This window comes from Oncorhynchus tshawytscha, linkage group LG12 (genome assembly GCF_018296145.1).
Source record: "Oncorhynchus tshawytscha isolate Ot180627B linkage group LG12, Otsh_v2.0, whole genome shotgun sequence".
Taxonomy (NCBI): domain Eukaryota; kingdom Metazoa; phylum Chordata; class Actinopteri; order Salmoniformes; family Salmonidae; genus Oncorhynchus; species Oncorhynchus tshawytscha.
The window spans coordinates 30463932-30535293 of NC_056440.1; the positions used below are offsets into that span (position 1 = coordinate 30463932).

The following is a 71362-nucleotide window of genomic DNA, read 5'->3' on the forward strand; positions in this document are numbered from 1 at the left end:
GGCGGAGGTTCACCTTCCAGAAGGACAATGACCCTAAGCATACTGCTAAAGCAACACTAGAGTGGTTTAAGGGGAAAGATTTATTTGTCTTGGAATGGCCAAGTCAAAGCCCAGACCTCAATCCGATTGAGAATCTGTGGTATGACTTAAAGATTGCTGTACACCAGTGGAACTCATCCAACTTGGTCCTGCCGTACATACCGTAAATACCTACACGTACGCTACGGTCACAAGACGCAGGCCTCCTAACTGTCCCAGCTGGAGGCTGTTTGCCCATGTGAGAGACGCAGACTCGGTCTCATCCTTTACGTTTTTACTGAAGACTCATCTCTTCAGTAGGTCATGTGATTGAGTGTAGTCTGGCCCAGGAGTGTGAAGGTTAACAAAAGAAGTGGGGCACATCAACACAAAGTGATCGTCCAAATGAGACTTTACAAGATCAATGTACACATCAATTATCTTATCACTGAACCAATTTCCATTGCTCATTGCATCAAAATCCTCAGCTTGTTAAGACATTTTCCTCTGAGTTGGCTTAGGAATGAATGTCTTTATGTTGAGAGGAATCACATTCCTTGCATTTGACAGTGCATAAGTGAATGACTTCTTTCAGACCAAAGAGGCAAAACTTTTGATTGATTGCTATTGTGTTGGTGACCAAGTTAGGTTTAAGAAAATCTTTGGAAGGGTATGCATAATTGGGGTGACATAAACCTATGGCAACATGATTTTAGGATACTGCCTAAAAAAGTGTATTTGTGTGGCCAAGCGATTGACCTAATGCATTTTATGGCACTTGGCTGGCAATTGCCTGATTTTAAATGTGTAAAGGAGCGCAGACGGCTCATCACCACTATGATTATCTAGGTTGTTTGCAGCAGGTTTTCCCAAAGGTCCAGCAAAAAAATATGTGAAACACAACCAAAACAAATAGCAAGTGCATCCAACAGGTTTGTAGAGTTCCAAGCTTGACGTAGTCATTGCGTTCTAGGAATATGGGACCATATAATAAACGTTTGACTACTTTAATATACATATAAGTTAATTTGTCCCAATACTTTTGGTCCCCTAGAATGCTGTAATTTCTAAACGGTTCACACAATATGAGGAAAATGCCCTCAAATTAAAGCTGCAGTCTGTACTTTAACTTGAATTATGGTCATTGTATCACTTCAAATTCAAAGTGCTGGAGTACAGAGCCAAAACAACAAAAATGTGTCACTGTCCCAATACTTTTGGAGCTCACTGTACATTCTACAGACCCTACTGGCTATTCTCTACAATACTTTTATTTGGCACCTATCTATTTCATATACAGGGATTTGCATTAGGGGCATTTATTTGACCTTGGGACAAGTTTAAAACCCAAATGTAGTGAAAATATCATTATGTCACTTAAATACGAACAAATATGAATCATTGTTTATGTTTAGACAATTATTGTTCATATAACATGAATAAATACAGGCTAATGACACTTTTCTACGATTACGTGGGGGGACTTTTATTTTGAAGACTTGCCGAAATTCCGTGACCCGGAAGTACTTTTTTTTAGTGTCGCTGACGAGACGCTGATTGCACCAAATTGTTGTACTACGGGAGCAAATCGGGCAATGAATTACTAGCTAGTAGCTAGAACACCAAAGTAGCTAGATAGGCAGCTAATTATCGAATATAAACCAGGGAGGAGATTCAGGAGTCAACACCAAGAAAGAGCTCTCGATAAACTAGTGAAATAAATGCCTTTACGCTGAAAAATGGGTGGAGATGTGTGTAAATAGAAGCTAGTAACTTAGCAGGCTGTCAACGCAATTTTCAAAGCCAGATAGTTTTTTTTGTTTGTTGTTGATATCATTAGCTAATTGGTTGGCAAACATTAACTAGAAATTTATAAATCGATTAACCGTGTCATCTCGTGTGTTGATAGCTAGTTAACTATTTAACTAGCTTGCTATTATGACAGTCGAAACATTGGTAACTAGTTGCGCTTGGAAATCGAACGAGCAGGCTCTTCAAGAGGATAGCTTTAGATAGCCTAAGGTGGCTACGGTCATTCAATTATCCAAAGCTGATAGTAAACAACATCTACGCGTTATTGTGAATAGGTATTGATTGCAAACCACTCGACACTTGGCAAACATCACCGGGAAATGAAGAAGTTCTTCGATTCACGCCGGGAACTTGTTAGTTCCGGGCCTGGTTCTGGAGCGGGTGGAGGAGGCACTGGGTCCGGCAGCAGCGGTGGCAGTTTCATTGGACGGGTATTCACCATTGGACGGTATCAAGTGACCGTTGATGAAACTGTTGCTGAAGGTGAGGTAACGTTAGAGTAATTGATCTGCTTTTTCATTAATTACATCCCAGGCAAGCTAATTTATCACTAAATTGCCCTAACTATCGCTAGTGACAATAATGCTCTTGCTTTGGGTTGGAAACAAGTTTACCCTGACATGACCTCCATCCTAAGGTCAGGCATACTGTTAAATTCTGATAACTGAATTCTTGATAACCCCAAGAATGTATCTACGTCAATTTATTTCACAATTTGCAAACAAAGGCTAGCAAGATACCATAGGATTGAGGCCATTTCAGGGTAAGCTTGTTTCCAACCCAATGCATTGGGGCATGGTCTACAACTGTATCAGCTGTGAGCTCCTCAGACAGCTGTACTGTCACTGCTGGTGTCAGGATTCATTTGGAATGTATCTACCAGACTGATAAGAATGATGGAAATCTAAAAACTGGTCAGCCTGCATCCTGAAAGAGATGGGATCTAGGGTGTGGGTGCGTGCGGGTGTGAGGAACATGGAATTGGAATCTCACCTCATCATGAATTACGAACATTACAGGCTAACTTTTCTAACCCCCATTGCTCAAGGCTAGGAGGAACAAAGTTTTCATTTTAAGGCTGATCAGACATATTACATTCAAAGTCTCAGCTCTCGATGACAAATGGAGAGGGAATCAAACATATGAGTTTCTGATGAGGGTATAAATGTAATTTGCTACATGGGGAAAGTCAACAGGGAGTGGTGAGGCCTATCACTTAATGTTAGCACCTGCTCCACACCATACATTATCTTTCAGATTAGATTGGGAGTGTTCTGGTGGTTAGCCTCTTGTTTCTGGTCACTGACTGATATGGGTGCGTGCATTTGTCAGTGTTGGTTGGGGCATTGAGGGGATTTGATTAGTGCCCCGGGTGAACCAGGTCAGCGTTGATTGCATTTGTTTTGGAATCGGGCTGCCTCCCGGGAGTGAGCCAGGTGCCCTGTTTTGGCTGACAGCGAAGTCCTCTCGAAACAAAAATGGCACAGGTTAAGCGTGTGGAGTAATGACTAGGATTCTGTGTTTTCACATGCAAATGTGATTGCTTTTGATAAAAATGCCTTGTTTGCCTTCCCAATCAAACATATACAGTGTACTCCCCTATATTTGAAGGTGTCATAAGTATTTGGAACAATTCACTTATGGTGTATCACATTTATTTCAAAGTTAAGTATTTGGTCCCATATTCCTAGCATGCGATGACTACATCAAGCTTGTGTCTCTACAAACTTGTTGGATGCATTTGCAGTTTTTTCCGGTTATTCTGGATTATGTTGTCCCTAATAGAAATTAATGATAAATGTATTGTCATTTTGGAGTCACTTTAATTTATTTCTATTGGGCACAACATAATCACACAGTAAAGAACGTTGCGCCGCTTGCTTAGCGAGTACCACTTCCTCCTGATTCGGCCATACCTGGTTGGAACTCGGGACCTCTGCCATGCTAGCACATGTGACCGCCCTCCTGAAGCGTCTTACCAGTCCACACCACGCGAAAAGCTAGCCGTTCGTGTGCGCAAATGGGGACACTTCAGGCTGAGGAGTAAGTTTCAGGCTGAGGACTACCTTCAACCCCTAAAACATAGTCAACAGCGACCCCAGCATTGAGCTGAGCACAACTGTAGATCTGAGTCACTAGGCACCACTGTAAAGGACATCACGCTGCTTGCTTAGAGAGTACTACTTCCTCTTTGCTTCAAATCCCCAAGACGCGTCTCCGAACGATGGGTGACCAAGCCTTCTGCTCCCTTGCCCCCTCACCTATGGAGAGCCGTTCATCACTCATAACTTTTAAAACGGTCCTTAAAACCCACTTCTACATGCTCTATTTCATAGTCCTAGTCTAAAATGTATTTAGCACCTAGCCCACTATTGCTATTATACCTGACGGGGCAGCAGGTAGCCTAGTGGTTAGAGTGTTGGGCCAGTAACCGGAAGGTTGCTGGATCGAATCCCTGAGCTGACAAGATGAAAATCTGTTTTGCCCCTGAGCAAGGCAGGTACCCAACCCACTGTTCCCCGGGCACCGTCTACATGGATGTCGACTAAAGCAGCTCTCTAAAGCTAAACTAAAGCCCTCTGATTCAGAGGGGTTAAATGTGGAAGACACATTTCAGTTGAATACTTTCAGTTGGACAGCTGACTAGGTATCCCCCTTTCCCCTAAATGTATGTTGTTTTTATTGTATCTAATTTGTTTTTCCTCAGTAGAGCTTTGTAAGGAAAACCACCATACAAATTACATGTGTTATTTATATTGGGCACAACATAATCCAAAACACAACCAAACAAATCTGTAAATGCATCCAACAAGTTTGTAGTCACAAGATTGATGTAGTCATTGCGTGCAAGGAATATGGGACCAATACACCAAATACTAAACTTTTGATGAACATTAAGGGAATAAGTCCAAATACATATTACACCTTCAAATTGGGAGACTAGATGCATAAAGTGCGTTAATTTCTAAACGGTCAAACAGCCGTGGGAAAATACCCTAAAATAAAAGGTAACATTCTGTACTGTCACCTCCATATAAACAATGTATCTTAAATATAAAATGCTGGAGTATAGAGACAAATTCAAAGTTTTAGCTTCACTGTCCAAATAAATATGTAGGGGAGTGTATTTTATGAAAAAAAGGTGTCTGTTTCTGAACGATGCATCATGCTGCTTTATTGACACATGACCCAGAGACGCAGATTACTGTTCAATTTGCGAAGGCCACTCCTCCCTCACCGCCTTTGCTCATTCAAGTCACGGGCCATATCCCAGTGCACTGCAGTTCACCTTACCTTTTTGAGCTTTGTATGTTCTCTTTAATCACAGGATGTTGATGAGCATCTTGCATTGTCTTTGTCATTCCTACAGTTCAACACAAAACACACAGATCCTGCCTCCTCAAAAGCCAGCTACTAGTGACTGTATAAGTATCTCTGACATCCCTGGACTCATTGTTTTTACTGGGTCTTTTTTAATACATTTGGTACCTTTTGTGAAATTGATGAGTGTACTTACTGTAATATTCCAAATATAGGACTAGCCTAGATCAGAATATTAATGGGCTCTGTTTCACTGTCAATATGCATGCTAGCATTAGCTCTTTTGTAAAACTACTCAAAAGTCTTGCCTAATTTGATGGATTGTCCCTATTGTTTGTCAAGATTACAGCCTCGAGCCTTCTTGGGTATGACGCTACAAGCTTGGCACACCTGTATTTGGGGAGTTTCTCCCATTCTTCTCTGCAAATCCTCTCAAGCTCTGTCAGGTTGGACTGGTAGTGTTGCTGCACTGCTATTTTCAGGTCTCTCCAGAGATGTTCGATCGGGCTTAGTCCGGACTCTAGCTGGGCCCCTCAAGGACATTCAGAGACTTGTCCAGAATCCACGCCTGCATTGTCTTGGCTGTGTGCTTAGAGTCGTTGTCTTGTTGGAAGGTGAACCTTCGCCCCAGTCTGAGGTCCTGAGTGCTCAGGAGCAGGTTTTCATCAAGGATCTCTCTGTACTTTGCTCCATTCGTCTTTCCCTCGATCCTGACTAGTCTCCCAGTCCCTGCTGCTGAAAAACATCCCCGCAGCATGATGATGATGATGCTGCCACCACCATGCTTCCCCATCGGGATGGTATTGGCCAGGTGATGAGTTGTGCCTGGTTTCCTCCAGATGTGGCGCTTTGCATTCAGGCCAAATAGTGCTTTCATCGGACCAGAGAATCTTGTTTCTCATGGTCTGAGTCCTTTTAGCTGCCATTTGGCAAACTCCAAGCTCAAATCAAAGTTTATTTGTCACGAGAAGCCTCAGTCCTACCACTGTGGTGTCGTCTGCAAATTTCATGATGGTGTTGGAGTCGTGCCTGGCCATGCAGTCGTGAGTGAACAGGGAGTACAGGAGGGGACTGAGCACGCACCCCTGTGGGGCTCCAGTGTTGAGGATCAGCGTGGCAGATGTGTTGCTACCTACCCTCATCCCCTGGGAGAGGCCCGCCAGGAAGTCCAGGATCCAGTTGCAGAGGGAGGTGTTTAGTCCCAGGATCCTTAGCTTAGTGATGAAGCTGGCTGTCATGTACCTTTTACTGAGGAGTGGCTTCCGCCTGGCCACCATTAAGGACTGATTGTTGGAGTGCTGCCAAGATGGTTGTCCTTCTGGAAGATTCTCCCATTTCCACAGAGGAACTCTAGAGCTCTGTCAGTGACCATCGGGTTCTTGATCACCTCCCTGACCAAGGTTCTTCTCCCCTGATTGCTCAGTTTGGCCGGGCGGCCAGCACTAGGAAGAGTCTTGGTGGTTCCAAACTTCTTCCATTTAGGAATAGAGTCCACTGTTCTTGGGGACCTTCAATGCTGCAGACATTATTTGGTACCCTTCCCCAGATCTGTGCCTCGACACAATCCTGTCTCGGAGCTCTACGGACAGTTCCTTCGACCTCATGGCTTGGTTTTTGCTTTGACATGCACTGTTAACTGTGGGACCTTTTTATATAGACAGGTGTGTGCCTTTCCAAATCATGTCCAATCAATTGAATTTACCACAGGTGGACTCCAATCACATTGTAGAAATATTTCAAGGATGACCAATGGAAATGGAATTTTGAGTCTCATAGCAAAGGCTCTCAATACTTATGTAAATAAGGTATTTCTGTTTGTTATTTTTAATATATTTGCTAACATTTCAAAAAACCTATTTTCGCTTTGACCTTATGGGGTATTGTGTGTAGATTGATGAGGGGGAAAAAACTATTTTAATACATTTTACAATAAGGCTGTAATGTGAAAAAGTGAAAGGGTCTGAGTACTTTCTGAATGCGCTGTATACATGACATTACATTCACCACAAGCCTGTATCTTATTGATGGATGCTATTGGCTCAGTGTGCTGCTGTCTACGTTGCAGGGTTGAGTAATTAACTGAAATGTTGGTATTTTCTAGTTTTTTTAAACAACTAATTGACCGAGGTCGGTTCAGTTATTTGAATTCCAATTTTTCTTTCTTTCTGTGAGCTCAAATCAAACACACACAATAGCACAATTGGTTAGGAGACTGTAAAACAGCAGCCATTCTCTCCGGCGCCATTCTTAACAAAGCTCAATGCGCACACTACAATGCTTTTACTCCTGCTATGTAAAAGAGACAAAGGGATACGGCATCGAGAGGGATAGAGAGCAGTTGCTTCATGGGGGGTATCTCTACCTGAAAATGATGATCTACATGATTGAAAGTTGATATTCAGCAGTCATAAAAGTATGCTTTCTTTACTTTGAAGAACTAATAGTGACTCTGTCCGACAGCATTGGCAGCTCTATAGAGATTAGTTGACTTGGAATTAAATAATAAAGTAATCAAATGAAACTAATGTACATAACTGAAATATTGTATTAAAGTAATGTGAATAAATGATGGTTAACAGGTGATAAGCAGTAATGGGCTGTCACTAGGCCTACCATCATGAGACTGTTATGAATTGTTTTATCCTGTTACAGCATAATAATCTAACCGAACCGACCTCAAAAAGCACTAAGAGCTCAGCACTACTACATTGTTTACTCTTCTAGACTTACATCATTAGGCTACTTTGCTCTCCACACCATAGCCCCAGAGCTATGCTCTAGACCAGAGTTATCCAACTCTTAGACCTGGAGCCTGCTGGTTTTCTGTTCTACCTGACAATTTAATTGCACTCGCCATGTCTCAGGTCTAAATCGGTCCCTGATTTTAGAGGGGAACAATTTAAATGCACTGGAACTGGCTTCGAGGGCCAGAGTTGAGTTTTAGGGCTCTAGACAGTATTAGCCCATTGATGGGACATCTACACCCTCACTGTGTTGTCTAGTCTGCTGAGCCAGATGTTTGTCCCGCACGCTGGTGCTCTGCTTTAGGGACAATGCTATGCTGATCCATAAACCATGGTCAAAGTGAATGTGCCATTTTGTCAGCTGAGATGGCCTGCTGCTGAATAATGGATGGACAGAGTATGATTTATTCATCACTGGTATAGATGGGCACCATCTGTCGGTCCGCACCACGCCTGGTTAAATGCCTGGATCATAGAATTAGGAATTAGAGTACTTAAAGTATGATAAATAAAAACATACTATTAAATCTCTCTGGCCTGGATATCCTCACATTCAGTCCTCCGCAGGCTTAGGACTACTCCTCTATGAAAGTGAGTGTGCTGTTCAGAGGGGACAGTGACACATGGGGGTTGTTGGATGGTATAGTCAATTCACAGTGAAACAGCTCAGTATAACATTAAATTGATAACTTTCTGTATATTCTCAAACCATGCATGAACAAGCTGCTTTCTGTATGCTGATGTGGTTTACCGGTCTGGGTCCAGTGGTGGAACCAGCTGAGCTGACTTCCTCAAACCGTTCCTGCTCTCCATTAGAGATTGTGCATTTTGAGAAATTACAGTTGGAATGTTTTTTTGAGGGATCATATTTTCTGGCTGTAGATTAGCTCTCCAGTCAGGTTGTTTGTTCAGATGGTTTTGAGGTATTGCTTGGTCACATTTGCAGGAATTTTAAAAGCAGCTTTACGCCTGTTCACTCAGCAAACCAGAAAGCATTTAGCTGCAACTAGGCATGTTAACTTTTAATTAGACTGGTCATGCTTATCGGTCTATAGGGTAATTTGTGGAATTTAAATTGGGATGTGTGTTTCTGTTAGTTTTCATGCATTCTATTCATCACACATGCACAGCATACAGAGTGTAGTTTGAGGAGCAGAATAACCTACCACCTGTCAGACAGCTCAAGAGTAGCTCCTCAAAAGCCTGTAGTCTACTGGAGTGAAATCTGCTTTTGTAAGCCCAGTCATTGTGGAACAAACACCAATTCTAAATGCAATCGCTTGTTACTTTGTTGGCCATGATTAAAAGAAGCTATTTTTATACCTCAATCTCAACTCTTAATTAAAGTGTGCCTCCCATTCGGGTGTATAGGCTATAGCCTGCCTACTGTTGACTCTATCTGCGAGTCACCCACCACTTTGCAATGTGAGCTTCAAGCAGTATAATTGTTTGAAACCTGAATGCTTTACTTTATTTCAAATAATGAAGCATGTCTTGCTTCAAAGTAGCCTTGTGAAAATCTGTCCGTAGAGACAATTATTTTATAAGGACTTCTTTATGCCATTAATCAGCATTTAGCTCCTGTTCTATTGGTTTTCATATCAACTTTCTTTCGTTGTCCAAAAGCCAAAGGCACAATCTTAGTCATATTAGCAACCCATCATAGTTGTTGCTATTAAATTCCCCCTCTTTCTAAATTTCTAACAGAGATTTTAATATTTGTCACAACTGCTCACATTAGGTGCGCTGTTTAGAATTGGTGTTTTCCATTAATTGCATTTTGGCAAATGTTTAAAATGTTTTATTAGCAGCTTCTTTACAGGATTTGCATGTTCAATAATAAGCTATAGCCTTTTGAACTTTAAGACGATAGGCTTGCGATTGGTGCACATTTCCATTAAGTTCTCAATAAAAAATGTCCGGTCCTTGTATGGGTGCGTAGTATCAGAGAGGAAGAGGCAAAGCGAGAGGTTTCACTCTTCAAAATCTGTCCAAAAAAGCCCAATGTGTTTTTCTTTGGGCCTAAGCTTCCTTTTTCCCGCACTATATTCAAATGTCAGTATGTGTTCTACAAACGGGGGAATAGGAAAAGTATAACACAACTGATGGCAGTAGCTAACTAGCCAGAAAACCTCTGTAGCTAGCAAGCAACGCTAAAGGGATTGCAAACGGCTTAGCATAACTTTAGCCAAAAATAAAAATGGTAAGAATTTGTGGGAGGGCTGATGACGTCGCACACTGTATGCACTTTCGGTAGCCTGATTAGTGTCCAGGCTGAGGATAAATCCGCACACATTGCATCCCTGACCACCTCCTGAAGTGGTATGCCAGATCTGTACACAATCTGACCACAAACTTTTGTTTGTCTAGACATGTCTTTTCAATCCAATCTTCGTATTCTGATCGCAGAAGTCGCATGTACACTACCGGTCAAAGGTTTTCGAACACCTACTCATTCAAGGGTTTTTCTGTATTTTTACTATTTTCTACATTGTAGAATAATAGTGAAGACATCAAAACTGTGAAATAAAACATGGACTCATGTAGTAACCAAAAAAGTGTTAAACAAATAAACATTTTTTTATATATATTTGAGTTTCGTCATTGATGGTGCAGCAGCAGGCAGGCTTCCTCCATGAGGAGAGAGTGATGGAGTGCTGCATCAGATGACCTGGCCTCCACAATCACCCGACCTCAACCCAATTGAGTTGGTTTGGGATGACTTGAACTGCAGAGTGAAGGAAAAGCAGCCAACAAGTGCTCAGCATATGTGGGAACTCCTTTCAAGACTTTTGGAATAGCATTCCAGGTGAAGCTGGTTGAGTGAATGCCAAGAGTGCACAAAGCTTTCATCAAGGCAAAGGGTGGCTATTTGAAGAATACCAACTATATTTTAACATTTCTTTTGGATACTACATGATTCCATATGGATTGTTTCATAGTTTTGATGTCTTCACTATTATTCTACAATGTAGAAAATAGTACAAATTAAGAAAAACCCCTGAATGACTAGGTTTTCTAAAGCTTTTGACCAGTAATGTAAGTGTCAAGTGTAGGCACAACCATATATGACTGTCATGGAGGAAGCCTGCCTGCCTGCTGCTGCACCATCACACACACAATGCAGCCACTGGGGCATGCTAGGAAAATGCAAGGATTTAATTTTAATCTGACTGCCTTTCATTTTTCTATTTACCGATGAGTATCAGCTGGTGCAAGCTGGTTTAATATTAATGCCTACTGGAGACAAGACTTTGCCAGTAGAATTGTCTGCTCAATGCAGGATGCAGGGTAACGCATACTCCTCAGTGAGCGTGTTTGTAAACAATGTAGTAGTTTATTTTATTTTATAGTAGGCTACATGCTGTTACACAAGCTCCATTGCAGTGATGACCCTTTGTTTACTGAACTGTATTAAAAAATATATATTTTGTATATGTTTGGTTGAGTGGACAACAACGTATTATACTGACTCATCAGTGTTGGGGGGGGTATTTTGTAGCTCTTGTTGTTGACCTGTCCAGTCCAGTAAATCAGTGTGCTGGTGCATGTAATTTAAGAAGGTTGCTAATCCCTCTAAATTCACGCAGGCGCCCGAGATTAGACGGCGCGAACTAGCAGGTGCTTGGCACGGCAAACCCAACATCAGCTGTGGCAGGAACACACACACACACACACACACTCTCTCTCTGTCTCTCTCTGTCTCTCTCTGTCTCTCTCTGTCTCTCTCTCTCTCTCTGTGTCTCTCTCTCTGTGTCTCTGTCTCTCTCTCTCTGTGTCTCTGTCTCTCTCTCTCTCTCTCTCTGTGTCTCTGTCTCTCTCTCTGTCTCTGTCTCTCTCTCTGTGTCTGTCTCTCTGTGTCTGTCTCTCTCTCTGTCTCTGTGTAGTGTGTACATGTTTGTGTGCTTGCCCTCGCAGTATATTCTGATGTTCAATTTGATTCAGGCACAAAACAAGCTTTGCTGGATACACTATTTTGCATAAATGTGTTTGAACTTGTTCATATGAGACAGCCTATTTAAAAAAACTTCTCAATGCAGTCAATCATAAATAAGCAGCATGGGGTTTCTTTCAGACCATTTTCCTCTTTTTTTTTATACGTAATTAATCACCATAGGACTAAGTATTATGGTGCAGGTATGTATGATGAATAGAAAATACGTAAGGGAGTTGATTTTAGCCTGACCCATGGGTCATACATTTACCAATATCATGTGTACGTATGTAGAATACCATTCTACTGAGTGTACGTAATATTCACTCGATGCCTCCTTGGACAGCAGCAGCACCTACCGAACTGAAGGCTGTGGTGGAAAGCCTCAGATGATCAAACAGACTGATCACGTGGAGGGATCTGTCCTTGGCTTAGTGATGCGATGCGAGCTGGATGACTCAGCCCAGGGCATGGCTCAGCGCAAGCAACAACACATGGCATTCTGGCCTGGGAGAGCATGGGGCTGGCTACCCACAGGCCTCTGAGCAGCTGCAGCAGCCTCCTCTAGTAGGACTGACTGTGTGTCTGTCTGAGTGAGTAATAAAGATGGAGGCCTGTGTCTGAATGCCCATACTTGCGTCCTAAATAGTACGCTGTTTGAGTATGTGAAAATAGGAAGTGTTATCGTATGTGTCTAAAAAAAAAAATCTATTGTGGTTTAAATGCCAGGATGTTCTCATTTCGGCTTTTCATCTTGTAGAATTCGCTGCACACTTTTCAGGAATTTAAAATGTATTTGAAGAGGGGTATGCATGTTTTGATAGCTAGATCTCTTTGAGTAAACAACTTGCAAGATAGTAAATAGTGAAGCTTCTGCGGTGGTCTTCAAATGGAAGTCACTTTTGTTCTCATTAAAATGATCACAACTATTTTCATTGTAACGGTTACTACTTTACTTTTAGTAAAGCTAGCTACATGCTTTAGCAGAACTCAAAGTTGCGTTAATGAGCATCAGCCATAGAGGCAGCATTTTCACTTTTGGATGAATAGCATGCCCAAATTCAACTGCCTGTTACCCGTCCCCAGAATATAAGATATGCATATTATTAGTAGGTTTGGATAGAAAACACTGAAGTTTCTAAAACTGTTTGAATCATATGTGAGTATAACAGAACGTATGTAGCAGGCAAAACCCTAAGGACAAACCAGATTTTTTTTGATTTGAGGTCACTGTCTTTTCAACAGATATTCATTGGGAAACCAGATTTCTAAGGGACTTGCTTGCAGTTCCTACTGCTTCCACTGGATGTCACCAGTTTTTAGAAATTGGTTGAGGTTTTTCCTTTTGTGTAATGAAGTACGGCCATCTTCAATGAGAGTCACTTGAAGTGGACTGAATGCGAGAGGCACGTGACTAGAAAAGTAGCGTCCGTTTGTTTTCTTTTTGTATTGAACACAGATCATCCCGTCTTCAATTTTATTGATTATTTACGTTTAAAAATACCTAAAGTTGTATGACAAAAGTAGTTTGAAATGTTTTGGCAAAGTTTACAGGTAACTTTTAAGATATTTTGTAGTGACGTTGGTCATGTTGGAACCAGTGTTTTTCTGGATCAAACGTGCCAAATAAATGGACATTGGATATATATCGACGGAATTAATCGAACAAAAGGACCATTTGTGATGTTTATGGAACATATTGGAGTGCCAACAAAATAAGCTTGTCAAAGGTAAGGCATGAATTAGTTTATTTCTGCGTTTTGTCGCGTCTGCATGGTTGAAATATGCTACTCTCATTGTTTACTGTTGTGCTATCCTCAGATAATAGCATCGTTTGCTTTCGCCGAAAAGCCTTTTTGAAATCTGACATGTCGGCTGGATTCACAACGAGTGTAGCTTTAATTTGGTATCTTACATGTGTGATTTAATGAAAGTTAGATTTTTATAGTAATTTATTTTAATTTGGCGCTCTGCATTTTCCCTGGCTTTTGGCCAGGTGGGACGCAAGCATCCCGCCACTCCTAGAGAGGTTAAAATGATCACAACTAATTTAATTGTAACGTTACTTCTTTGAAAACAAATATTCTGCCTGCCATGCCTTTAGTAAAGCTAGCTACATGTTTTAGTAGGACTCAAAGTTGCGTTAACGGGCATTAGCCATACACTCCCAGTCATTGTGTGATCTGCTAGCATGCTAGTAGATACCCATATAATCAGGCACTGTGCTAATGTTAGTTTAACGTCCTTCATACTAGACAGACACAAAAATGGTATCCACAAGTTCATCTGACTCTGGGGAAGTAGATAAAGGGCCTCATTGCCAACATCCAGAAGTATCCTTTACATTAATTCATTTTCTACTGTTTTTGGTGAAGTCCTTTTGTAAAACCCAAAGTGGATTTCAGTTCTCATCAAAAAGTGTTTATTTGTAATAAATAAATAAAAATTGAGACCAGTACATCTACTGTTGGTGTGTTTTACTTTCAACATTTCAACATAAAAAAAAAATGCTCACACATCTGAGGTATCTTGTTGCAGGTGCATGGTTAAGCAATAAAGCCAGAGAGGGGTGTGGTATATGACAATATACCACGGCTAAGGGACAACGCAATGCGAAGTGCCATATACCACAAACCCCCGAAGTGCCTTATTGCTATTATAAACTGGTTACCAACTTAATTGGAGCAGTAAAAATACATGTTTTGTTATACTCGTGGTATACGGTCTGATATACCACGGCTGTCAGCCAATCAGCATTCAGAGATCGAACCACACAGTTTATAAGTGGAAACAAAAAAAGAAACCCGCACACTGCTCTTGCTAGTATCACTTTTGTATTGAAGCTTACGTGTTGGCCTCTTGGCCTTCGTCAGAGCTTTTTGCTCTACTAAACTAAATAAGCCATCTTTTGATATAATAATTGATTACATGTCAATAGCACTTTTCATAATTTCAAAAGCAAACAAGCAATACATCATGAGTAGCAGAGCTATAGTTGACTAGTTCAACCGATAGAGGCCAAGTCTGAGTGCATGTATCCTCCAACGATGGAGAGGGACAGTTTCTGGCTTGATCAGAGGAAGGTTTTTAGGGAGATGGTTGATGAAGATTGAGTCTGGTAATGATCTTGTAGAGGGCTACTGGACTTCTCCTTCACAATGTATGGCACCCACTTGGGTGGTGCCTCATTAGCTCTGGGCGCCAGTAAGCTCACCACACACAGTTCAGAGTAGTAGCCAGTCATCCTCATTTATGATCCCCCTGCTTCAGCACTGCATTCCTCCACTGCATCTCCCATTCCTCTCAAGCTTCAGGTGACTCTTCAGTTCATACATGCGTGGCCTATGGTACACTCAAGATTACTCAAAATACTTCATTCTAAATGCTAGGTACTTGGCTAATGTTAGCCCAAAACAACAACATGAAATGTCACTGGGTGGGGCTACAAACGATCTGTTCCACTTCATATGAAGCCATAACTGCTAAATAGTATGTGTACTACACACTGCTGTTTAATTTAGTAGCAGGCAAGCCAGATTGTGTACATGGCCAGAGACTTTCTGCAGGGTTGAAATGCTTTTGCTGTGCTAGCAGTAGAAATAAACAAGGAAGCAGTTGTCCAATAAAATGCTCTCAAAGGCTTGATTTCGACCTTGCTTGTTTTACAGACTACAGGTGCTCTGCATTCACATACACAGCCATCTCCCAGTTATGACTAAAATGAGCTTCTGTATATCAGAACAACGATTACTCACCTCGAACTGCACAAAGATGTTTTTCTTTTAACGAGTCGGACACAAATTAATTACTCCCGACACCCAACCAGGCCCAAATCCCTGTCATTCGGCTGAAGAGAAGACTCAGATGCAGGACCGGGTGCCTTGTGAGAATTTGTCGGCAAGTGGGTAACCCGCCTCTACCATCCGTCCTATTGGAGAATAAACGGGGTTAGCTCCGTTCAAGACTATCCTACCAATGGGACATTTAACTGTAATGTCTTATGTATCACGAATCGTAGCTGAACCACGACATGGATAATAGACAGTTGGCTGGTTTTTCCGTGCATTGGCAAGACAGAACAGCTGCCTCCGGTAAGACAAGGGGTTCCAGTCTGTCTATTTGCCAATAACAGCTGGTGTGCAAAATCAAATATTAAGGAAGTCCCAAGGTTTTGCTCACCTGAAGTAAAGTATTTAATAATCTGTGGACCACATTATCTACCAAGAGAGCTCTCATATTATTCGTAGCTGTCTATTTACCATCACAAACCAATGCTGGCACTAAGACCGCGCTCAACGAGCTGTATAAAGCCATAAGCAAACAAGAAAATGCTCATCCAGAGGTAGTGGCTGGGGACTTTAATGCAGGGACACTTGAATCCGTTTTACCTCATTTCTAACAACAAGATGGGAAAAAAAACTCTACCTTTACTCCACACACAGAGATGCATACAACGCTCTCCCTTGCACTCCATTTGGCAAATCTGACCATAATTCTTTCCTTTTGATTCCTGCTTACAAGCAAACACTAAAGCAGGAAGTACCAGTGACTCGCTCAATACGGAAGTGATCAGATGGTGCAGATGTTAAGCTACAGGACTGTTTTGCTACCACAGACTGGAATATGTTCCAGGACTCATCCGATGGCATTGAGGAGTATACCACATCAGTCACTGGCTTCATCAATAACTGCATTAATGGCGTTGTCCACACAGTGACCGTACGCACAGTTGAAGTCGGAAGTTTACATACACCTTAGCCAAATACATTTGCACTCCAATTTGCATACTGCCACATCAGATCCACAGATGACTCAATCTCACTCCACACTACCCTTTCCTACCTGGACAAAAGGAACACTTATGTGAAGGAACACCTACACCTAATGCTGTTCATTGACTTTAGCTCAGCGTTCAACACCATCGTGCCCACAAAGCTCCTCACTAAGCTAAGGACCCTGGGACTAAACACCTCCCTCTGCAATTGGATCCTGGACTTCCTGACGGGCCACCCCCAGGTGGTAAGGGTAGGACAAAACACATCTGCCACGCTCATCTATAACACGGGTGCCCCTTGTGTGTGTCTGCTTTGTCCCCTCCTGTACTCCCTGTTCCATGGCTGCTTGGCCAAGCACGACTCCAATACCATTAAGTGTGCCGACACTACAACTGTGGTATGCCTGATCACCGACAACAATGAGACAGCCTATAGGGAGGAGGTCAAAGTGTGGAAGTGTGGTGCCAGGACAACAACTTCTCCCTCAACGTGATCAAGACAAAGGAGGTGATTGTGGACTACAGGAAAAGGAGGGCCGAGCACGCCCACATTCTCATCAACGGGGTTGTAGTGGAGCTTCAAGTTCCTTGGTGTCCACATCACCAACAATGGTCCATGGTCCATACACACCAAGACAGTCGTGAATAGGGCACGCCAATGACTATTCCCACTCAGGAGACTGAGAAGATTTGGCATGGGTCCGCCAGACCCTCAAAGTTATACAGCTGCACCATCGAGAGCATGGTAACTGCTACAGAGGGTAGTGTGTACGGCCCAGTACATCACTGGGGCCAAGCTTCCTGCCACCCAGGACCTCTATACCTGGCTGTGTCAGAGGAAGGCCCAAAAAATTGCCAAAGCCTCCAGCCACCCTAGTGTTAGGCTGTTTTCTCTGCTACCGCACGGCGCGCGGTACCAGAGCGCCAAGTCTTGGTCCAAAAGGCTCCTAAACAAAAGCTACTCCCAAGCCATAAAGCCGCTGAACAGCTAATCAAATGGCTACCCAGACTATTCGCATTGACGCCCCCCCGACTGCTGCTACCCACTGTTTATTATTCACTTTACCCGGACCTACATGCAGATCACCGACCATTTTGAATCCCACCGTACCTTCTCCACTATGCAATCTGATTTCTGAGCTTGTTATGGGTGTACCTCAGTCACACTCAAGGTCCTATACGATATCTTAACCGCCATTGATAAAAGATAGTATTGTGCAGCCGTCCTCATCAACTTGGCCAATGCTTTCGACTTGGCTTCTCAAATGACTGTTCACCAGCTACTTCTCAGACAGAGTTCAGTGTGTCAAATCGGAGGGCCTGTTGTCCGGACCTCTGGCAGTCTCTATGTGGGTGCCACAGGGTTCAATTCTCGGGACGACTCTTTTCTCTGTATATATCAATGATGTCGCTCTTGCTGCTGGTGATTCTCTGATCCACCTCTACGCAGACGACACCATAATGTATACATCTGGCCCTTCTTTGGACACTGTGCTAACAAACCTCCAAACAAGCTTCAATGCCATACAACATTCCTTCTGTGGCCTCCAGCTGCTTCAAAATGCTAGTAAAACTAAGTGCATGCTCTTCAACTGATTGCTGCCCACATCCTCCCACCCGACTAGCATCACTACTCTGGACGGTTCTGACTTAGAATATGTGGACATCTACAAATACCTAGGTGTCTGGTTAGACAAACTCTCTTTCCAGACTCCCATTAACCATCTCCAATCCAAAATTAAATCTAGAATCGGCTTCCTATTTCGGCAACGAAGCTTCCTTCACTCATGCTGCTAAACATACCTTCGTAAAACTGACTATCCTACCAATCCTTGACCCGGCGATGTCATTTACAAAATAGCCTCCAACACTCTACTCAGCAAATTGGATGTAGTCTACCAGAGTGCCATCCATTTGTCACCAAAGCCCCATATACTATCCACCACTGCGACCTGTATGCTCTTGTTGGCTGGCCCTCACTACATATTCGTTGCCAAACCCACTGGCTCCAGGTCATCTATAAGTTTTTGCTAGGTAAAGCCCCGCCTTATCTCTGGTCACCATAGCAGCACCCACCCGTAGCACGCGCTCCAGCAAGTATATTTCACTGGTCATCCCCAAAGCCAACACTTCCTTTGGCCACCTTTCCTTCCAGTTCTCTGCTGCCAATGACTGGAACAAACTGCAAAATTCTCTGAAGCTGGAGACATTTACCTCCCTCACTAGCTTTAAGCACCAGCTGTCAGAGCAGCTCACAGATCACTGCACCTGTACATAGCTCATCTGTAAATAGCCCATCCAATCTACCTCATCCCCATGCTGTATTTATTTATCTTGCTCCTTTGCACCCCAGTATCTGTACACATTCATCTTCTGCACATCCTACCATTCCAGTGTTTAATTGCTTTATTGTAATTACTTCGCCACCATGGCCTAAATAGGCCACCATGGCCTATTTAATGCCTTACTTCTCTTATCCTACCTCATTTGCACATGCTCTATATAGATTTTTCTATTGTATGTTTGTTTATTCCATGTGTAACTCTGTGTTGTATGTGTCGGACTGCTTTGCCCTATCTTGGCCAGGTCGCAGTTGAAAATGAGAACTTGTTCTTAACTGGCCTACCTGGTTAAATAAAGGTGAAATTTATTTAAAATGAATGTACATATTACCTCAACTAACCTGTACCCCTGCACATTGACCCGGTACCCCTTGTATATAGCCTCGTTATTTTATTGTTACTCTTTTATTTTGTACATATTGTTTCTTAACCAGCAATGCAGTTTTATGAAAAATAAGAGTTAAGGTCTTGTAAGTAAGCGTTTCACGGTATATTCGGCATAAATCAAATTTGATTTGAGAACTACTAATACGATGTGAATTTCTTATTCAGATTAGTGATACTTGATCCTGGCCTATATCTGCTTCTGCTTTGATCAGAACCCTCCAGCTCAGCCAGTGGAGGCTGTGTGCCAGCCAGATGCAGGCCAGCCCGGGAGGTGCTGAGCCTAGTGCAGCAGCCCAGCAGAGCATTCAACCAACCCCTCAGAGCATTAGCTCACCTTCTACTAGCCTGTAATCAGACACAAATACTATCCACATCTTACAGCGCTGTGCTGCAATAACACTGTAGAGCCACCAGTCCTCCAAAACACTATCTGCATCACCAACATAATACACAACTGTTTTTTTCTCTTTGAACAATGTGAGATAATTCTAGCTAAAATACATGCTCAGTGTGTTTGGTTCCAGACAGTGCTTCTGCTGAACCCTGCCCTTTGGTGTTATTCTTTATGTAGGCAGAGCCAGCCCCCTCACTGTGTGAATGGTGTGTACATGAAAGAGACCAGTGTTGTATCACTCATGGATCACAGCAAGCCAGCACTGCCTCCTGGGTCACCAGAAACAAATGGTGTGCACAGCCAGCCATACAATCACTTACGGTTTTGTGTGTCTCCATATGTTTGAATTAGCATGCAAGAGGGAGAGAAATGGAGAGGCCCAGACAAAGGGCTGTTTTGGAGCCATGCCGGCTGCCCAATCTGTCAGCACAATGTGCCTCTAATAGTCGGATGATGGACTCACACTCTCCACCGTCTCCAGTCACAGTGCGGCTGCTACGCTACCTGCAGTTTTCCTCTGATTCTCATCTCTACTGCTGACTCACCAATGCTATTTTGAGCCTTCCTTTACCACAGCTTCATCCACCCCTCTGACTTAACACAGATTTCACAGCATTTCTTCCCAGCTAGCTCTGCCACTGTTGATCTGGGGTCATACAGTGTGTGTTTATATGACAGAGAGGACAAACGTTGCCAGGGTGGTGTGCTGCTATCAGGATGAGGTAATGGACAGACTGAAGGAGGCCTGCTCTGTTCTGCACACAGTCAGCCACTACAGTATCAGCAGCTTTGACTCATCCAGGCTGACTGACCATGACTCAGGGCTAATTCAGTCACTGTTACTGATATTTGTTGAAGCAAAGCACGTCATTTGGCCGTTTGGCTTGAGGGGAAACCAGTGTCACGAAACACATTTTTGTTGCTCCATATTAAGCTGGTCTCTTGTTGTGTTTATTGTATTCTCTTGCTGCCAGGTTAGCTGACAAGGCCGCTGGCCTCTGTGGGGACCTGTGCCACTCCGTCACAGGTCAATGCTGAAATCTTTCTCTCTCTAGGAGGCTTTGCCATTGTGTTCCTGGTGCGGACCCACCAGGGGGTCCGCTGTGCCCTGAAGAGAATGTACGTCAACAACGAGCACGACCTGCATATCTGCAAACTAGAGATCCAGATCATGGTGAGAACCGGTTCTGGGCTGGAGTTCTGATCAGTCTGTCACCCAGTCTACCTTTATAATGCACAGGCTTTCTCAGACAAATGGACTTCACAAAGGGGGCAAATCACTGCCACTGCTGTAGTGAAGCTGATGTAGAACCACATAGATAAAATGACACAAATGAAAGAATAGGATTGTGTTTCTATTCTGGAAAAGGTGATATGGGAATGAGCTGCTGACTATGGAAGGGAAGGGTTGACAAGACGAACTTAAACAAATATATATAGATATAGATAGATAGATAGATAGATAGATATATAGATATATATAGATATAGATATAGATAGATAGATAGATATAGGGGGGAGCAGAAGGGTGGGTAGTAACTTTGAGTCATACATTCTTCACTCCATTAGAGCCTGCTGCTGAATATGTTGATTTGGACATCATGCAGATAAACTCCCCCAACCCCTTGGGCCTCAGTTCTCTAACTGGAGGCCATGCTGTAAGATAACCAGCCCCTGCAGCTACACCCTGGGGGGCATAATTGGTACAGGATGGCTATCATTATTGGGTCGTTCCACGAAATGGGTGCCTTTTGCCTCCCTTTGATCTTTTAAGTACACATTATGCACCAATATTGAATTTTAAAATGCCTGTCATATTAAATGAAGTGCACTATAATATAGACCACATGAAGAATTCAATACATCAGATTTTTTTTTGTATGAATAATGGCTTGCTAAAGTGCCAAAATTCAGCATTTTGACATGTCCCTCCATCAACACTGTCACTTCTAGGAAGATTTCAACTCACTTAATCCCAAAATGTCTCCATGTTTCACCATTGTAAAGGCCTATTTATTTTTGCTGCTTTGACAGTCATTTCTGAAGGTTATTATTGCTATTAATGTGATTGGTGATGCATTTACGTATGTCCCTCATTTTAAGGCCAACCCTGTTATGCAAACAATTTATTCCTTTAAAATAATGGACCATTATTTGACTCACAGCAGGTGACATTGTTTAGGGCCTTTTCCACCATGAACAGCATGGTGGAAAAGGAAGTAAGTCTTGTGTATAATTCCTAATTTTATGAACACCATGTGGTCCCATTCTCTTCACCACATGAGGAGTAATGGCCGATCTTAAACCTAAACTGTGTTATTGTCAACCCTGTTAGATGCCCAACGGTAACTTTATCCATTTGATATTATATGGGAGTTTATTTGTACAAGGGATACTTGATCAATGAGAATATTTGGGATTCATCTCAAACATACTTTTAAATAATAGTTAAGCGGTTACATAAGTGTCCGTAACCGTTTTGACAGTGTGGTACAACGGCAGATAAAATGCTCTTAGTTTATAGGATTTTAATACCAGAGACTGGACAATCTGTTTTTCTGTAAACTCAACATATCCTCCATGCAATTGAAATGTTGAAAGAAGGTATATTTTAAAGTGAATTTCTTAAACGTTTGCATTTCCAAAAGGCACCCATTTTGTGGAACAACCCTATTACTTCCAGCCTTTTGGCCGATCCTCATAGTCAGCAAGCAGAAGCAGAATACACTTGGGCAATCCAAAAAACAAACAAAGATCACCATTGTTATGGCAGCCTGTTTGGAACTTGAAAGCAAACCAGAGACCTATGAGGTTCTTTCTATTCTTTGTAATATTAACCAATTGTGTGTGTGCATGTGCAGAGGGACCTTGTGGGCCACAGGAACATTGTGGGTTTCCTGGACTCCAGTATAACTGCAGTGGGATCAGGAGATGTCTGGGAGGTCCTCATCCTCATGGACTTCTGTCGTGGTAATTCTGCCCCTCTTTCCTTATCAATCACTTTCGTAGTTTCATTCATGTACAAACATCATACCATTACAGGAGCGTATCTACTTAGTTTCCAAACCCATTGTAAGCCCTCCCTGGTTTGTTACAGGCGGTCAGGTGGTGAACCTGATGAACCAGCGTCTGCAAACAGGCTTCACTGAGGCAGAAGTGCTGCAGATCTTCTGTGACACCTGTGAGGCTGTGGCCCGCCTCCACCAGTGCAAGACGCCAATCATCCATCGAGATCTCAAGGCATGAGCACTTGTCTTCACACACACACACACACACACACACACACACACACCCTCAGAGTCGACACCCTACTCACACTTGTCCTCTATCTGTTTGTCTTTAATACATGTCCTAGCTGCATATGTGTGTTGCAGCATGAGAAGTGTACCATGAAGTGTATAAATATGTTACACACCATTCAAAGAGCAACTCAGGAGTCACCTGTCTCAGGAGTCACCTGTGTGTCGATCTCCTCTGCAGGTGGAGAATATCCTGCTCCATGACCGGGGACACTACGTGCTGTGTGACTTTGGTAGCGCCACCAACCGCTTCCAGGACCCTCAGGCAGAGGGCGTTCCACTGGTGGAGGAGGAAATCAAGAAGTGAGTGATTCTGAAGAGCTTCACCTCAGCTGGAACACTGAACTCATGGGTGTGGTTTGATAGTTTTAGTCTAGTGAACCAACCAGTACAACAGGTTGGGATGTTGTGGATTTACTGTGCCCTTTGAAGTCCTTCCTAAATGAGTGTGCTCCCTTCCCATCTTAAGGTACACTACTCTGTCATACAGAGCCCCAGAGATGATCAACCTTTACAATGGCATGGTCATCACTACAAAGGCAGACATCTGGGTGAGTTGGCATACTGCTGAATCGACATGGGAGATTATGACTGGTTTCTCTCCACTAGAGTTATGTTGGCGTGATGCCAAGTACAGTGTAACTGACTAGCTGGGTTGCAAGTTTTGTGAGGTAATACAAGGTGTGCTGATGTCCACTGTGCTGTCTCTACAGGCTATGGGCTGTCTACTGTATAAACTGTGCTACTTCACCCTGCCATTTGGGGAGAGCCAGGTGGCCATCTGTGACGGCAGCTTCACTATACCAGACAACTCCCGCTATTCCCCGGACATGCACTGCCTCATCAGTGAGTAGCCATCCTCCCTGTCAACTCCTACTGACTGGTCCATGCATTTCTATGTAAGAGAGTTGTCTTTCTGGCTCTGTCTTTCTCTCTGTGCCCCTTCTCGATTACACAGTGCAAGTCCTTTAGTCGACAGAGAGAAATATGCAGTGCATTCAGAAAGTATTCAGACCCCCTGACTTTTCATGTTTTGTCGTTATAGTTTTTCTCCCCTCGTCAATCTACACACAAAAGCCCATAATGACGAAGCAAAAACACATTTTTAGACATTTTTGCTAATTTATTCAAAATAAAATAACCTGAAATGTCACATTTACCTGAGTATTCAGACCTTTACTCAACTTTGTTGAATCACCTTTGGCAGCGATTACAGCCTCAAGACTTCTTGGGTATGACGCTACAAGCCCGGCACACCTGTATTTGGGAGTTTCTCTCATTATTCTCAGCAGATCCTCTCAAGCTTTGTCAGGTTGGATGGGGAGTGTCGCTGCACAGCTATTTTCAGGTCTCTCCAGAGATGTTCGATTGGGTTCAAGTCCGGGCTCTGGCTGGGCCACTCAAGGACATTCAGAGACTTGTCCCAAAGCCACTCCTGCATTGTCTTGACTGTGTGCTTAGGGTCGTTGTCCTGTTGGAGGTGAGTCTTCGCCCCAGCCTGAGGTCCTCTGTACTTTGCTCCTTTAATCTTTCCCTCGATTCTAACTAGTCTCCCAGTCAGTATGTTGCCACCACCATACTTCACCGTAGGGATGGTGCCAGGTTTCTTCCAGATGTGACGCTTCACATTCAGGCCAAAGTGTTCATTGTTTGTTTCATCAGACCAGAGAATCTTGTTTCTCATGGTCTGAGAGTCCTTTAGGTGCCTTTTGGCAAACTTTAAGCGGGCTGTAATGTGCCTTGTACTGTGTGGCGGCTTCTGTCTGGCCATTCTACCATAAAGGCTTGATTGGTGGAGTGTTGCAGAGATGGTTGTCCTTCTGGAAGGTTCTCCCATCTCCATGGAGGAACTCTGAAGCTCTGTCAGAGTGACCATTGGGTTCTTGGTCACCTTCCTGACCAAGGCCCTTCTCCGATTGCTGAGATTGGCCGGGCGGCCAGCTCTAGGAAGAGTCTTGGTGGCTCCAAACATCTTCAATTTAAGGATGATGGAGGCCACTGTGTTCTTGGGGAGCTTCAATGCTGCAGAAATGTTTTGGTACCCTTCCCCAGATCTGTGCCTCGTTACAATCCTGTCTCGGAACGCATGGCTTGGTTTTTGCTTTGACATGCACTGACAACTGTGGGACCTTTATTTTGACAGGTGTGTGCCTTTCCAAATCATGTCGAATCAATTGAAGTTACTACATGTGGACTCCAATCACGTTGTAGAAACATCTTAAGGATGATCAATGGAAACAAGATGCACCTAAGCTCAATTTCGCGTCACTTAGCAAAGGGTCTGATAACTAATGTAAATAAACTATTTCTGTTTTTATATTTAATAAATGTGCACATTTCTCTAAAAATCTGTTTTTGCTTTGTCATTATTGGTTATTGTGAGTAGATTTGGGGGGGGTTATTTAATCAATTAATCAAGGCTGTAACGTAATCAAATGGAAAAAGTCAAAGGGTCTGAATACTTTTCGAATGCACTGTATCAGTATCATAATTACCAACCATGTTTTCTTCCATTCATCAGGATACATGCTGGAGCCTGACCCAGAGCTGAGACCAGATATCTACCAAGTGTCCCACTTCTCCTTCAGGCTGGCCGGGATAGAATGCCCCATCCGGAACGTACATGTAAGTCACCTCACCCTCAGTAACAACAACAGGACTAGAAAATCTCCCCAGAGACTAAGGTTACAACCAAATAATTCAAAGAGCGAAAATGTAGAGGAACTTTTAACTTTATTTGAATTGTTACCTTGCCCTCCAAAATGCCAGGTGTAATGTTATTTAATTTCAAATGTAATAAGCTTCCACATTTTACTAAAGTTTTATTCATGTCTAATCTTTTTGGAAAGCAACATAAGTCTAGTGAAAAATGCCAGAGGATGGGGGAACAAGGAGCTTTGTGGTTGTTGCCAGTTGGCTGCCCTCCATCCCCCAGGCCCCTTTGCTTTGCATTGAAGGAGCAATGTCAGCACTCAATCATCTGACACAGCACATTTCAGACGTCATTCCCAGTGGACATTCAAGGCCGATTCATGGAATCTTTAACTGATCATGACATTGCTGCAGTCATGTCATGCAGAAGTTATAATGATAAAGGGTTCTTGTTGCCTCGCTGTGACAAAAGGAAAACCATTACAATAGAAATCGGAGTGAAGCTGATTGATTAAAATTGAGTAGCATATATAAGCATACTACTGAAACTCTTCTCACCTTCACAGAACTCTCCTATTCCTACAAAACTCCCTGAACCAATCAGAGCCAGCGACGCTGTGGCCAAAAAGAGTCAATCCAAAGCCAGGTAAGTGAGGGGCATGAGAAACGGGGCTTTTTTATAGTTACAGATGTAAAGCTCCGGCAAAGGATAATCTGGCCTGCCCTTCCTCTCCCCTCCCAGGCTCTCAGACCCTGTCCCCACAATGGAGACGTCCATCACGCCCCGTTCACGCCCCAAAGCTGGAGGGGCCCAGTCCATAGGCATCCTGCCCATCCAGCCGGCCCTCACCCCACGCAAGAGACCCAACATGGCTGCAGGAGGGCCCCAGCCCATAGGTACGCATTAACTACCCTCTGTACCTGCTTTGTTTCTCAGTCACAGCTTGAACCACAATGACCTGATGATGTGGTGAGCAGAGAGGTGAGGTGAGGCCTGCTAGCAGAGGAAGTCTCTTATCCTGTAACAAAACACTCACCAAGATAGACATCCTGTATTGAGCTTGATGTATTGAACTGTTCCAAGTGTTTAGCTGACATAACATGGCCTTGTAATCCCAGTGGTTCAATTTGTCCGTCCGGACAAGGCTTTAATAGTCTATTAATGAGCCCTTGGAGACCCTGTAGTCTCTCTGAGCCCTTCTGTCCATCTGCTTGTATAGAGACAGATAGTAGCTGCAAGCTTGTCTGCTTTAGTCAATTGTTATGTCACCCTTACAAGACAAGCATATTTTCCCCTGTACTACAGGTGTTTTAGGCACCGCCCAGCCTGCAGTTGCTGTCCAATTAGTCCAGCAGGCCACACCCCCACTGGCTCAGACCGCCCCTTCGCAGCCCATGGCCACGCCCCAGCATCAGCAGGGTCTCTTCATGAAGCAGCAGGCTGCAGCTTTCTTCAGCCCACAGCAGCAGACCAACCAGGTGGGCATATTACCTTGTGTTTGGGCTTCTTAACATATCAGAGTATCTTTTTACCATTTGCCAATAATATTAAGTCATTGTTTTTTTATGTATCTGTTTATTGCCTTCTAACTTATGATATTTCTATGGAGTGCACTTTTAGCAGGACCTCTGAATGACCTTGTGGTTTTGAATGAAATTAAATCCAACTGAATAACTTTATTGACTTTCCAGGAACTCATCTGATCTGTTCATTAAAATACACTGACATGTCATGTCATGTTTAACAAAAATCCAACTCCAAAATCCAAAATGACAACTTTCATGAAAAACACAGAACAGAATACTATGCCTCCCATGCCGATCCTCCAGGCCTCTGTGGCTGTGCAGCCCAAAGCTAATCCTGTGGCTGCAGTTGCTCCCCTGCAAAAGCAGCCAGCTGGCCCTGCGGCAGACCTCCCCCTCCCCCCAATCAGCAGCACCCCCTCAGCTTGCAGCCACAGGACCTGCACTTGACTGACTCTGAGCCCACAGTAACCCCCCTCCCCTCTGGCAGGCAGCCTGCTGCCTTGTGGGACAGGGGGGGATAACAGGCCCCTCCCTTCTGGCAGCCTGCTGCCTTGTGGGACAGGGGGGGATAACAGGCCCCTCCCCTCTGGCAGCCTGCTGGTCTGTAGGACAGGGAGGGCTAACAGGCCCCTCCCTCTGGCAGCCTGCTGCCTTGTGGGACAGGGAGGGATAACAGGCCCCTCTCCTCTGGCAGCCTGCTGCCTTGTGGGACAGGGAGGGCTAACAGGCCCCTCTCCTCTGTCAGCCTGCTGCCTTGTGGGACAGGGAGGGCTAACAGGCCCCTCCCTTCTGGCAGCCTGCTGCCTTGTGGGACAGGGGGACTAACAGACCCCTCTCCTCTGGCAGCCTGCTGGTCTGTAGGATAGGGAGAGCTAACAGGCCCTGACTCTCTGTCTGGGGCCTTAGAATCTAGCTAATCACTTAACACTGAAGACAGCCATTTCATGCTTTGCATAGTGATCAAATAGGATTCAGAAGCTGTCTAGCTGCTTTTCCTTTCACTGTAGTTATAATGTTTAAAGTTGTCATGAAACGTCTGTCACTGGAACCTGTCAACACTCAGTTCTGTCTCCTTTAGAATGTATTGTTCTAAATCCAATATGAATCAATAACATCCTGAAAACCATCCTTTGGTATTTTGCCACTAATTCACTAACCAATAGAATAGCTAATCAACTTGAATCGGCCTGTAATTTTCTTCCTTCTCTCACTGATATTGATATTTGGTGTGATATTTTTCATATCTCCATATTAAACCCTTTCTCTCGCTCTCTCCTCCCAGCATCTGGCTCCTGGACGTGGGCTCCACAAGGTTGGCACCCTGACACCCCCCTCCTCCCCAAAGATGCCCCCCCGAGGCAGTCACAGACGCATCCTGAGTGACGTCACCCACAGTGCTGTGTTTGGGGTCCCAATCAGCAAGTCAACCCAGCTACTGCAGGCGGCTGCAGCAGAGGCCAGCCTCAACAAGTCCAAGTGAGCTGAATTAACCCATCTCAATGAACTGATGAATCAACTGTCCATTCATTAGAGAGAGAGAGAACAAACAAACACACAGGCATTCATTCAGAGAACCCTCTAAACACTCCCTTTTTATAGTTCAACACAGGAATAGACAGTCCTTTCAATCTACAAATAACTCAATAGTATTTTTAATCACCCATATTTGTATGCATGTTTTATATTTGGCACATACTTGTTTGTTCTTGAGATAAATGAGATGGATGGTTTCCACTGCAACCTTTCGTGTTTTCCTGTGTGTGTTGTAGGTCAGCAAGCACCACCCCCTCTGGCTCCCCCTGCTCCTCCCAGCAGAGTGTGTACCAGCCAGGGGAGGGCGGTGCCCAGACAGCCCCCTCTGTACCCACTGGCAGCTGGAACCCTTTTGGTGATGACAACTTCTCCAAGCTCTCTGCAGAGGAGCTGCTCAACAAGGACTTTGCCAAGCTGGCCGAGTGTAAGATCACAAAGTCCAGTCTGTGTATAGACATCTACAAGCGCAATGGATAGATAGGTAAATTATCAGAGGTGATGTTTTCTAATTGTGTTTGTCTTTATGACAGCTACAACAGGGGAGAGGGCCAGCCTCTCCACAGAGAACCTCATCTCAGGGCTGCAGCCTGTCTCTGCTGCTGGGGCCACATGCAAGGCTTTCCCAGGTAAGACTTCACGTGTTCACCTTCCTCTCTCTCCCTGTGTCATACAGACGTCATTATCCCTCTCCCTCATCGCTACATATTTCCCATGTGGGGTCCTTGTGATTTTTTTTTCTGCCGGCTTCTTCTCTGTAAATCTTTATTTTGAAGGCAGATGTTTCTCCAGCTCTGTAGAATTCTTTCATAGAGATGTATCGGTCTGAGCTGTTAAGTGAACCTCTCCAACCTTACTATGAGACAATTTTCTGAGCCCAACCCAAACCCAATTACTGTTGTGTAATTTGTTCTCCTCAGCGCTGTTGTCCTCTTACATCTTGTTGACTTTCTATTAGATCAGTAACTGTCATAACCTGACCATCCAGTCTTCTCCAACATCCTTCCTCTCCCTATTCTCCTGCTTTCTCTCCTCCTTTCTCTCGTTCTCCCTGTGTAATGTTAAGCTGAGAGAACTGCTGACATCCTGGGTTTGGATGCAGGCTCAGCGATGTTGAGTGTCCCGGACCCCTTTAACGCCCTCTCCCTCTCTGACACCACAGGTAACGCCCTTTCCCAGCATGCAACATTGTTGTGGAATGTGTTAAAGGTTCCACTTCTCAGTCCTGCCAGGATCCATACTTTACCATTAATCCTCCATCCAGTGTGTTTCAATTCCTGCACATAGATGTTCCGGAGACACTCATGTTGGTGGATTGTATGTGTCCTATATCTAATGTTTAAAGCCATTGTTTATAACATGAGTCTGGGGTGACATGGCTTTGCTCATTAGTCCTATTGTCCCTGTCCTGTTAGTGTCATTGATTCCCTTTCTTTTCCTATGACTAGAGACCTTAGCTGGATCGCCTCACACTTGTGGACCCGTGCCTCTGACTACTGTTGCCTGGTTACCTGAAGGACACATTCTCCTTTGTTAATCGGATTGCTGTTCCTCTGGAGGTGCCTGCTTTAGAATGCCTCTGTCACTGAGAACATTGGGAAAGTTCAGCATCACATCTGAGCTCTTATTTCAGTTGGTAGTTGATTGCTTTTCAAAATGGCTCTGGGGCAATACTCTGTCCTCAGTTTGTCTTAGCCCGGGCTAGGCTGTATTCCCTGTATGGCCCACATAATCGCTCCAATGACAGTCAGTGGATGCCAGTGTTGTCAGTTAGTGGGGACTGAGCTGAGGGGTTAAAAGGCTGCCTGCGGCTGTTACCTAATCTGGGTGTGGTTAATCTTTTCTGTCCTCTCCCCACACACACAGTCTTCTACACAGGGCACAAACAGAGTGAGAGCACTGAGGATTTACTGGCACACAGCACTGGTAGAGCCCACAACAGGAACTGCACCCCTGCTGTTGGGAAAGCACTGCACAGTGTCTACAGGAGTTCATATAGCCACAGGCCAGATGTAAAGCCCTTTCAGAAGAGATGGCCATACTGTCTAGTCTAGTTATTCAATTCTCATATGAAATGTGAGAAAGCGATTGGAAAGAGAACCCGTTTCCTCACAGGTCAGTGCATGCTGCTGTTATATGGTGCCGCAAGAGCAGTACACCAGAGCCATACAGCTAAACCGAACAAAAATATATTAACACAACATGCAACAATTTCAAAGATTTTACTGAGTTCATATAAATAATTAATTAGGCCCTAATCTATGGATTTCACATGACTGGGAATACAGATATGCATCTGTTGGTCACAGCTAGGGCTGTTGCGGTGAGCGTATTACCGCCACACCGGCGGTCATGACGGCAGTCAAATTCCACATGACCGTTTAGTCACGGAAATTAGGCTGCTACAAGCTCTGATGTTGCTGATGGTCATTAGTAGCCTACTAAACATGCTAACTGCCTGGTACTCAGCACTCTAGTGTCCCTCTAATCACTCTGACATCAATGAAAATGTATTTGAAAATCTAATCAAACATTTCATGAGAGCCCATGAGCTAATTTTGCGCAACATTTCTATAGGCTATGAAATTGCGGGAGAAAACAGAGTGATGGCCTCTAATAATAAGACATGGATCCCATCAGCTTTCTATAGACTAGGCCTACTATATTTATTTTTCAACTTTCCTAATATTAGACACATTGCTTATATTTACAACAGGAGTAATGCCTACCTGGCTGTAATTAAAATAAACCATGATGAAAAGCATCCTCCATTTGATATTTAAGTGCACAGATGACGTACAGTTGAAGTTGGAAGTTACATACACCTTAGCCAAATACATTTAAACTACGTTTTTCACAATTCCTGACATTTAATCTTAGTAAAAATTCTAGGTTTTAGGTCAGTTAGGATCACCACTTTATTTTAAGAATGTGAAATGTCAGAATAATAATAGATTTATTTCAGCTTTTATTTCTTTCATCACATTCCCAGTGGATCAGACGTTTACATACACTCAATTACAAATACAATTAGTATTTCGTAGCATTGCCTTTTAAATTGTTTAACTTGGGTCAAATGTTTTGTGTAGCCTTCCACAAGCTTCCCACAATAAGTTGGGTGAATTTTGGCCCATTCCTCCTGACAGAGCTGGTGTAACAGAGTCAGGTTTGTAGGCCTCCTTGCTCATGCACGCTTTTTCAGTTCTGCCCCCAAATTTTCTGTAGGTTTGAGGTCAGGGCTTTGCGATGGCCACTCCAATACCTTGACTTTGTTGTCCTTAAGCCATTTTGCCACAACTTTGGAAGTATGCTTGGGGTCATTATCTATTTGGAAGACCCATTTGCAACCAAGCTTTAACTTCCTGACTGATGTCTTGAGATGTTGCTTCAATATATCCACACAATTTTCCTTCCTCATGACGCCATCTATTTTGTGAAGTGCACCAGTCCCTACTGCAGCAGAGTACCCCCACAACATGATGCTGCCACCCATGTGCTTCAAGGTTGGGATGGTGTTCTTCGGCTTGCAAGCCTCCCCCTTTTTCCTCCAAACATAACGATGGTCATTATGGCCAAACAGTTTTATTTTTGTTTCATCAGACCAGAGGACATTTCTCCAAAAAGTACGGTCTTTGTCCCGCAGTTGCAAACCGTAGTCTGGCTTTTTTATGGCGGTTTTGGAGCAGTGGCTTCTTCCTTGCTGAGCGGTCTTTCAGGTTATGTCGATATAGGACTCGTTTTACTGTGGATAGATACTTTTGTACCTGTTTCCTCCAGCATCTTCACAAGGTCCTTTGCTGTTGTTCTGGGATTTTTTTGCACCACAGTAGTTAATCTCTAGGAGACAGAATGTGTCTCCTTCCTGAGCGGTATGACGCCTGCGTGGTCCCATGGTGTTTATACTTGCGTACTGTTGTTTGTACAGATGAACGTGGTACCTTCAGGCATTTGTAAATTGCTCCCAAGGATGAACCAGACCTTTTGGAGGTCGACAATATTTTCTCAGATCTTGGCTGATTTCTTTTGATTTTCCCATGATGTCAAGCAAAGATTGGTTTACTTTCGGCGCCGACAGAGATGGCCGCCTCGCTCATATGCATTACGTAGTTTTTTATGTGATCTTAAATTGTTACCCCAGAAATTATTAGGTGTTATTACATACAGTCGGGAGGAACTATTGGATATAAGAGCAACGTCAACTCACCAACATTACAACCAGGAATACGACTTTCTCAAAGCGGATCCTCTGTTTGGTCCACCATCCAGGACAATGGATCGGATCCCAGCCGGCGACCCAAAACAACGGGGCCGCAGAAGGGGCAGACAGAGTGGTCTTCTGGTCAGGCTCCGTAGACAGGCATATCGCGCACCGCTCCCGAGCATACTACTCGCCAGTGTCCAGTCTCTTGACAACAAGGTAGATGAAATCCGAGCAAGGGTTGCTTTCCAGAGACAGCAGAGAATGTAACGTTCTTTGTTTCACGGAAAGATGGCTCACTCGGGATACGTCATCAGAGTCGGTACAGCCACCCGGCTTCCTCACACATCGCGCCAACAGAAACAAACATCTCGCTGTTAAGAAGAAGGGCGGGAGTGTATGCCTTATGATTAACGAGACGTGGTGTGATTATAACAACATACAGGAACTCCAGTCCTTTTGTTCACCTGACCTAGAATTCCTTACAATCACAACATTTGTGGTCTTTAATTTCAGCTCATGAAACATGGGACCAACACTTTACATGTTGCATTTATATTTTTTATGCTGAACAATAAAGCTCTGGAGTTCAGACTTTGTCATAGCAGTTTATCATTGACCTGTGACCTATGACCTCTATCCCTTAGTAAAGGGGGCAAATGGGCAGCTGTGCTGTGTCATATTCTGAGCCCCCTGCCCCAGGTCCTCTGCCCCCCTGTCTCTCCATAGCAGCCAGTGACCTGTAAGTATGTATGGAGTTTAGGTTTTTGACCCAGAAGATACTTACTCGCATGCATGCACCTGGTTTGCACTGTTTGGATGCACTAACCTGCTGGAGAGGCACATCCTGAAGGCAGTCCTCCTGATTTGTCTGTGGCACGGAGCTGGGACACCCAGCAAAGTTACTTATTAACAAGGATGCTGTCAGTCAGGTGTGTAACAGTGCTGACTGATCCAACACTTGTTCAGTGATGAAAGTGGAGAAGAGACGTGTAAAGACGGTCAGTGATGTAGGCCTAGTCTGTGGAATGGTGCTATGGTAGCTAACCTTTTTTGTTGAGTGATGCTGAAATTTTGCTCTTTAGTCCATCAACTAATGAGCCAATAAAGATGAAATACTGACTAGCTGCTGTGTGTTTGTATTCGTCTCCACGTCGTTGGTTGGTGGGATGGAATGATGTGTTGGTGATTTAAGGCTAGCAGTCCTTTTGAAGGCATGCTGTTTTTCTCCAATACTTGTTTGACATGAATGGTATTACCCGCCTGAAATTAACATGTCCTCTACTCAAGCATGGTCTGTGCACTCTCATCACCCTAGGAGTGATTTAGTTTTTCCTAACCTTCGAATGTGCCTGCTGAAGGAGTAAAGGAAAAGACCGGTGTCTTCATATCATTACTCATGGTAAAATACCCAGCCAATAGAATGACTTTGCAAACGTTACCAACTAATTCTCACCTTGATAGTATAACGATCATGTTCTCATTTGTACTTAGATGAGCCTAGTGTACGTACAGTGCATTCGGAAAGTTTTCAGACCCCTTCACTTTTTCCACATTTTGTTATGTTACAGCCTTATTCTAGAATGGATTAAATAAAACATTTTCCTCATCAATCTTCACACAATACCCCATAATGACACAGTGAAAACAGGTTTTTAGAAAATTGTGCTAATTTATAAAAATTAAAAAGAGGTATTCAGACCCTTTGCTATGAGACTCAAAATTGAGCTCAGGTGCATCCTGTTTCCATTGATCGTCCTTGACATGTTTCTACAACTTGATTGGGGTCCACCTGTGGTAAATTCAATTGATTGGACATGATTTGGAAAGGCACACACCTGTGTATATAGGCACAGTTGACAGGACATGTCAGAGCAAAAACCAAGCCATGAGGTTGAAGGAATTATCCATAGAGCTCTGAGACAGGATTATGTAGAGGCACAGATCTGGGGAAGGGCACCAAAACATTTCTGCAGCATTGAAGGACCCCAAGAACACCGTGGCCTCCATCATTCTTAAATGGAAGAAATTTGGAGCCACCAAGACTCTTCCTAGATCTGTCTCTCTGGCCAAACTGAGCAATCGGAGGAGAAGGGCCTTGATCAGGGAGGTGACCAAGAACCCGATGGTTACTCTGACAGCGCTCCAGAGTTCCTCTGTGGAGATGGGAGAACCTTCCAGAAGAACAACCATTTCTGCACCAACCAGGCCTTTATGGTAAATTGGCCAGATGGAAGCCACTCCTCAGTAAAAGGGACATGACAGCCTACTTTTTAAATTTTTTTTAAAAGTATTTAACCTTTAACTAGGCAAGTCAGTTAAAAACAAATTCTTATTGTCAATGACTGCCTTCCCCAGCCAAACCCAGACGATGCTGGGCCAATTGTCCACCTCCCTATGGGACTCCCAATCATGGCGAGTTTTGATACAGCCTGGAATCGAACCAGGGTCTGTAGTGGCGCCTCTAGCATTGCGATGCAGTGCCTTAGACCACTGCGCCACATGGGAGCCCACTTGGAATTTGCCTACTTTGAACCATGGTGGTGGCAGCATCATACTGTGGGGATGTTTTCAGGTGGCAGGGACTGGGAGACTAGTCAGGATTGAGGGAAAGATGAATGGCCCAAAGTACAGAGAAATCCTTGATGAAAACATGCTCCAGATTGCTCAGGACCTCAGACTGTGGCGAAGGTTCACCTTCCAACAGGACAATGACCTTATCTACACAGCCAAGACAACGCAGGAGTGGCTTTGGGAAAAGTCTCAATGTCATTGAGTGGCCCGGTCTTGAACCCGATCGAACATCTCTTTAGAGACCTGAAAATAGCTGTGCAGCGATGCTCCCCATCCAACCTGACAGAGCTTGGGAGGATCTGCAGAGAAGAATGGGAGAAGCTCCACAAATACAGGTGTGCCAAGCTTGTAGCGTCAGACTCAAGGCTGTAATCAAAGCCAAAAGGGTCTGAACACTTATGTAAATGTTATATTTCAGTTTTTTTTTTTTTTTGTAAATTTTCAGAAATGCCAAACAGTTTTTGCTTTTTCATTATGGGATATTGTGTGTAGGGATTGATGAGGGGAAAAAAAAATATTCAATCAATTTTAGAATAAGGCTAACGTAACAATGTGGAATAACTCGAGGGGTCTGAATACTTTCCGAATGCACTGCATCTTCCCTTGTCCTCAGTCCTACATCATCGTCTCCCTTTTTCTCTCCCTGCTCATCTTTTTCTAATGCACATTCTCTTCTCTTTCAATGCCTTCCTCCCTGTCCTCTCCTCTCATCCCCCCTGTCCCTCTCACAGAGAAGCTGATTGAGGGACTGAAGTCCCCTGAGACATCTCTGCTGCTCCCTGACCTTTTACCCCTGGCTGACCCCTTCAGCAGCTCTGCAGAGGGCAACAGCAATGGTAACAGGCTCTTCTGCCTGTCTGCATGCCTTCCTCTCCCCTTCCTGTATCCTCTCCACACATGAGAGATGTTTCAGGTTGTTTATGAACTGAAGTCCGTCTCATCTACCTTTTATTCTCTGGAGCTGGGAGCTCTTTGGTTTCCTCTCTCTTCTCATTCATTTCCTTATCTGACCGTGTCTCCTCCTCTTTCATCAGCAGTGAAGGCTGAGATGTGTGTGGACTCTCTCATCCCGGGCCTGGATACAGTCTCAGCCAGCCTGCCAGGTTAGTGCCCTGTACTGTACTTTACTGTTCTTACCACACATTTGTGTCAGCCTTAAATAATATAGGCAATGTTATTACATTATCACTTGGCTTGCATTAATTAATGACGTGTGCTCTGTGTGGTGCCACAAGGTAATGAGTTATTGGGATAACACTAAGATTGAATGTTTTTTTTCTGGCACCAACATCATACAGGGATATGATTCTTAGTTCAGGAGCTCTGTTGCTGTTTCCTTTGTGTTAACTATTGCTTGGTGTTGAAAGGACCAGGTAATTTATCAGTAACCTGCGCAAACATACCCTGCCAAGGATAGCTGACAGGTTTCCCTGCACCAAATTAATATTCCCTGTCGCCATTTCTTCAATGCTGTCCACTAAACTGTCTGGAACGGTTGCGACAGTGAGTGTCTAGGTTTATTGCAATGATCCGTTGCCATGATGTACTCTTGAGGGCGAACAGGAAAACATTTGCAGTGCACTTTTAATTAGAATTGCTGATTCTGCTCCAGATAAACTTGAGCACATTGTGAATATTTTTGTCATGACTGACATTCCCCAGTGAATGTAGGCTGGATCTGGGGGCAAGGCCGCTACTGCTGAGCGCTAGAGCGTGTCTGCTGCCCCTGAGTTTGACACCTCAACATCACGCAGTAGGCAGTTTTTCCCTCCTCTCCCACCTTTTGGTCGTAGTGTCAATCTGCTCCTCTAGAGGGCACCAATGATCCTGTCATTGGTCCAACTCCTACATACAGCAAAGTACCACTACTAGTCAGGGGTTTGATCAGGGGATATCTACTTTGAGGATGGACGTACAGTACCAGTCAAAAGTTTGGAAGCACCTACTCATTCCAGGGTCTGTCTTGATTTTATTTTTGTACTATTTTCTACATTGTAGAGTAATATTGAAGGAATCATATCTATGAAATAACACATGGAATCATGTAATAACCAAAAAAGTGTTAAACATATCAAAATATATTTTATATTTGAGATTCTTCAAAGTAGCCACCCTTTACCGTGATAACAGCTTTGCACACTCTTGGCATTCTCTCAACCAACTTCATGAGATAGTCACCTGGAATGCATTTCAATTAACAGGTGTGCCTTGTAAAAAGTTAATATGTGGACTATCATTCCTTCTTAATGTGTTTGAGCCAATCAGTTGTGTTGTGACAAGGTAGGGGTAATATACAGAAGATAGCTGTATTTGGTAAAAGATCAAATCCATATTATGGCAAGGACAGCTCAAATAAGCAAAGAGAAATGACAGTCCATTATTTTAAGACATGGTCGGTCAATCTGGAAAATGTCAAGAACTTTTAAAGTTAATTCAAGTGCAGTCGCAAAAACCATCAAGCACTATGAATAAACTGGCGCTCATGAGGACCGCCACAGGAATGGAAGACAGAGTTACCTCTACTGCAGAGGATAAGTTCATTAGAGTTTTAACAGAACCTCCGATAGCACCCAAATAAATGCTTCAGAGTTTAAGTAACAGACACATCTCAACATCAACTGTTCAGAGGAGACTGCGTGAATCAGGCCTTCATGGTCAAATTCCTGAAAAGAAACCACTACTAAAGGACACCAATAATAAGAAGAGACTTGCTTAGACCAAGAGACACGAGCAACGGACATTAGATTGGTGGAAATCTGTCCTTTGGTTTGGTGAGTCCAAATTTGAGATATTTGGTTCCTACCGCCGTGTCTTTGTGAAACGCAGAGTAGATGAATGGATGATCTCTGCATGAGCGGTTCCCACTGTGAAGCATGGAGGAGGTATGATGGTGTGGGGGTGCTTTTCTGGTGGCACTGTCAGTGATTTTATTTAGAATTCAAGGCACACTTATCCAGCATGGCTACCACAGAATTTTGCAGCGATACGCCATCCCAACTGGTTTGCGCTTAGTGGGACTATCATTTGTTTTTCAACAGGACAATGACCCAACACACCTCCAGGCTGTGTAAGGGCAATTTGACCAAGAAGGAGAGTGATGGAGTGCTGCATCAGATGACCTGGCCTACACAATCACCCAACCTCAACCCAATTGAGATGGTTTGGGATGAGTTGGACCACAGAGTGAAGGAAAAGCAGCCTACAAGTGCTCAGCATATGTGGGAACTCCTTCAAGATAGTTGGAAAAGCATTCGAGGTGAAGCTGGTGTGCAAAGAGTGTGCAAAGCTGTCAAGGCAATTTCGTAGTTTTGATGTCTTCACTATTATTCTACAATGTAGACAATAGTGCAAATAAAGAAAAACCCTTGAATGAGTAGGTGTGTCCAAACTTCTGACTGGTACTGTATTTCTGAGAGTATGAAGCTCATTTTGGTCTAAACTATTTTCTGTGCTTAGGCTAATGGGCTTTCATTTTCGTTCCTTCTTCCTCCCTCCATCTTAACCCCTGGCCTCCGCTCCCTCAGACTCTCTGGCTGGAGAGGACTCTCTGCTGGGCTGCTCTCTGCTGTCTCACACCTCCACCCCTGGGGATCAAACTATCTGTGCACCGCCCTCCTCCTGCTCCTCTGCCCCTCCTGGCTCTGCTTCCTGTCTGGACAAGCTAGCTCCAGTCTCATTTGGCACTGCCCAGACATCTGCTGGTAAGACCTCTCTCCGGCTGTCATATATTGTATACCTGTGGTGAAACTCCTCACAGCAAGTCTGACCTCTGATCACAGTACCACAGACCTGCAATATCGCTCAGCTGTAACACCCAGTCAGACTACTAATATATACATGTTCAAAGCCAAGCAACCTTTGAATGGATGATGTTAAACTACCCAGTTAACTATCATATTACTCATATCAACATGAACTATATCATTTCAACTGGGGAATGAGATAGAGACAGACATGTTGGCAGCCTGTATCAAAGGGCCCTTTCTTTGTAGCGCTATACAGCTGCCACAACATTGTGGGAGCTTCTGCAGACCCTTGACTCATTTACAAAAGCCACATCAGATGCATGGCTTAGTACTAATGCTGTGACTGCTCTGGCTGCGTCTGTCTCTGTACACCCTGCACTCTCCCCTCCTCCCCCCTCGCTCTCCTCTGGGCTGTGCTAACCTCCCCCTCCATCACCCCTTCACCTCCTCTCCTCCACCTGCAGAATCTGCTTACCTCATGTTGGGCTTCCAGCCACCCGAGGCTGGGGAGAAGGGCACTGAGGACGAGTTTGACCCCATCCCTGTGCTCATCTCCAAACACTCCAACAACCAAGGTATGTAAGGCAGGCCAGCAGTGTGTAGATAGGGTTGGATCTATGTGTCTCATTGATCCACACAGAGGATCAAAGTACTGTTCTGTATGAGCTGCCTTCCTCAACCCACATAACTGCCAGGGGACCACGAATGAGCACAGCCATTACTGAGAAACCCTAGCTAACACCTTAGTTCATCACTTACACCTGCCGAGAGCAACCATGGCTGGATGTGCTGTAACATTAACTAGCCCTCCCCATCCTAGCATGATTTCACATCAGTGTGTTTCTCATTTGACTTTTCGCTGGTTGAACTTTGCCAATAAGAATTGGCAGTTCCTATCAACGGCAGGCACCGTTATGCAGTTGTTTTATACAGTCTGTCAGAACAGAAGCACCAAAGGCAGAGCATTAAGGCATATTTTAAGAGTAGTGTCTTCTAGAGGTTAGGACGACATACAAGATGTCTTCCTCCCAGCACTCTTTCCCTGAAATGCTGCGGCTGCATATAGATGATCTTGGCTTACTTTCTCTCTTTTCTTCTCTTTCTACCCGTCTTCCTCATTCACTCCTTTATGCTCCTGTCATCCCACCCTCTCTCCTGTCCTATTTTATTTCACCAACTCTCAATTCTTTGCTAAACTGTCCTTTCTCCTATTCTCTCTCAAATACTCTCTAAATATTACTCTCTCCCGCTGGTTCCCCTTTCTCCCACTTCTCTCTTCCTTGCTCCGTCCATGTCCTCCTCTCTCTCTGTCCCTCTCTCTTTCTGGCACGTTTCAGGTGGTCACTCGCGCAGCAACAGTGGCACTCCAGAGTCCAGCATCCCCAACTTGGCCCGCTCCCTTCTGCTGGTGGATCAGCTCATCGACCTCTAGGGGGTGGGAGAGAGGTCGAAGGGGCAGCTTGCAGTCGTAACATGATGGGTAGAGGGGGCAGCAGAGGCACTTATGTAGCACCTTGCAAGGTGAAATGGAGGAGTTTTAGTGTGGACTAGAGAATATTTCCTCTGGTGTGCCTCCGTGCCCCCGCCTCCATCTCTTGCTTTCTTGATACGCTGGTTTCAAACCATTCATCCTGGCCGTTGTCATTCCCATGTTGGTAGCAACATGGCATTAACTCCCCGTCCTGACAGACTGTCTGCTTCTGTCTTGGCTGCACTGTGGTCTTTATCACGCTGTCATCCATCTGTCAACATTCCTCTTTGTCCTGCCTTGCGGTTTCAACCCCACGCTATTCACATACTGCCTGGCTTGCCCATAACCCCATTGGCTTTGCTGTTTTACAATGTTTGATCAGGGTTTATGCAAACGTACGTGTCCCAGGTCTGACCATGTAACACAGCAGTATAGTACTTCTATCTCTCCTAGCTATCTGTATGCACTCTTCCTGTAGCAGCTATGACCATGTCTAGTCATTAGAGCAAAGCAGGCCTTTAGGAAAGCAGACGCTGACTGAACTATCACGAGCTGCTTGCATGGGCCATACAGATGAGACCAATGAGCTGTCAGTCCTTAGGCTCCTGCTGTGTTTTTAACTTTTCTCAAACTGCTGTGGTTCACCGGTGCCCCCTGGGAATGTTTGGCTGTCTGTTGCAAATGGTCGAAGATGTCTGTCATTCTGAGGTCAAAAGCGCTTCTGCAACATGCCCTGTTATGGTGGACATATACAGGCTGTGTCTAGCTACCCCAAAACTGCCTCTGATTGTCTGGTCTTCTACAACAGCCATCTCCTTGACTGCACAACCATGTTTATCTTGGCTGTGCTTTATGTAAGAGATTTAAAAAAATATATATATATATAAAAAAAATTAAAAAAATGTATCTGAACATGGGATTATTGTTCCCGTGTTGTGCATTTCCTGTAGTTTAAGGTCATATTGAGCTGGTGCATTTTGCCTCTTACTATACCTCTATTTATAATAATTATCTGGAAAGGTTGACTCATTCGTGGTATTATTCTAAATGTGTGTAATTTATTTGAATGCCCTCGTCGTCTTGGTCATACTGTACATTAAGACGGGTGCTCAAGACATTTCTCTCTTGGGCAGAATGCATGCTAACCAGTTATTGATCATGTGTATTCCAATAAGAGCTTTATCGTGGCTATTCTGTTTGATTTGGGTTTCTGTCCTCGGCCCATTGGCAGGGCTAACAGATCTACTTTTCCCAGAATGTGAGAGAGAAATGAGTCCCATATTGAGCATGGATACAGCTGAACAGTGCAATGGTTGTGTATCTCATTGGTTGTTTAGTGAGGGTCAGCTGATCTTTACCAGTGAGCCAGGAGAGTGAGAAGTAGGGTCAGCTGATCTTTACCAGTGAGCCAGCAGAGTGAGAAGTAGGGTCAGCTGATCTTTACCAGTGAGCCAGCAGAGTGAGAAGTAGGGTCAGCTGATCTTTACCAGTGAGCCAGCAGAGTAGGGTCAGCTGATCTTTACCAGAAGTAGGGTCAGCTGATCTTTACCAGTGAGCCAGCCAGCTGATCTTTACCAGTGAGCCAGCAGAGTGAGAAGTAGGGTCAGCTGATCTTTACCAGTGAGCCAGCAGAGTGAGAGGTAGGGTCAGCTGATCTTTACCAGTGAGCCAAGTAGGGTCAGCTGATCTTTACCAGTGAGCCAGCTGAGTAGGGTCAGCTGATCTTAGGGTCAGCTGATCTTTACCAGTGAGCCAGCAGAGTGAGAGTAGGGTCAGCTGATCTTTACCAGTGAGCCAGCAGGTGAGAAGTAGGGTCAGCTGATCTTTACCAGTGAGCCAGCAGAGTGAGAAGTAGGGTCAGCTGATCTTTACCAGTGAGCCAGCAGAGTGAGAGGTAGGGTCAGCTGATCTTTATCCAGTGAGCCAGCAGAGTGAGAGGTAGGGTCAGCTGATCTTTACCAGTGAGCCAGCAGAGTGAGAGGTAGGGTCAGCTGATCTTTACCAGTGAGCCAGCAGAGTGAGAGGTAGGGTCAGCTGATCTTTACCAGTGAGCCAGCAGAGTGAGCTGATCTTTACCAGTGAGCCAGCAGAGTGAGAAGTAGGGTCAGCTGATCTTGGGTTTTGTCTGCTTGTGTTGTGCTGGTATTGTCCTAAAGCCAATCACAGTTTCTCTTTTTGTTCCATGTGTCTCTGTTGCACATTTCATCCTCATCATTAATATCCCTTCTTTCCAATCTACTCATCCATACTACACAAACACACATACACCTTGATGTTGCTTGTGTATAGTGTAATGATCTGGACAAATATCCATAACCAACTCATATGTATATAGAACCACTATTTCCTCGTTCTCCCATTGTAAAGAAGTAGTTAAAGTATACTGAACAAGAATAGAAACGCAAACATGCAACAATTTCAACGATTTACAGTTCATATAAGGAAATCGGTAAATTTTAATAAATCCATTAGGCCCTACTCTATGGACTTCACATGACTGGGTAGGGGTGCACCCACTGGGGAGCCAAGCCAATCAGAATGAGTTTTCCCCCACAAAAGGTCTTTATTCCAGACAAAAATACTCTGCAGGTATAGAGCTTCTTGATATGCCTCACCTGTCAGGTGGATGAATTGTCTTGGCAAAGGAAAAAGGTTTACGAACAGGGATGTAAACAGATTTATGTACAAAAGTTTAAAGTAATATGCTTTTTGTGCACATTGAAAATTTGGGGATATTTTATTTCAGCTGATGAAACATGGGACCAACACTTTACATGTTGCATTTATATTTTTTATCAGTATACATTTTAAAGTGCTTCATATTTAAAGACCTACCATAATATGAATAAATGTGACAGTGCTATAGAATGAATGAATGTATGAAGTGAGTATCAATATGAAATATATACAATTCATAAGTACACATTATAGGTAAATGAAAAAAAGTTTATTTCTGTGTATTCTTTATGGGGCTGTATTTAAGAGTGCAACGATATTGTGTCCCTCCTATTTGTCCAAAGTATTTTTTGTCTATCCTTGGTCTTGTGGGAGACTATTTCAGCATAGGGAAGCCACTAGCCCCATGGTTTTAGCAATCTTAATTTGGTGGTGTTCTGAGAACAGCTCTGTGCTTGTGACTTGCCTTATTGGGGTATTATCTTAAACCTTCATCCTTGGTTTTCCCATAGTTTTTTCCTGGTTTGATTTTCTTCCTCTGAGCTGTAGTTTATTTAACAACAGAGTCCCCTCCCTCTGAAAACAGGGCTTATGACGGAAGGGTCTTCCTGATATCTCTGTCCTTTCCTCCTCCTTTACTGTTAACCCCTAAATGCATCAAACAAGCTAAGCTATATCACCTACCTACTTACACGTTACAATGCAGTCTCATTTGTTGGAAACAGAACCAAAATGTGTCTTACTCTTGACACATCATCATCCTCCCAGCCAGCATAATCAGGTGATATAATTTACTACATTGTACCCACACTTGATTTACCTGAGGAATATTCAAAATAGATGATAAAATGTTTCAGAAATTAAACTGAAATGCAACCCATCTAAGAACAACTAGACAATATGCATTTATTCAATTTCAAAAAGTATTGTTTCCATACTTGGAAAATAGACAAAGCAAAAATATACATTTCCATTTGAGGTGTTACTGCTAGTATCGCATACATTAAGTTGAAGTTAATTTCTTCGTTTTTTTTTTTACTTTGAAGTAAAAATGTGTTTTACCCCTCTCCAAACCATATATTGTTCAGTAAGTAGAAATTGGGCTGTGGCTTTTGAAGAGTGTCTGGAGAATCAGTAAAACTACTCTTATTTTGTTTTTCTCCGATCTACTTGTTGTACAGTCTTTTGCAGGTTTAGGTGTGGCTAACCTATGCAATTCTACAGTAGTGCTCATATTATCCTTAGACATCGCAGTGCTGTATTCAGTAGAGGTCTAGCCTTGCCAGTAGAATTTGACTTGTGTTGCAGTGAAACTGATGTCCCTAGTGTGTTTGCTGGGGCAAATATATGAACACTGTTGTACTGCGCAAACAGCAGTTGTCCATATGTGAAAGCACAGAGCTATTATCTAGCGTATACCTTTATATTTTTATGAAATGAGAAAAATATTCAAAAAGAAAGGGACATTAAATAAACATCTGAATGGAACTCTAGTCTCCTTGGTGTATTTTTCAATTCATCAGTAGGAAATTAAGTTCAATATATGGTGGTGTTATGAGATAATTGAAAGAGCAAGTATAGGTGGATAACACATGTCTTTTGCGTAGTCACACACCCACATAATTCACTAACCTAAAAATGTCATGGCTCACACTTAAGACAGAAAACACAATCTGCTGTCAGTTTGCCAGTTTATGAATGCATTAATAGCTTTCGGAAGCCTTTTTTCCTCCTTTCGCCCTATCTCAGTACAGTATGGAAATGCTCACTCATCCTATTATGCCTTGGTGCTAGACTGAGCACCTAACACACACTGCACTCTTACATGGGGTTTGAGTACTCTCACACCTAACTTCTTGCCTTTCAATCCACTGGAAGGTTGAGTATCTTAGAGCTACAGTTCCACCTCTTCTCTTACTCACACCCTGCCCAACTCTTTGCCCTCTGGCTGACTCTGAACTGTGCCCTAAATGGCTGCCACTAACCCTCTCCCCCTGGAGCTGCCGGCTAACTCCTGCTACCTGCACTACCAAGGTAAGACTGCCCCTGTTTCTGTCGCTCTCTGTCTGTCTGCTCCTGTCAATCTCACTCTCTGCTGGGACTCCAGTGAGTCCTCTCACTCTACCTTGTTTCCACGGGTCCATTTGCTCCTTATCAAGTCCCTATATCTTTATTTAACTTACCAATAAAGAACCTAAATCTTCCAGTATTACTCTTTGTAGTGGTGCGTGGAATTGTTTTGGTGAGGGGTTGTGTGTCTGCTTAGAGGATGTTGGAGATCTCCTGAAAAACAAGTGGAAACAATGTATTTTTTTGTTGTAGTGATAGCGCTGAATAGTCGTCTGTCGCGTTGTTCATTGTGTTGTACAGAGTAGATCATGTTGTGTTTTTGGAGTCGTGCTGTGCTGGCTTGCTGCTGTTGGACCATTGTGCTGTTGCTGTTTCCATGGTGTTTACTTGTTTGTAGTAGAACTGTTGTACGTGTCATCTTTGGGAGTGGCCTATTGATGCTCTGTTAGACCAAAGGACCACAGACTGTGTAGTTCAAAGCTGAGAGAGGGTTTTTAATGTAAACTAAGTTGGAGTCTTAACCACCAGTCATCTTGTCTCAGTGTACACATCTTAAAGGGCAACTCCACCACTAACATCCTTGTCATTATCTCCAGCACTATACTATTGTCTACATATGTGGAGACGGCACATTTCTATATTTTGTAGAAAAAAAATGTCGTTTAAAGTTCTACCTGATTTGTGGTGACGTGGGAAGTCAGAAAATACTCTCCTGGCGAGAAAATGACAGGTTTTTATACTTTTAATCCTGCCCTGTGATGTCACAGATCATAGAAACGTGCCGTTTCCCCATAATGTAGACACTGGTATGGTGCTGGAGACAATGGATGAGGTTGAAAAGTGGCAGTATTGTCCTTTTTTATGTCTCATCCTTTACTTTGTCTTCTCCCCTCTGCAGAGCTGAAAGGGGAGAGTAAAAGCCACGCTGTGCTAGACAAGGGGAGGTCAGAGATTGAGCTGCCTGAAGAAGGCCACAGAGCAGACCAGGGCTGTGTCCACTCCAGCGATGAGGAATTTGAGGAGGAAGACAAGAGAAAGGAGGAGCAATGCAGGAGGGCCAGTGAGAGTGATGAGGTGGGCCATGACTGCAGTGGTTCCAGACCTTTGCTGCTGGATTCAGATGAAGAGGAGGAGCACCGGTCTGAATTACACCTCCCACCCTCCCAGCCACGCCTATCACACCCACAACTCTCCACTCCCTCCCACCAACCTACCCCAGGCCCACATGTCCCATGCCAGAATAATTCCCAACAGATGCCCCAGAAAGCCAGGGGGGGTGAGGTTGTCCCTGATGTCTTCTCCAAAGCCCCCTTCAAGGTTGGACAGGAAGAGGCAGGCGATGTGTTCGCAAATGCCCCGTTCCCACGTCCCATTGTTGTGACTCAACAGCATCCAGATGTCTTCCTGCAGGCCCCCTTTGTGAAGCCCAAGACCCTCCACCCTCACCCAGCTGTGCTTTACCCTGTGGCCTCTGAAACAGCCCTCTTGAGCCAGGTGGCCCCACAGCCTTTCCGCCCACAGGCCCTGGCCAAGTACTCCCGACACTTTCAAGGCCCATTGCCTCAGCAGCCTGTGACCGCTCAGAGGGTGTTGTCCAGCGTGAGCAGGCAGACTGCTGTGAGCTCAGTACCCGTGGGACCCTTACACTCCTGGACTTCAGAGGTGAGTGCAGTAGACCCCTTTGTCTCTGCGCCCTTTCACCTCAAGGCCCCGCAAGAGAAGCCCTGAAAGCTCCCATCCTTCCCTACAAAGCAGGGGAGCCAGCATTGGAGGCCACACCTGTGCACACTACACTAAAGCATACACACTGCATGCTGTCACCAGCACCGGGGCTGGGCTGCAGGGTGGCATAGAACTCAAAGATCTTATCCTTTACAAACTCGGAAAGGTCTTGAAATTGCGCACGGTCATCATTGCACTTTTTTGCTGCATTAGAGTAGAGGTTCCAGTCAGTCTCAGTTATCCCTGTGCTGGTAGCTGTCATATCCTTTGGTATGCATAGAGGATATGGCAGTTGTTGTTTTTTTCTGCCTACCTCAGTTTGTCCTCAGCTTTTCCATTTGAGCGAAAACATTGCTCAATTTAGAGAGCTTCTTGACAGGGGCCAGTGTTGGAGGTTTAAAATCAGACAGGACACACACACACACACACACACATCCCCCGTTCTAGGGTTAACCGCTTAATGAAATTTGACCCTCTGCTCCTTTACTCAGTTCATCATCCATTGCTCTGTAAGGTCCAATAAGTATTCCCATGACAGCCCTGATCTCTGTGTGATGATGTCACTACTCATCCAGGGGTTATCCTCTCACAGGGGCCCAAGAAAGGCCTCCTGTATTGGTTCCTCTACATGTCTTATATACTTCTGTTTGTTTTGGAAGTTATCTGATGACCATTTTAGCCTATTTAGTGGTGTATACTTTATACGAGGTAGGTTAATGTACATCTGGTGGTGCTGTCATATTTTTATAATTTATAATATTCATCCGATGCTGGATTATGTTGCACATGTCAAACTAATGCATTATGAGTTGACATTTTAGCCTTTGTTTTGATCCAATCCTTCTTTTCACTTGTGTTTATGGTCACCTGACTCAGTGCTGCTAAAGTCAGCCTAAGGCATCTGTCACCTACTGTACATGCAGGGCATATAGTACAGAGCATACCTTACTGAGGCCAAAGGTCAGAGTTTCACCTTAAACATGTCATCACTCATGGGTGCCTCTGCTGTATGTAATTTGGTGTTAGTAGACTTTAATTTTGAACTGAGGTTGTTAATGTTGTAGCAGAGACGCCTTGTAGAAGTCCTCAAATCTCACGACCAGCACTGTCGGCAAAGTCCCAGTCAGCACCTCCACTACACTCTGTCAGCATCTATTGTTAATGCTATGTAACTCTATGCACTCACATTCCACACCTGCTCATTCAATCATTTTCTTAAATAGCAAGCCTACATTCTACCTGCACTCGATTCAATAAGATTTGGAAACCTTTACAATCAGCAACCAATTCAACCTTTACAAATCAGCACCCCCTGTCAGAATAACTAAAAACCCTTGTGAAGCACCTCTAGCAAAACACACAACTTTCACCTGTGGCAAGTCAGACACACACTTCCCTACACATGCTCAAAAGACACAATTCCAAGTCAAGGGTCAACACATGGTTTCTTCACAAACCCATAAGCTTTCGCACTTCTACACCAGATTTTGCATTCCTTTTTTTATAGCCATATGAAATGCTGATATGGTATTCTGCTGACTATTGTAGAGTCTTGAAGCACTTTTCAATGTTTGCGATCCATTACATGACTTAGTGATGGTGTGGACCAATAGACTTTCTCAGCTACTTGATCCAAAATAAGAATCCCCGTCTTAAAAGGAGAAATTATTCTGATTTGCTTTTTGTCATTTGTGATTACTCTTTGTATAACATGTTAATTCATCTGCTGTGCAAATGAAGACTGAACACCATCAGCAGCAATGATAATGTACTCTACAATTACATGTGTTGAGGTGACACAGCTTTCTGAAGTTGTTGAAATTGTTTTTTTGTGTAGGTCCTTTCCTGGATAACTTAAAAGCAGCATTTCTGTTTGATTTGTCTGACTGTAGTATGTTGTGTAGTAAAGTGTGGTGGCTGATTCAACAGCAAGCCTCACCTGCTGAACCCTAAAGGCACCCATATCAAAATACTTGAGTCATGCATAGTTTGCCATTCAACACCATATCTTGTATGTCCTTGCGTAAAGATGAAGATAAATAAATGTATGCAAAACAAGTAAATCTCATTTGTAATTTGCATTTGTGTATCATGAGACGCACCCATATGCAATGTATGTTATAAGATGAACGTTCTCTACCTTGTGGTTATAGGTATGTATTACACTGAACTAAAATAAATGCAACATGTAAAGTGTTGGGTCCCATGTTTGATGAGCTGACATTAAAGATCCCAGAAATCTTACTTACTTTGCTCAAATTGTGGGGGGAAAAAGAATCCTTTGCCAAGATAATCCATCAACCTGGCAGGTGTGGCGTATCAAGAAGCTGATTAAACAGCATGATCATTACACAGTTGCACCTTGAGCTGGGGACAATAAAAGGCCATTAAAATGTGCAACACAATGCCACAGATGTTTCAAGTATGCTAACTGCAGGAATGTCCACCAGAGCTGTTGCTAGAGAATTTAATGTTAATGTATCTACCATAAGCTGCCCCCAACGTTGTTTTAGAAAATTTGGCAGTACATCCAACCTCACAATCACAGACCATATGTAATGACACCAGCCCAGGATCTCCACATCTGGATTCTACACCTGCAGGATCATCTCAGATCAGCCACCCGGACAGCTTATGAAACTGTGGGTTTGCACAACAGAATAATTTGTGCTGAAATTGTCTCAGGGAAGCTCGTCATCCGCACCAGGGTCTTGACCTGACTGCAGTTTGGCGTCGTAACCAACTTCAGTGGGAAAATGCTCACCTTCGATGGCCACTGGCACTCTGGAGAAGTGTGCTCTTCACGGAGGAATCCCGGTTTCAACTGTACCAGGCAGATGACGTCGCGGCAGCGAGCAGTTTGCTGACGTCAACGTTGTGAATAGAGTGTCCCGTGGTGGTGGGGTAATGCTTTTGGCAGGCATAAGCTTCGGACAACGATCACAATTGCATTTTACTGATGGCAATTTGAATGCACAGAGATACCGTGACGAGATCCTGAGGCCCATTGTCGTGCCATTCATCTGCCATCACCTCATGTTTCAGCATGATAATGCACGGCCCCTTGTCTCAAGGATCTGTACACAATTCCTGGAAGCTGAAAGTGTCCCAGTTCTTCCATACCCTGCATACTCAGAAATATCACCCATTGAGCATGTTTAGGATACTCTGGATCAACGTGTACGACAGCATGTTCCAGTTCCGGATCATATCCAGCAACTTCGCACAGCCATTGAAGAGGAGTGGGACAACATTCCACATGCTATGTTCAACAGCCTGATCAACTACGTGAAGGAGCTGTCGCGCTGCATGAGGCAAATTGTGGTCACACCAGATACTGACTGGTTTTCTGAACTTTTTTTTTAACGTATCTGTGACCAACATATTTATGTCTGTATTCTCAGTCATGTGAAATCCATAGATTAAGGCTTAATTTATTTATTTCAATTGACTGATTCCCTTGTGACCTATCATCACAATCTTAGAAGTTGTTGCATGTTGCATTTCTATTTTTGTTCAGTGTATACAGGAACCATGTTTTGGTTCCTACACAAAATGTGGTTCCAGGGAAATAATACAAGGACGATTTCTTCCTTGGAGTTTACAGGAAATTGCGTATAAGCATCACAAACATGGCGACTTACAGGCAGGTCGGGAGGTTGTTGGGTATTTCTGCAAGAATTTCAAGTCCGTAAGTTGTGCTCTGTTGAACACTGACTGAGGATGTCTTTAAAGCTGTAGTAATGCATGTTTTCAACTTTTCCTCTCACTACGTGTTCGTCAACTAATTAGTTAGCGGCTAACCTTTAGCTAGCTCTGTTTCATAAGATAAGGTCTGACGCAGTTTAGGAGTAGCGAGGTAACGTGATTATTGTAGCTCAATTTCCAGTAAAAAGTTATTATAGTTGCAATATGATTGAACTGGTTTAATAAAACATTTAATTTGTAGCTAACAAACTAGCTAGTTGCTCAGCTTGCCTCATTGAAAAATACATAACCCCACAGAGCTCAGCAAGCACAATAATATCCCTACTTGCATAATTAATACGGGTGCGTTTGATCACAGGAATATTTTCATAATGGATTTTTTTTAAATAAATTGCTGTCCAGGTCTCCAACTAATTAAATTGTTAATTGTCAGCATGCTGTGTTCCAATAGTGTTGCATCATGTGACATCATATTGTCAAATCAAGCGTGATGTGACTGGTTCTGTTTTTATTTGGTCTGGTTGATCGCGGTGATCAATTTACCCTATTCTTATTCTAAATTGATCCAAATGTTTTTTCGTTAGGCTTGCTGTGCGTGCATATCAGTTTGCTGGACTGCATTGGACTCCACACAACATTGGTGTTACCAGGAGATGGTCACTGCCACCATTTTCAGTTGTATCTGGTAGGCATGAAAACCCTGTACAGTGTATAGAAATGTCTTCAGGAGCTATCTAAAATGTGTTTTAGCACCACAATTGCTCAAATTACTTTGACACTATGCCCCTCTTTCCAGCAAGGACCATGTTTATTCAGACCCAGGACACTCCCAACCCAAACAGCTTGAAATTTCTGCCTGGTCGCATGGTCCTTGAACAAGGAACGATGGATTTTACTGCACCCCGTGAAGCCTATTGCTCCCCCCTCGCAAGGTTAATGACTTAGGCTACTGAAACCATGCCTACTAATATTGAAAATAACATTTAAACAAATAAAAGAACAAGCAGTCTGAGACATCTTGTTACAGCCCTAACTTATCTTGGGCAACATTGTAATACGTATTATTTCTTCAGGCAGCTATTTAGAATTGACGGTGTCAAGGGTGTCTTTTTGGGTCCTGACTTCATAACCATAACCAAGGTAATATTACCAGTCATTTACATGTATATTTTAAAATGTCATGTCTGAATCATGGGTAGAAATGATAAGAATTGCTCTGTTTCTGGCTTCTTATTCAGACAGATGTAGATCTGGAATGGAAGTTAATCAAACCTGATGTGTTTGCTGCCATTATGGACTTCTTCACATCTGGACTCCCTGTTGTCAATGAGGAGGACACCCCTCGTGCAGATACAGGTATGGAACAGACAAACACTTTATAAGGCAGTACAATACTGCCACCTTACATATGATAGGCGATAGATGCACACACACAAATGACTGTACTGAGTTATATTGTATGCAACAAAAAGGGGTGAAATTATACTTTTGTTTGTTTTAAAAAATGTATTCTTGACATGGTAGGGGTCAATTATTGACACCTCTGTTTTCAATACCTTGTGGTGTATAATCTGGAGGCCAGAAGCAGAACTTGCAGTTGAACAAAATACATCTGGTGTTATTCCATTTTGTTTTACAAATCTAAACTTTAGGAGAAGTGGAACAAAAAACAAGAACAACATTCTTTCTCCCTTGCAGGTCTGCTACTGCCATGCCAAAAACAAGTTCCTTAGCCCCACACAAGTGTGTTAAATCTGCTCATTAAAAGCTCTGGTGGGGGCCTGGGTGTGGCCCAGTTGCAGATAGTGGCCCAGTTGCAGATAGTGGCCCAGTTGCAGATAGTGGCCCTCTCCACTGCCGTGGGGCTGAACTTTGTGACAGCTGTTTCTCCTGCGTTTTGTTGCGGTTGCTATCTGTCATCCTGAAAATAGTTTCTTCAGAATAGGCACATTCTCACGCTCACGGGTTAACATGACATTCTTCATATAGTTACATAAAACTCTAGCCCGATGAACTTGGCCTTCTCAGTATTCATCCATTAGTTTAGTTCATATAAATACAACAATTGAATGGGTTTCTTTCGGAGAGTGTTAAATGACATTCTTATGCTCACTGAGCATCTTATCTCTTCCTCTGAACATCTCTTTTACATGTCCCGTCTTCCACATATGACATGGGATTTTGTATTTGTGCAACATCTCCAACCTTGAATGTGACCTCGTTGGTTAACTTCTCCACACTTGTTCCTCATGTGCCTCTGTCTGCAGGATTGTCTTTCCCACTGCAGTGTCTCCATTTTCCTGGAAGTGTCAGACTTTTAGGATTTCATCCACTCTGTTAGCAATGAATGGTTTCCATTGTTTGACTGTGGTCTTGATCCAATGGAGTGTTATCATTGAGTCTGTCCAGTAGTGAACTTGTACATCACTCATCAAGTTGCTCATTAGATGGTTTCCTAATCTTGCTCCAATTTGATGGTTTCCTAATCTTGCTCCAATTTGATGGTTTCCTAATCTTGCTCCTATTGCTGCTTCTGGAAGTTCTAGTCTGGGTGGAGTTTTCAATGGAGAACTATTGTCTTGGCTGTGATTAGACCTGTAGTGCATTCTCCTTCTGCTTTTGCTGTGTGCATGTACCTAGTGGATAAATCTTGTGGAAGCTCTTCATCCCATGATAGGCCCTGTTTCCACATTTCTTGGAATGGACACTTGATCCTAATGCTGACTGTGGATACAATCTGATTGAATATTCAAGCAGCTGATTGAAGTAGTCCTCGTTTTGTGATCTTGTCTTTCAGGAATTCAATCAAATCTGTCCTTTCAAACCGTCATCAGTGTCTGATCTCTATGTTAATCCTAGTAAGCAACTTTTTATGGAGTTTGACTTTCCATTTCAACATGTTCTGTTACATTCTCTTTTGTCCATTCACTTGGCAGCTCATTTAAATTTGTTTGCCATTTACATAGGTTTATGCTTGCGCTGTCCATGATCTCTTTAGCCTTCGTGGTTAGATCAGAGGCTGTTCCTTTGTCCTCTGTGCCGCAAATAAGGTTGTCAACATACAAGTATTCCCTCAGTGCAGTTACCACTCCTGTATAGACCCCTGTCATACTTGTTCAGATGTTGTTTGATCGTGGCTGCTGAAAGGAATGGGCATGTGGATGCTCCAAATGGAACTCTCGTCTTTCTCAGTGTACATCATGATTTCTTCATTTGTCATTGGGATGTCACTTTTCCATAAGAACCTCAAAATACTTCTGTACATTTCGTTTAGAGAGATTTGCAAAAATGCTTTCGTGATGTCTGCCATTAGCTCTATTCTGTGCTGCCTGAACTTAATCAGAATACTCAACAGGTAATGGTTTAGATTTGGTCCTGTTAGTAAGCAGTCATTTAACAAACTACTAATATATACATATTTTTTACCATTATTTAACTAGGCAAGTCAGTTAAGAACAAATTCTTATTTTCAATGACAGCCTTGGAACAGTGGGTTAACTGCCTTGTTCAGGGGCAGAAAGACAGATTTTTACCTTGTCAGCTCGGGGATTCAATCTTGCAACCTTTCGGTTACTAGTCCAACGCTCTAACCACTAGGCTACCTGCTGCCCCACTATATCTCTCATGCGAGAATGCATCAACCATTACTCTGAGCTTGATAGTTGTCCTCTCCTTGATCACTGTGATCCGGTAAGTAGTATACAGGTTTATCTGAATGATCACTAAGCACCTGCTCAACAATACCTTGGCTAAGATTGATACAGTGCCTTCAGAAAATATTAATTCAGTCGCCCCTTGACGTTTTACACATTTTGCTGTGTTGCAGCCTGAATTCAAAATAGATTCAATAAATAAAAAAATCTCACCCATCTACACACAATATCCCACAATGACAGTGAAAACATGTTTTATAGAAATTTAATGAAATACAGAAATCCAATTTACATAACTATTCACACACCTGATTCAATACATGTTACAATCACCTTTGGCAGCGATTTACAGCTGTGATTCTTTTGGGGTGAGTTAAGAGCTTTGCACACCTGGATTGTACAATGTTTGCACATTCTTTTTTTAAATTCTTCAACTGCTGTCAGGTTGGTTGTTAGTCATTGATTACCATAAATGTTTAAGTCTTGCCATAGAATTTCAAGATGATTTTAAGTAAACTATAATTAGGCAACTCAGGAACATTCAATATAGTCTTGGTAAGGTAACCCCATTTAGTCGACAGGTTTATTTAGTCGAGCAGTAGCAAAAACACCCGTCTGATTCGCGCCTGTCTGAGTGGACTAATCCATAGTGGAGGCCGTGGGGATGGCACAGACCATCGCTCTAAGGCGTGCTACTGAAATTGTATATGGTTATTACATAAGAACAATGGTGCAACACTAATAAAACAATGTTCTCCTGTGTTGGATAGTGGTCACTGTCCGTGGTTCTGAAACGCATCAGTGCGCTGTTGAACTGGCACCTTTTTCTTAGACCATGTTGCTATGCGTTAACCAGCATATTGGTGATGAGAAAAATGCGGTGAGGCAGCAGCGGAGTTAGGAGACGAGAAAACAGCCCTTGCTTTAATTGTCTAAGAATAGTGAGGAGAGAGGATACCCCAACTTAATTAGGTGTATAATCAGTAGCCTAACTGTGAAATGTGCCTGGTTTTATAAATGACCGTACCAGTCAAAAAGTAGTGAATACTGCAAAACCCATTGCAGTATTCACGACTTTGTTCAAGTTATCCATGGGAGTTTCATTTTCAGCGTTCCAGTCAATCTCATTCAATGTTTGTTCCTTTGCAATGAATTGTTCCATACATTCCTCCAAGATACTCCCATCAGGGTTTTCCTCTCCCAGTACCTGATCAATTCTGTTCAACAGCCTTGTTGCCGTCCTTGTCGTTTTTGACTGTTTCAATCGTGCAAGTTCCCTCATTGTTTCTCCTGGTCAACTCCACGTTTCCAATATAATCCTCAGTATCAATTTTTCTTGTCATTTTCTTTGAGGAATCCTTCCCTCGTGGGTTTCGGCATCAACTTGTGGCGTATAATCAGGAGTCCCGAAGTATTACTTGCAGTTTAAAATAAATCAGGTTTCATGCCCTATTGTTTTTCAAATCTTAAATTTAGGGGATGTGGACCAATAATCAAAATGAAAATGCCATTCTTTTGCCCTTGCAGGTCTGTTCCTGCCAGGACAAACACAAGTTTGGCATGGCACCTGTAGCCCAGCACAAGTGTATTGAAATTGATCATTAAAAGCTTTGGTGGGGGGCTCGGTGCAGTTCAGAGTGGCGCTGAACTCTGAGCGGTTTCTCCCGCACTTGCTTGCAGTCACACTCCGTGGTCCTGAAAATGTATTATTAGGATTAGGCACCTTTGGCTTGGGGGTTAACATGACATTCTTCATAAAGTTATAACATACCTCACCAACGAGAATAACCGCACTGAACCTTTTTCTTTTTTTAGATGTGGAGAACTCATAGGGAGTGATTTTAGACCATTCCTCCACACTGAATCCTTCCAGATTCTTGATATCCTGTGCATAAGAACTGCCCTCTTCGATGCAAACCACATGTTTTAAAGTCCGGAGATTGCCATTGTAAGATGTTGATTTTTTTTTGGTGGAGGGGCCAATTAACCAGATCTTTGTGGATTTTGATGTTAGCTTGGTCTTGCTGGAAGATCCAAGTTTCCACCTCCTGGCAAAGGTGGCCGCTGGGTAAAGTTCACGATGCCGTTGACCTTAACAAGGGATCCAGGACCAGCGGACGCAAAATAGCCCCATAACATAAGATCCACCACCATATTTTACAGTAGTTGTGGGGTTATTTTCTGCTCCTGCATTTATTATTTTGATGCCTAACCCCACCACTGGTGTGCGTGGCCAAAGAGCTCTATTTTCATGTCATCTGACCAAAGCACTAGTTCCAATCCAAGTGCAGTTTAGCAAACTCCAGACATTTACATTTGTTGGATGACATGAAAATAGAGCTCTTTGGTGGGTTCGACGTTGAAATGAGTGGCATATCAATCTACCATTTTCAACCCGTATACAAATTACAGGCAGTGAATGGAAAGGGCTACCTATTATATTAAAGATGGTTGCATTTATTTCCTGTGTTAAAGGTTAAGTAATGTAAGCATATTTTTGCATGAACTGTTCCTTTCGTCTTTACAGCACCATCAGATGATGATGATGAGGTGATTGCTATGATCAAAGAGCTTCTGGACACCCGAATCAGGTATATCATTACTGTAGTTATACATGGCCTTTAGCTGATATCTCCCTCCCTGTTATCAGAAGTGTCTCTCTGCTCAATGCAGTATCTGTATGTATTAAATTCTTAACTCATGTGGCTTCCCCCAGGCCAACAGTGCAGGAGGATGGTGGAGATGTCCTGTATTGTGGCTTTGAGGATGGCATTGTAAAGCTGAAGCTGCAGGGCTCCTGCACCAGTTGCCCCAGCTCCATGGTCACTCTGAAGAGTGGCATCCAGAATATGTTGCAGTTCTATGTCCCTGAAGTGGAAGGGGTGGAGCAGGTTTGTACCCTCTACAAAAGAACGAGCAGAATTTTAGGTGGTTGCCTGTAGGTTCGTCTTGTGAAATCGAGAACTAGACCTAACGTGTCATGTACTTTTCCAGGTGAAGGATGAGCAAGAGGAGGTTGCCCAAGGCTGAGTCCAATGGAAACTACTCAGACCCTATAGACATTCCTCTTACCCTCTCCCCTCCTGTAGCCACTCCTGACTCCAGTATAGCTGATTAATCCGCATCGTAGAGGCTTGTCTAAAGCACAGCAGTGACGAAGGAAGAACTTCGCTGTTATTTTGAGAGATTTGTCATTGGACTTCATAAGTTCCCAGAGATTGTCAGCTGTCAACCTTTCTGGCTATGGGACTCGGTGTGTAAGAGAGGACCCCGCCTTGTCTGAAGTAGTGTCCTTGTTCTGCTGTTTTTGTTTTTGGAAGGATTCCAGGCTGATGGGGTCCACAAACTTTTGTCTGACAATGTATTTATTGCAGTTTCTCATATTATCACACCATATAACTCAGTAAGTATTGGTTATTAAAAAAACAACTCCATCTATATACAACACAAATGTGCAGACTGTATAATGTAAATAAAGTACATTGAATTAAGTGTATGAAATTATTTTATAGAATTCCCTGAATATTGGCTACCAAACCCTTTGTCAATCTGATGGGAAATGGTGCACGGATAGAGGATACTCCTTTTGCCATTATGGTCTGGAGGAAAGCTTGAGTTTGCATTGCTTTCTAAGTCTGTTACTATTATCGTACATTTAAATAAGTGATTAAAGACATAATTTATACATTTGTGTCATTTTTTATTTTTTAAAATCGTCCACAACCCTCATCTCTGTGCAGTCAACTATCTGCTAAGTAACTTTTTGGGGCGATCCAACCAAATTCACAAATGTGATTATAGATTGGTCATTCTCTGAGTATGTTTACATGCACATTAATAATTTCATATTAAACTGATTATGGCAGTAGACAGATTAACAGAATAGTCATGTAAACACCTTACTCTGCTTATCTTAATCGACATAAGGTCAGAAACAAAGCATATGCCTATTAAAACACTTGGTTTTCGGAGTACTTGAAAGAATTATCAGTGGCGTGTATCCATGGATGCCAAGGGAAGCTAAGCTTCCCCAAAGAATTGACCAAGAAAAATATATATTTTCTGTCTTTTGTCTCTGTTTCTCATGAATTTCCTTCAATTCACCAACGGCTGACTTTCTCACCAGAGAAAGCATCCGAGCGAGCGAAACAGCGCCCCTCTTTCTCGGTATGTGTAGCTCATCTATCTGATGCTGTCTGGTCAAAAAGAGAATGACATTGCTGCTGCCGTAGCATTGAATGCAAGGGAAGCCAGCGAGCATTTGGCCTCAATTAAAAATATATACAAAATAGGTCATTAGTGTTGAGCTAAACTGAGTGCGCTCTGCTGTGAATGGTCCTGTCTCATCAAAAAATAAAAATCTTGAATTGTTGCATCTTGTTGTCATCCTCCTGTGGGTAGCTACCTAGCTAAAATAGTCCCTTTCATAAATTAGCCATGGATGGAGATAGGGATTTAGACTTTTCTTAATTTTCCATACTGGCCAATGATTATAACGGCGATTCCGATCCTACTACCCTACTGTACTTTGCTCCATCTTTCCCTCGATCCTGACTAGTTTCCCAGTCCCTGCCACTGAAAAACATCACAGCATGATGCTGCCACCACCGTGCTTCACTGTAGGGATGGTGCCAGGTTTCCTCCAGATGTGACGCTTGGCATTCAGGCCAAAGATTTCAACCTTGGTTTCATCAGAACAGAGAATCACAAGTAAGCCCATACCTCCCAAGCTGAGTTCTGGATAAGATCTGTGATTATCACCAAAGCTAAGATGAGTTTTCATTAGTGTAGTTCGACCACTGGGAATGGCTTTGATCACATAAATAAACTCTCTGAAAGGTATTGGATACTTATTCAATGTTATAAATTGTTCATATATGAAAGAATATTACCCCTATTGTTGAAAACATGAACAGAGTTAAAATTCCTCTCATACCAGTTAGGCTAGAACAATGACTTATTCCTTACAGTTATGTCTGAAGTATTCCACAAAAGAGCTTTATCTGGGGAAAGGTTGTGCAGGAAACATATTTTCCAGGACATTAAAGCTTGTTGGTGAAACCTAGCCAATTTAGCAGGTAATCTTTCAGGAATATAATTACATACATTTCATTAAAAATGTAAGACCTCCAAATTTATTAAACACATTGTTTGGAATAAAATAGCAAATTGATTCTGTATTGACCAAACATATTTTCAACCAATTGATCTTGAAAGTGTTATTTGTCAACAAAATCCAACACTTCCAGACCTTCAGATCTTAGTTTTCTTAATTTTAGGAGAGAAATCCATATGTTGTCGAAGTGTTTTTTTTTAGTGTATTCCTAAATATTTAACAGTCCTTTACAGGAATATTTTATATTTCTTTATCAGTCATATAAACATAAGATTTCACATTTAGAAATATTCAGTTTTAATCCAGATGCAATAGTGAATGCAGTGATAGCATTAAGGGCATGCGCGACCTGGTCTTTGTCTTTTTAAAAAAAGAGTAGTATCGTGAGCCAGTTGGGATATTTTCATTTTTCTGTTAAAAAAAATGTAAAAACCATGCAGATTTGCATTATTCAGAATATCTATAGGTAGAAGTTCCACTACCAAAATGACAAAATTGGGCATCCCTGTCAGACACTTCTGTTAATACTGAATCTTTTGGATGTATTAAGGTTAAGTATCACAGAACTATTTATATCTGTTAAACGAATGACTTTGACAAAATGTTCACCGAAACCCAAGCAATTTGAGACCAAAAGAGAAATGAATGTTCAATTGAGTCAAAGGCTTTACAGAAGTCTAAAAATAAAAATAACAGCATCTGAGTCAATTGCATCTGAATAATCGAAAAGGTCCAAGGCTAAACGAATGTTGAAACTTATGTGATGGCCCTTCATAAAGCCTGTTTGAGTCTCTTTTAAAATGGTATCTATTCTTCTTTAATATTTTGGCATAAACCAGAGCAATCAATTTGTAATCAGTATTGAATAAAGTAATTGGTCTCCAATTGTCGATAAGATAAGGGACTCTATCAGGCTTGGGAATCAGTGAAATAAGGCCCTGTTTCATGGTGGAGACCATTTCACCATTTTCAATGCAATCTTGAAACAAAAAAAATAGGGTATTCTAGTAACTCCCAAAACTGTCTATAGAATTCAACTGACAGGCCATCAGGGCCAGGTGATTTCCATTTTTTTTATTGAATTCAGAGCCTCTCTCATTTCCTTGATTGACACAGGTGATTCACAAACGGATGGGAAATCTTCCCCAATCACAGGGAAATAATTCTGAACGTGGCAAATGTAGCTTTCACAACAATCTTCCTGAAATTGTGAGTTGTAAAGGTTTTCAGAAAAGGAAATGACAAATGTTGATATTGTAATGGGATCTTTGCATAATACATCATTAAGTTTGAGTGCCATTATATATTTTCTTTTGTATATTCTCTTTTCAAGCGCAAAGAAATAACTGGTGTTTCTTTTCCACTCTTCAATCAATTTTGCTCTTGATCTGACAAAGGCACCATTTGCCAGATTTGTGTAAAACTGTTCTAATTCTAGTTGTAAAGATTTAAATACAGACTTCTTGAGATAGATTATCTTGGTCATCAAATGTTTCTCTAAGGTTCTTCAGGTGCTTCAGCTCGTTGGATGGTTTAATGGCTACAACTCTGACTTGATATTTGAAGAATTCTCATCTACTTCCATGACCCAAGTTTTTTCTTGCAAAGCAATATCTTTGGCTAACAATTTGATGTTTCTAATGAAAATAGGATCTTTAACAAGTGTGTTGTTTAATTTCTAAAATATTGAATACCCTTTGATTTTTTTAGCAGCAAATTCAATTAAATCATAACGATAACGATGTTATATTTCTTTTTTGGGAGCTTTGACTCATTCTAGGAGAAAAACGATCAGCCTCTGAGTATTTGTTGCATAAATCCTGTAATTTTCTGGTAAACTGGGCAAAAAGGGTCTTATTTGGAGCATGTGAGTTATGTCCATACACATTATAGATGAAAATAGTGTGATGGAAAATGTTATGTTTGTGCTTTTCTATCTACAATTTGGCAGTACGCCCAGAACCTTGTTTTGAGAACGAAAGATATCTCCGTTTCAAGGTCTCAGCTTACAGAGAAGCAGCCTTGTGAGGTATTGGTCTGTCACATGAATGAAACAAATGTTAATGATGAATGATAAATAAGCTAAATTATGCTGTATAGCTCAGCATTGACATGATTGGTTGAAGTAGATGGGGGCGGGAGGCCCTGTATAAACAAGCTCACTTCCTTGACAACTAAATTCACAACAGCTCTGCGAAACCAAGAAGTATGAATGCCCTGGCTTCTGCAGAGGCCAAATGCAGATGTCAGACTGATCATGCAGCTCCTTTCATTGTTACAAAATTTGGGAGGCGGTAAGGAGCTCGATTTGGCTTCTGCATCCCTTCGGAGACTCTGCTTTTGTGTCACACCCTCCATATATGGAGCCTTCTATCACATTTTCGGATCAAGCATAAATTCACTTTTATGTCTATATATCACGGTGGCAAGGCATATGAATGAACAGGTTATAGGTCAAACAATGCAAATATCACAACATAGGTTCTAATATTGATTAATTTTTCCTGGCTTGGCTTCCCCGGTGATTTTACCCACGCACCACTCTTGCAAAATTGGGAATTGTTAGGACATGTAAACAGTCTAATCCGCGTTCCAGCTGTGTATTTGATCTGCGCATGTGCTAGCACCGGTATTAGAGTAAGGAAAAGCATGTATGCATCTTAGAAATAGTCTTCACAAACAAACTGTATACAGTCGTATGAAAAGGTTTGGGCGCCCCTGACAATTTCCATTTATAAATAATTGGGTGTTTGGATCAGCAATTTCATTTTGATCTATCAAATAACTGATTGACACAGTAATATTTCAGTAGTGAAATTAGGTTTATTGGATTAACAGAAAATGTGCAATATGCATCAAAACAAATTTAGACAGGTGCATCAATTTGGGCACCCCAATAGAAAAATCACATCAATATTTAGTAGAGCCTCCTTATGCTAAAATAACAGCCTCTAGACACTTCCCATAGCCTCTAATGAGTGTCTGGATTCTGGATGAAGGTATTTTGGACCCTTCTTCCTCACAAAACATCTCCAGTTCAGTTAGGTTTGATGGTTGCCTAGCATGGACAGCCCGCTTCAAATCATCCCACAGATTCTCAATGACATTCAGGTCTGGGGACTGGGATGGCCATTCCAGAACATTGTACTTGTTCCTCTGCATAAATGCCCGGGTAGATTTTGAGCAGTGATTTGGGTCGTTGTCTTGTTGAAATATCCAGCCCCGGCGTAACTTCAACTTTGTGACTGATTCTTCAACATTGTTCAAGAATCTGCTGATATTGAGTGGAATCCATGCGACCCTCAACTTTAACAAGATTCCAAGTACCGGCACTGGCCACACAGCATGATGGAACCACCACCAAATTTTACTGTGGATAGCAAGTGTTTTTCTTGGAACGCTGCGTTCTTTTGCCGACATCAAATCAAATTTATTTATATAGCCTTTCGTACATCAGCTGATATCGCAAAGTGCTGTACAGAAACCCAGCCTAAAATCCCATACAGCAAGCAATGCAGTTGTAGAAGCACACTGGCTAGGAAAAACTCCCTAGAAAGGCCAAAACCTAGGAAGAAACCTAGAGAGGAACCAGGCTATGTGGGGTGGCCAGTCCTCTTCTGGCTGTGCCGGGTGGAGATTATAACAGAACATGGCCAAGATGTTCAAATGGATGCACAAGAGGGGATGAATAACGTCCCTTGTTATGACCAAATAACTCAATCTTTGTTTCATTAGTCCACAGCACCTTAGTCCAAAATTAAGCTGGCTATGTGCGTTTGCATACCTCAAGCGACCTTGTTTGTGGCGTGTGTGCAGAAAGGGCTTCTTCCGCATCACTCTCCCATACAGCTTCTCCTTGTGCAAAGTGCGCTGAATTGTTGAACGATGCACAGTGACACCATCTGCAGCAAGATGATGTTGTAGGTCTTTGGAGGTGGTCTGTGGGCTGTTTTTGACCGTTCTCACCATCCTTTGCCTTTGCCTCTCCGATATATTTTGCTTGGCCTGCAACTTCTGGCCTTAACAAGAACAGTGCCTGTGTCTTCCATTTCCTCACTATGTTCCTCACAGTGGACACTGACAGCTTAAATCTCTGCGATAGCTTTTTGAAGCCTTCCTCTAAACCATAATGTTGAACAATCTTTGTTTTCAGGTCATTTGAGAGTTGTTTTGAGGCCCCCATGTTGCCACTCTTCAGAGGAGAGTCAAAGAGAACAACAACTTGCAATTGTCACCTTAAATACCTTTTCTCATGATTGGATGCACTTGTCTATGAAGTTCAAGGCTTAATGAGCTCACCAAACCAAATGTGTGTTCCAATGAATCAGTGCTAAGTAGTTACAGGTATTCAAATCAACAGAATGCCAAGGGTGCCCACATTTTTGCATAGCCTATTTTTCACATCTGATTTAATTTCATACAACTTAATATTGTTACACTAAAAATCTTTGTCTGGACAATACCCCAGTACTCAGCTTTTATTAGAAAATGAATGGCATGCCACTGTGATCATTTTCTGTGACGACAGAGGAAATTATTATGCAGCCTCTGAGGGGTGCCCAAACTTTTTCATACGTCTCTATGTCCAAACTCAGAATCAAATAGTCCTCGCAAAAATAACATGGTAATTGTTTTTGCGCCCTATTTTACTTTCGGTCTTGTACACCAGTTTCAAACAGGAAAAAAATTGTAATTGAAAAGACAGTTCACGGCGGTTTAGATGGTACAGTGATTTTCTACACTATACTTGCTTGTTTTGTCACATAAACTGAAATTAAGCCAACTATTACAATGTTTGCAACCAGGAAATAGCGGGGCGAGTCCTGTATAATACATCTTTAAAATTAGGCAGATATAAAGTAATAAACGAATATACTGACAAAGACCTACATAAATGTTATCATAAACTCTGAATAAATATTGGTTGGTTGACACTTTACAGATTTGCTTTCCATCGCCTCTTATGCATACGGATATCTGCATCCTGCTGCCACGTCAGGGCCGTCTGTGTTGGCAGGTAAGAAGAAAGAGTGACAGCCATTGCACCAATAGGAGAAGCGTACTGAGGAGAAACTTGGTTCCCATTCAATAGAATTTTAGGTGGGCGATGACTTTCATCGTTAGATGAGGAACTGAGTCACAGTTAGCTGTAGTTGGCAATCGAGGCGTAGACATGTGTGGTGAGTATTTAATAAGAATACATTTAATAATTGTACCTTTGCAACAATTTACAAAGATTATGGAAATTGTAAGTAGTTGTGAGATTAACACAACTGGTTTTGTAGAAGTATGTCTCAGTATTTGTAGCTAGCTAATGTGGACACATAAGCTTCCATCTCAAATCAAGAGAAGGCTACTAACGTTAACCTTAACCATACTGATCACCTTATGGCTAACCTTACATGTTTTACCATATATCCAAATTTGACTTTGGCTGTGTTATCTAGTGGAAACCCTGCCAGACGAAACAAGTTAACCGATAAAATGATTTATTTAATATATTTTAAATGGGCTTGTAAATTGGCTATCGGATCCATAGATAATGTTTTACAGCTCACAATGTTATCAGACAAATTGAGGGCGGCTAAGCGTTTTGATGTTTATTAGCAGTGTGCTATACACCCATATAATCCATTGCTAGCTACTTGATTGACGCTGTGTTACCGTTCCATAATTCCTGTCATTGATGTTACAGCTTGGTATGATGTCGTCACGTTTTAATAGACTCTATACTAGGATTTATTAGCTACCTTTTCACCAGTTTACAAACCTGTTTGGTTTTGTCTGATGATACAGAACGCGCGCATTGCGCAAGTCGTACTGTTTCTTTAATTCGATTGCTAGAATAAATAGATCAACGCTGAAACTGGTGATAGATGCCAGTTCTATAGTGATGATCCCACATTGATTCGAATGAGTTACGAGGTCATTAGGGTGATACAAAATTATAGGTAACTAAACTATGTTTATTTTTGAACCTGTCTGTGTCTGAATGGTGATGGATTAGTTCTCCACTCTTCACCTCTCATATGCTGACTCTACACCTGGTTCCTGAAGCACACAGTTGTGTTTTGTATAGCCAACCAGTATAAATCATTTGATTCATTCACTTTTGAGGGTGGGGGGACACTTGGCACTATTAAATCCGTTAGTAAAGAAGGAACACTGTCTTCTCTGTGTCACTTGTATCTGAGTAAGGACAAAAATGCCCAAAATAGATACTCCTCATACTGATCTGCTGCAGACTAATTCCTAAGGAAGGAATAATGATGACTGACATGCACTGAGATGTTATGAGGGCTCCTTATTTATTCTACTCTATGCTAGGTAACCCTCGTTCTAAACAAAGCTGAGCCTTGTTTGTGTGCTCCCACCTTGCCTTGCCCATTCACCCCCCTGCTACCTTCCTCTGTCACCCTGTGCCCAGCTGCTTTCAATGGATGCTCTGTTGCACTGCTTCCATGGTACATAGTCACTCTTTATTTTATCACAGCCCCTCTATATCCTCATCTTATTGGGAATTTATGTCATAGTGTTGTATTAGCCTAAAGAATAGCTACTGTCTCTTTGCGTTCATAATTTAGGCTAGTTTTATTTGACTGGTTTGTGTAAATTAGAGGTCGACCAATTATGATTTTTCAACGCCGATACTGATGCCGATTATTGGAGGACCAAAAAGGCCGATACCGAATAATCGGCCAATTATTTTTTTGTAATAGTGACAATTACAACAATACTGAATGAACACTTATTTTAACTTAATGTAATACATCAATAAAATCAATTTAGCCTCAAGTAAATAATGAAACATGTTCAATTTGGTTTAAATAATGCAAAAACAAAGTGTTGGATAAGAAAGTAAAAGTGCAATATGTGCTATGTAAGAAAGCTAACGTTTCAGTTCCTTGCTCAGAACATGAGAACATATGAAACATAACTCTTCAATATTCCCAGGTAAGAAGTATTAAGAACTATAAGAACTATTTCCCTCTATACCGTTTGTATTCCATTAACCTTTGACTATTGGATGTTCTTATAGGCACTTTAGTATTGCCAGTGTAACAGTATAGCTTCCGTCCCTCTCCTTGCTCCTCCCTGGGCTCGAACTAGCAACACAACGACAACAGCCACCATCGAAGCAGCGTTACCCATGCAGAGCAAGGGGAACAACTACTAGAAGGCTCAGAGCGAGTGACGTTTGAAACGCTATTAGTGCGCGCTAACTAGCTAGCCATTTCACTTCGGTTACACCAGCCTCATCTCGGGAGTTGATAGGCTTGAAGTCATAAACAGCGCAATGCTTGACGCACAACGAAGAGCTGCTGGCAAAACGCACGAAAGTGCTGTTTGAATTAATGTTTACGCGCCTGCTTCTGCCTACCACCGCTCAGTCAGATAATGGTATGCTTGTATGCTCAGTCAGATTATATGCAACGCAGGACACGCTAGATAACATCTAATAATATCATCAACCATGTGTAGTTAACTAGTGATTATGATTGATTGTTTTTTATAAGATAAGTTTAATGCTAGCTAGCAACTTACCTTGGCTAACTGCATTCGCGTAACAGGCAGTCTCCTTGTGGAGTGCAACGAGAGAGAGGCAGGTCGTTATTGCGTTGGACTAGTTAACTGTAAGGTTGCAAGATTGAATCCCCCGAGCTGACAAGGTGAAAATCTGTCATTCTGCCCCTGAACAAGGCACCGTTCCTTGGCCGTCATTGAAAATAAGAATGTGCTCTTAACTGACTTGCCTAGTTACATAAAGGTATATAAAAAAATTGGCGCCCAAAAATACCAATTTCCGATTGTTATGAAAACTTGAAATCGGCCCCAATTAATCGGCCATTCCAAATAATCGGCCGACCTCTAGTTTAAACCCTCTGCCATTGTTCTTGTTGTGAGTTAATGTATGTGGGTTGTTGATGGCAATGGGGCTGGGCACAAATAGGCATATGTAGGCAAACCTCTTTTCATCCTGTCATTTTTAGAATAAATGTCATTGTTTTCAATTGGTATCATATTCCTTTCAGATGAGTTCTAAACTTCACAGAAGCATAACCTAGAGCAGCTCCTGTGTAATAGTAGTGTAGTACCTGCACCTGGTCCTTCTGTCAACATATTGCCCCAATACTAGAATGCCCTGTTCCACTTTCCATTGAGTCTCCTACATCTCAAGGTGACTCCCCATGTAAAACCTGTCTGGTAGCCTAACATCCAGGGCAGGCTGTGCCCTCAGCAACTGATGGGTGTGTGAACTACTGTGTAGTTCCACACACAACTGTTTCCAATTAGGCCCAACTACCAGTCCTGAAACACCATCCCAATCCACAAGAGGTTGAACAAGTCGGACTGGTTTCTGTTCTTGTTTGTTGACTTACTGTCAATGTATACATAGTTTCAGGTCACTGTTAAACTGCAATTCCTACAAGATGACTGACTCCATAGCTGCATTACTTGCGTTACTATTTGAATGTTTTCACCTGTGGAAATTCTTGGTGTAGTTGTTTTTAAGGTTGCTGTGAATTTTAATGAGACAGTCATTGAACAGCCTGCATATTACAATCAGCTAGGCTAGCTAGTCAATGGAACTGTCAGCGTCTCCTACACAATACTCCTATTTGAAAAGAAAGCATGCATATTGTTTTTAGTTTTATTGACTTAATCAAAGAAAAACCAAAAGCAAACCAGTATTAGGCTTTGTTCACTTAATCCCTTAAAACAGTTGTGAAATTCCTTTGCTGTATATTTTGTTTGTGTTCCCTACTTGAAATCTGTTTCTCTGTTCCTTCCTTCCCGTCAGGAATTTTTGCCTATCTGAACTACCATGTGCCACGGACTCGCCGGGAGATCCTGGAGATCCTCCTCAAAGGCCTGCTCCGTCTGGAGTACCGTGGCTACGACTCTGCCGGTGAGCTGATAGAGGCGGCTTGTGTCAACACACTGGCTGCGTCTGTCTCCATGTTTATCTGCTGCCTTTCCCTGTCACTGTAGACCCGTCGGCAGGCATCAGTTATTCTGCTGCTTATCTACAGGAGTCCATGTTTTTGTTCTTTCTCTCCTAATGATAAAAAAAAGATTGTCCGTTGGCTTCACTGTATGCCCTAGTCTTGAGCAGGACTCTCTAATCACAGTTACATTTCTGCTCCGTCTGCTGTCAGACTGTAGCATATGTAAAATAACTTCCAAAATCACACAACAGAGGCATATTTTGAGTACTCTGTAGAAATACAATTCTCTCTCCTTGCCAGGTGTTGGAATTGATGGCGGGAACGGCAAGGAATGGGAGGCCAATGCCCGGTCTATTCAGCTGATCAAGCAGAGCGGAAAAGTGAAGGCTCTTGACGATGAGATCACCAGTAAGACTACATTTTATCTGTCTTTGACGGCTTATGTCTGTTTTCAGCATTTGTAAGAATGTTTACTGATTAGATAAGTGGATTTGACTGAAATGAATAGAAGGCATACAGTACAATGAAAATGGCTCAAACCTACTTCATGTAGGGTCCATTTGAATCGATTTATGAAGCTTGCCTTTCAACAGTGTTTGTTGGTCCCACAGAGCAGCAGGACATGGACATGGATGTGGAGTTTGATGTCCACCTTGGCATCGCCCACACTCGCTGGGCTACCCATGGTGCCCCCAGCCCTGTCAACAGCCATCCACAAAGGTCTGACAAGAGCAACGGTCAGTACTTTAGACATCCCCTAAACTTGTAGTAAAATGAAGGCCTCTCTTCGGTGTAGTCAATACATTCTGCTAGATATTGACTGACTATATAGAGTAAATCGGGATTTATTTATTTTTTATTTTGAAATTGTATTTTACCCCCTTTTTCTCCCCAATTTCGGTCTTGTCTCATCGCTGCAACTCCCCAATGGGCTCGGGAGGTGACGGTCGAGTCATGCGTCCTCTGAAACATGACCCACCAAACCGCGCTTCTTAACCACCCGCTTAACCTGGAAGCCAGCCGCACCAATGTGTCGGAGGAAACTCTGCTCAACTGACGACGAGGTCCGCCTGCTGGCGCCCGGCCCGCCGTAAGAAGTCTTTAGAGCGCGATGAGCCAAGTAAGGCCCCCCGGCAAAGCCCTCCCCTAACCCTGATGTTGCTGGGCCAATTGTGCACCGCCCTATGGGACACGCGATCACGGCCGGTTGTGATACAGCCTGGGACCGAACCCAGGTCTTTAGTGACTCCTATAGCACTACGATGCAGTGTCTTAGACCGCTGCGCCACTCAGGAGGCCCAAATAGGGATGTTTTTATTTTAAAAGTGTATCGTCTTTTTCTTTAGAGTTCATTGTCATTCATAATGGAATTATCACAAACTACAAAGACCTGCGGAAATTCCTGGTAAGCAGAGCAACATTTCAACATATTAAATGTTTTGCCTAAAGCAGTCTGTTTCTTTCATTAATCAAGACTACCAGCAAGAGTTATCAGACTTCCATGACTGACATTCTACCATTCCACAGGAGAGCAAGGGTTATGAGTTTGAGTCTGAGACGGACACAGAGACCATTGCCAAGCTGGTGAAGTACATGTATGACAACCGTGAGAGTGAAGACCTCAGCTTTGCTACTCTGGTGGAGAGAGTGACCCAGCAGCTGGTAAGAGCCTGTTTCTCTACAGAGATTCTCCTAAAACTGTCCAGAGATCAGGTCTCGTAACCCGTCTCGTGATTAACACTGTTCTATCTTATCTCTTAGGAGGGAGCTTTTGTCCTAGTCTTCAAGAGTGTCCATTACCCTGGGGAGGCAGTAGGCACTCGGTACACTGCTACTACACTTCTAGTTACTCCTTGAATTGTAGAGGAATACTATCCAGTCATGATGCATCTTTCATTTTCTGTAATGATTGTAATTGTTTGTGTTTCTATGTAAATAGGAGAGGAGGTCCTCTGCTTATTGGGGTGAAAAGTGACCACAAGCTGTCCACAGATCACATTCCTATCCTGTATCGATCATGTACGTTATTAAAGTAACTGTTCTCAATGTCAGAATGGAAGAAGGTAAGCAGCTGTTGTGTGTCTAACGTACTGTATTGTATGTCCCCAGCCGGTAAAGACAAGAAGGGCTGCCCCACCCTGCCCAGGATGGAGCAGGACACCTGCCACACACTCTTCGCTGAGGACAAGAAGTCTGTGGAGTACTACTTTGCCTCTGATGCCAGGTCAGACTCCTCACTCTTTTACTCTATAGTAATGATATCCCACTCATACATTGTTAGGTTTATTTTAGAATACCCTCAGAATCAGTCTAGACAATTGTTTGGTCACGGTCTCCTCCTAGGAAAGTGGGAATGAACAACTTCATAACATTTGCATAACAACTAATTGGTGTTGACTGTTGCTCTGTTGTCATGGCAGCGCGGTGATTGAGCACACCAATCGGGTGATCTTCCTGGAGGATGATGACGTGGCAGCGGTGACGAATGGACGACTCACCATCCACCGCATCAAGCGTACAGCCGGAGACCACCCTGCCCGCGCCATCCAGACCCTGCAGATGGAGCTGCAGCAGATCATGAAGGGTGAGAGGAAGGTGGAGGGTAGAGGCTGGGTGCACAGCACTGTCATGGGTAACCCTCTGTAAAGACGATGGCGTTACTGAGGAATCGATGAGAGCCCTAGAATGCTTGTAATTGATTATTATCATTGTCAATATACTCACAAATAGTACAGTATACAAG

General features: G+C 42.9%; 3 protein-coding genes across 14 annotated transcripts in view; all 3 read left to right on the forward strand.

Annotated features, from left to right (window-relative positions):
• The first annotated feature begins 1555 nt into the window (after positions 1 to 1555).
• LOC112262924 (AP2-associated protein kinase 1) lies at positions 1556 to 49387 on the forward strand. Of its 12 annotated transcripts, none has more exons than XM_024438793.2 (20): positions 1556 to 2313; positions 20782 to 20900; positions 22588 to 22696; positions 22824 to 22966; positions 23207 to 23328; positions 23495 to 23576; positions 23739 to 23871; positions 25547 to 25650; positions 26244 to 26323; positions 26420 to 26574; positions 26984 to 27156; positions 28487 to 28680; positions 28974 to 29161; positions 29268 to 29363; positions 29801 to 29896; positions 36238 to 36342; positions 36541 to 36609; positions 39031 to 39207; positions 39717 to 39827; positions 40590 to 42222. In XM_024438793.2, the coding sequence occupies exons 1-20, from the start codon at positions 2151 to 2153 to the stop codon at positions 40682 to 40684; spliced, it is 2514 nt and encodes an 837-aa protein (XP_024294561.1). In that variant the 5' UTR covers positions 1556 to 2150; the 3' UTR covers positions 40685 to 42222. The 12 variants fall into 12 exon arrangements, with proteins under 12 accessions (XP_024294561.1, XP_024294552.1, XP_024294553.1 ...); XM_024438784.2 differs by lacking the exon at positions 40590 to 42222 and adding an exon at positions 46368 to 49387 and having other exon boundaries at positions 1562 to 2313; XM_024438785.2 differs by lacking the exon at positions 40590 to 42222 and adding an exon at positions 46368 to 49387 and having other exon boundaries at positions 1562 to 2313; positions 36544 to 36609.
• Positions 49388 to 50724: 1337 nt separating this feature from the next.
• Positions 50725 to 58237, forward strand: nfu1 (NFU1 iron-sulfur cluster scaffold homolog (S. cerevisiae)). Its single transcript, XM_024438794.2, has 8 exons — positions 50725 to 50882; positions 51484 to 51584; positions 51696 to 51831; positions 51973 to 52039; positions 52138 to 52255; positions 57080 to 57143; positions 57269 to 57443; positions 57547 to 58237. The coding sequence occupies exons 1-8, from the start codon at positions 50824 to 50826 to the stop codon at positions 57580 to 57582; spliced, it is 756 nt and encodes a 251-aa protein (XP_024294562.1). The 5' UTR covers positions 50725 to 50823; the 3' UTR covers positions 57583 to 58237.
• A 6493-nt stretch (positions 58238 to 64730) lies between these two features.
• Positions 64731 to 71362, forward strand: part of LOC112262926 (glutamine--fructose-6-phosphate aminotransferase [isomerizing] 1) — a 25673-nt gene continuing 19041 nt past the window's right edge. The window contains exons 1-10 of the mRNA XM_024438795.2: positions 64731 to 64848; positions 68472 to 68579; positions 68920 to 69027; positions 69231 to 69356; positions 69966 to 70024; positions 70147 to 70281; positions 70381 to 70442; positions 70559 to 70638; positions 70729 to 70843; positions 71040 to 71203. Coding sequence (XP_024294563.1) covers positions 64842 to 64848; positions 68472 to 68579; positions 68920 to 69027; positions 69231 to 69356; positions 69966 to 70024; positions 70147 to 70281; positions 70381 to 70442; positions 70559 to 70638; positions 70729 to 70843; positions 71040 to 71203 — 964 coding nt within the window. The 5' untranslated portion in view covers positions 64731 to 64841. The remainder of the gene's footprint in view (positions 64849 to 68471; positions 68580 to 68919; positions 69028 to 69230; positions 69357 to 69965; positions 70025 to 70146; positions 70282 to 70380; positions 70443 to 70558; positions 70639 to 70728; positions 70844 to 71039; positions 71204 to 71362) is intronic.

Bases quoted from the DNA above. Each gene is read 5' to 3' on its own strand.
- LOC112262924 (XM_024438784.2), top strand. From the start codon at position 2,151: ATGAAGAAGTTCTTCGATTCACGCCGGGAACTTGTTAGTTCCGGGCCT. The intron at 2,314-20,781 runs GTGAGGTAACGT...TTCTCTCTCTAG, and splicing joins TGATGAAACTGTTGCTGAAG to GAGGCTTTGCCATTGTGTTC. The intron at 22,697-22,823 runs GTAATTCTGCCC...GGTTTGTTACAG, and splicing joins CCTCATGGACTTCTGTCGTG to GCGGTCAGGTGGTGAACCTG.
- nfu1 (XM_024438794.2), top strand. From the start codon at position 50,824: ATGGCGACTTACAGGCAGGTCGGGAGGTTGTTGGGTATTTCTGCAAGA. The intron at 52,040-52,137 runs GTAATATTACCA...CTTCTTATTCAG, and splicing joins ACTTCATAACCATAACCAAG to ACAGATGTAGATCTGGAATG. The intron at 52,256-57,079 runs GTATGGAACAGA...TCGTCTTTACAG, and splicing joins CACCCCTCGTGCAGATACAG to CACCATCAGATGATGATGAT.